Source organism: Glycine max, chromosome 13 (genome assembly GCF_000004515.6).
Source record: "Glycine max cultivar Williams 82 chromosome 13, Glycine_max_v4.0, whole genome shotgun sequence".
NCBI lineage: Eukaryota > Viridiplantae > Streptophyta > Magnoliopsida > Fabales > Fabaceae > Glycine > Glycine max.
Window position 1 is genome coordinate 41,870,728 of NC_038249.2, and position 72,089 is coordinate 41,942,816.

At 31.1% G+C, this 72,089-nt stretch overlaps 6 protein-coding genes and 1 pseudogene across 7 annotated transcripts in view; 5 read left to right on the forward strand and 2 right to left on the reverse strand.

Moving 5' to 3' along the window:
• LOC100817565 (phototropin-1) overlaps positions 1-7,236 on the forward strand; it is a 14,998-nt gene extending 7,762 nt beyond the window's left edge. The window contains exons 6-23 of the mRNA XM_003543439.5: positions 1-198; positions 303-373; positions 563-669; positions 1,008-1,057; positions 1,201-1,305; positions 1,596-1,655; positions 1,743-1,832; positions 2,258-2,334; positions 2,671-2,755; positions 2,991-3,071; positions 3,378-3,481; positions 3,877-3,926; positions 4,275-4,381; positions 4,492-4,623; positions 5,140-5,191; positions 5,885-5,997; positions 6,391-6,531; positions 6,823-7,236. The exon at positions 1-198 is cut by the window's left edge and continues 22 nt beyond it. Of these exons, the coding sequence (XP_003543487.1) occupies positions 1-198; positions 303-373; positions 563-669; positions 1,008-1,057; positions 1,201-1,305; positions 1,596-1,655; positions 1,743-1,832; positions 2,258-2,334; positions 2,671-2,755; positions 2,991-3,071; positions 3,378-3,481; positions 3,877-3,926; positions 4,275-4,381; positions 4,492-4,623; positions 5,140-5,191; positions 5,885-5,997; positions 6,391-6,531; positions 6,823-6,927 (1,728 nt within the window). The 3' untranslated portion in view covers positions 6,928-7,236. The remainder of the gene's footprint in view (positions 199-302; positions 374-562; positions 670-1,007; positions 1,058-1,200; positions 1,306-1,595; positions 1,656-1,742; positions 1,833-2,257; positions 2,335-2,670; positions 2,756-2,990; positions 3,072-3,377; positions 3,482-3,876; positions 3,927-4,274; positions 4,382-4,491; positions 4,624-5,139; positions 5,192-5,884; positions 5,998-6,390; positions 6,532-6,822) is intronic.
• Positions 7,237-11,411: 4,175 nt separating this feature from the next.
• Positions 11,412-16,889, forward strand: LOC100818089 (uncharacterized; annotated as a pseudogene). Its single transcript, XR_137169.4, has 3 exons — positions 11,412-11,813; positions 12,006-16,243; positions 16,529-16,889. The product of XR_137169.4 is annotated as an uncharacterized protein (transcript).
• Positions 16,890-19,590: 2,701 nt separating this feature from the next.
• LOC100818630 (kinesin-like protein KIN-5D) lies at positions 19,591-26,379 on the reverse strand. Its single transcript, XM_003543440.5, has 23 exons — positions 26,172-26,379; positions 25,831-26,096; positions 25,582-25,711; positions 25,098-25,253; positions 24,528-25,004; positions 24,162-24,259; positions 23,903-24,059; positions 23,734-23,803; positions 23,064-23,140; positions 22,922-22,975; positions 22,753-22,833; positions 22,540-22,651; positions 22,261-22,347; positions 21,997-22,172; positions 21,748-21,909; positions 21,551-21,658; positions 21,321-21,479; positions 21,131-21,214; positions 20,840-21,045; positions 20,649-20,750; positions 20,452-20,561; positions 20,202-20,353; positions 19,591-20,069 (listed from the first exon to the last, which is right to left on the reverse strand). The coding sequence occupies exons 2-23, from the start codon at positions 26,004-26,006 to the stop codon at positions 19,848-19,850; spliced, it is 3,156 nt and encodes a 1,051-aa protein (XP_003543488.1). The 5' UTR covers positions 26,007-26,096; positions 26,172-26,379; the 3' UTR covers positions 19,591-19,847.
• Positions 26,380-35,924: 9,545 nt separating this feature from the next.
• On the forward strand, positions 35,925-37,434 carry LOC100819164 (chitinase 2). Its single transcript, XM_003543441.5, has one exon. The coding sequence runs from the start codon at positions 36,061-36,063 to the stop codon at positions 36,985-36,987; it is 927 nt and encodes a 308-aa protein (XP_003543489.1). The 5' UTR covers positions 35,925-36,060; the 3' UTR covers positions 36,988-37,434.
• Positions 37,435-38,809: 1,375 nt separating this feature from the next.
• On the reverse strand, positions 38,810-39,856 carry LOC100819702 (ruBisCO-associated protein). Its single transcript, XM_003543442.5, has one exon. It carries the CDS (start codon positions 39,790-39,792, stop codon positions 38,998-39,000), a length of 795 nt encoding a protein of 264 aa, XP_003543490.1. The 5' UTR covers positions 39,793-39,856; the 3' UTR covers positions 38,810-38,997.
• An 18,535-nt stretch (positions 39,857-58,391) lies between these two features.
• LOC100820236 (two-component response regulator-like APRR5) lies at positions 58,392-61,190 on the forward strand. The gene is made up of 3 exons (XM_003543443.4): positions 58,392-58,778; positions 59,545-59,718; positions 60,534-61,190. Exons 1-3 carry the CDS (start codon positions 58,446-58,448, stop codon positions 60,756-60,758), a joined length of 732 nt encoding a protein of 243 aa, XP_003543491.2. The 5' UTR covers positions 58,392-58,445; the 3' UTR covers positions 60,759-61,190.
• Positions 61,191-66,953: 5,763 nt separating this feature from the next.
• On the forward strand, positions 66,954-67,664 carry LOC100775327 (uncharacterized). Its single transcript, XM_003543444.5, has one exon. The coding sequence runs from the start codon at positions 67,112-67,114 to the stop codon at positions 67,511-67,513; it is 402 nt and encodes a 133-aa protein (XP_003543492.1). The 5' UTR covers positions 66,954-67,111; the 3' UTR covers positions 67,514-67,664.
• Positions 67,665-72,089: the final 4,425 nt, after the last annotated feature.

The window sequence follows — 72,089 nt, forward strand, 5'->3', positions numbered from 1 at the left end:
AATGATGAAAGCATGGATAGTGAAGTCATTGAGGACGAGAGCTCTGAGAGTGAGGATGATGAGAGGCCTAATAGTTTTGAATTAGATGACAAAGAAAAGCAGAGGGAAAAGCGAAAAGGTCTTGATCTTGCTACCACGCTTGAACGTATTGAGAAAAACTTCGTCATTACTGATCCAAGGCTTCCAGACAATCCTATAGTAAAGATTCTCTGAATCATTTGTACTACTGTACTTAAAAATTGTTTCCCTAGGAGGTGAACATGTAACACTGTAAACTTTGTACTTGGTTTTTACTTTTTCAGATCTTTGCATCGGATAGCTTCTTAGAGCTTACAGAATATAGTCGTGAAGAAATCTTGGGAAGGAATTGCAGGTATTCTTTAAATTGAATGTTATTACACGGCAAGTATACTTATGCTAGATGGAAGCCGCTGGTGATTCAAATTTAAATTCCTTTCTGAAAGTTTAATAATATTGATTTACCAGGAAATGATCAAAATTTCGTTTCTATAATTAATGTCAAATTCAGGTTATTTACCTTATATGCTATTTGGCTATTTAGGTTTCTGCAAGGACCTGAAACTGATCCAGCAACTGTGAACAAAATTAGAGAGGCAATTGACAACCAAACAGAAGTTACCGTGCAACTAATCAATTATACAAAGAGTGGTAAGGTTTGCTTCTTTTTTTTTCTGCTGGGAAAACCACTTTCATAAGCTAATTTCATATAGATTTGAATTAATAAGTATTATAGGATTATTTCGTATATCGCATATGTAGTTTATTATAAAGACAAAAAGAATACTGTTATCTCTAAGTTTTTCATGAATAACATTTACTTGCACTAGTACTAGTCGTTAAGAAAACAATTCACAATAATTTCCTGTTCTAGAATCCTGAATATATCTTTCTTAGCGTACAAAGGATATATAGCTATTTAACGTGAAGATCAATAATGTTGCGATTATTATTCCACTTGCTATTGAAGATTTCTCTGTTCAATCCAGGAAAGAAGTTCTGGAACCTGTTTCATTTGCAACCTATGCGTGATCAGAAGGTACAGCGTATGATAGTTTTCTGAAGATGTTAAATCCTTTAAGATCTTGGCGTGCAAATTTAATAATATTATTTCCCCCTATATTTTAACATTAACTGAGTACGAGTGTTAGCTTTTGTCTCTTTTCCTTCTTGGTTTAACAGGGAGAAGTGCAGTATTTTATTGGTGTTCAACTTGATGGTAGTCAACATGTAGAGCCTCTTCACAACTGCATCGCAGAAGATACTGCAAAGGAGGGAGAACAATTGGTTTGGTCCCTACTATAATGCTTCATTAATTCATTCATTATCTCAAATCATCGTCAACAACATCAATGTCCAAATTCAGGCATTAAATTTTGATGAGAAATTTTTTCATAAGAGGCTTTAAATTTGGAAGTCTATAAAGTCTATGGATTATGATATAGACTGAAACTTTTTACATTTATTATGAGCTCCTTTTTCTTCCCTCCATATAACAGTAGGAAGGTTTGTTCAAATTATTTATCATGCTTTGTATTTCCTGAGTTATAACAAGTACATTTGAAATCCATCCTCAGGTAAAACAAACTGCAGAAAATGTCGATGAGGCAGTGAGAGATCTTCCGGATGCTAATAAGGTAACATCTGCTGCTATTAGTTATCTTTGTCTATTATAGAGCATTTGGCTTCAATTGTGGCATGACCATCCTTTTGGCGCTCTCCAGAAACCAGATGATTTATGGACAAATCATTCAAAAACAGTTCACCCGAAACCTCATAGGAAGGATGACCCTGCATGGAAAGCTATCCAGAAGGTATTAAAACTTTCGTATTTGAGAATATGTCGTGTTTACCCGATTTATTGTTTTTTTTCTATTAATTGCTCGATGATTTTGGAATTTCTTTTTCACTGTATACGAGTATAAATTACAAACAATAGGAAGATGTGGTAAATACTTCAGGTCTCATTTGAAAGTTGTGCTAACTTGTGTATTTGTTCTTTTGTCTTTCTGTAATTTCTTTATATTTCTGGGATGTAGGAAGTGATCATAATTTTCTCTTAAATTATATGTTACATTGAAGATTATCTTATTGAGTAATGAGTTGTTAACCATGCCATGAAACCATTATAGTTCCTTCTGTATTCCATAGGGTACTTTGGCTTTTCCTAGTCACTTCTTGAATGTTTGATGCAATTTATGTTAATTTTGCAAATTGTTCTGTGACCTTGGTTTTGCAGGTCCTAGAAAGTGGAGAACAGATAGGCTTAAAGCATTTCAGGCCAATTAAACCATTGGGGTCAGGAGATACTGGCAGGTTTTTTTTTACCCCTATTTCTCTATTGCATTTCCCTGTTTCACAATTGCTTGTACTGGTAGCATAATTAATTGTCGAGTGTGAAACAAATTGTAATCACACGACTATGATGCTGTATACAGACACATATGACTGACATACTATTTTAAGGTTTCGTCATTTCTAAAAATAATCCTAGCTTTTATATGGAGCTTCTGCATATACAAGAACCTTATAGATGAATTAGTCTTTCTAGTTAACTGAAAATTCAGGTGAGCTCAATTAAAATTTCATCATTCATTTGGGAGATAGACAGTTTCTTTCTGTTCCATTATTTTCCAAAGCAATGGTTTGCAGTGTGCATCTGGTGGAGCTACGTGGAACTGGTCAATATTTTGCGATGAAAGCTATGGATAAGGGTGTTATGCTCAATCGTAATAAGGTGATTTAATTAACGTGAATTTTTTTCCCCAGGTTTTCATTACATATTGTATTCTCAATTTCTCAACATGGAAATATTAGTTCACTTGAAACAGTATATTTACATATCCAGGTTCGGAGTTTCTATAAGTAGCTTAAAGTAACAAAATTATTATTCTAATTTTAATTGTGTAAATCGAGTTATAGCAACATTTACCACTCGTTGTAATTGGATGGCCTTTATACACTTTCCAAAGGTGCATAGAGCTTGCGCAGAGAGAGAAATTCTTGACAAGTTGGACCACCCTTTTCTACCTGCATTATATGCTTCCTTCCAGGTTTGTAACTCGAATACTACTTTTAAATAAGTAACACAATGATTATTATTTATCAATTAGAATAACTGGTAGGAACATTAGGATCTCTTTAGCGATCACAGAGTTCCAATATGTCGCATCACAACCTTTTTATCATAGATATCCTTGTTTTATAGACAATGATTTCACAAATTATATTGTCTTGAGCTGGATTAATGCCTTTATTTCCTATTGCATTTAACTCTGAAGCTAAAGAGTAGCAAGGATTTTCACCTGGCTCCTTTACTATTTAATTTACTAAATTTGTTAAATATTTGGAACTTGTAGACCAAAACACACGTTTGTTTGATTACTGATTATTGTCCTGGGGGAGAACTATTCCTGCTTCTTGATCGGCAGCCGACTAAGGTTCTCAAGGAAGATGCCGTGAGGTATATTATCCCACCATTGACAGATCCAGAATTTCTCTTTGATGGTAGAAAAAAATAGTCTAATATTTTATCAGAAGAAAAATAATATAAACTTCATTAAAAGGATATGAGAGAAATTGAAAACAATAAAAATTAAAAGGATAAAAAGGATAATATTAGTACTAATTTATTTTTTCTTTTCTCTTTTATAATTTTTCACATTCATCTTTTAAAAAGATTATCTTATGGTGTAGACATCTATTTTTTTTTTATGGGGACAAAAAAATATTGTTTAGTATTTTCAAGTATATAATTTTTGCATGTTTAAATTCTTAAGGTTATCTGCCCAATAGTAATAAATTAAGTCCTGTAACACTATTTTTCTTTAACTGACATTAAGTTCTTAATATTTATAGATTTTATGCAGCAGAGGTAGTGATCGTATTGGAGTACCTTCATTGCCAAGGTAGACTCTTATTTGGCTCTTTTATATATATATATATATATATATATATATATATATTGGCATCACCACCATAACCATGGTTGTCCGCTTCTCTTTTAACTCATGAAACTTCTCGCAACTTGGGAGATGTTTATAGACAAAATATTTCGGAATCTCTGGGATGAGCTTATTTTATTTTCCTTTCAAGTCATCAAGTGTCATATGCTGACGTACTAGCAATTTGCATCACAAAATTCTGCCCTTGCAACTTTGCAAGAAATATTGCCAGGAAAAAATTCTGATCTATAACAAGCTAGACACTTGCTTAGAACCAAGTTTAATATGATATTGTTTGGTGAGAGTTTACAGGAATAATATATCGAGATTTGAAGCCAGAAAATGTGTTACTCCAGAGCAATGGGCATGTGTCCCTAACAGATTTTGATTTGTCATGTTTAACATCTAGCAAGCCACAGGTATCTTAGAGACAATAACTTTATAGTGTAGTTTTTAATTAGAAGCAATACTATTTTTAATTAAGTTTTAATACTAAAAACAGTTTTATTACGTTGTTGCCTCTTTGCAGCTTATAATTCCAGCTACCAATTCAAAGAAGAAGAAAAAGAAGAAACAGAAAAGTCAAGAGGTTCCAATGTTTATGGCAGAACCAATGAGAGCATCAAATTCTTTTGTTGGCACGGAAGAGTACATTGCTCCGGTTTGTTATTCCTGGACATATTATACATTATTATTGAGCAGCAAAAACTACGGTTCAAATACGTATTTTATTGTATTGAATGTACCAATTATTATACACATCATGCATTTGCGCGTATAATCAATACTTCACATTTTTTAAAGAAAATGTTTTATTGTGCAAATACTTAAAACTTGTTTTTGACTAACAAGTTTGAAATATGGATTTATTCGTTATATTTTAAGTGTAGTGCATGTCAAAAGAAAAGAAAGGCTAATGCTTAAGATCAAGTTGAATCCAATAGGAGAAACAAGTTCTGTAGTTTAGTGTTTATACTAGATAGGAGGCTTGAAGCGAGTGGAGAAGTCTTGTACTGTTTGTTCAATCACTGTTTCAAGAGATTGCCAATTAGACACGAACTATTCTATTCCTTTAGAGACCTTTATACAGAGAGTTTTATTGTAATTTGAACTTCTTTGGAATTTTTTATGCATTTCTTAGATTTTGTTGTAACTGATAGTTCAACAACTTGTGCAGGAAATTATAACTGGTTCAGGTCACACAAGTGCTGTGGATTGGTGGGCTCTAGGTAAATTTGTAATTCTTATTCTTATATCTATATACAAACAAAGGCAAATGTGAACAAAATAAATTTCTAAACATTACTTAAAAAATCAGCATAGAAAGTTAATTGTGTTTTAGTCCATAAAATTAGGAATTTTTAGTTCTTTCACCAGAATTTATGGACTAAAAAATATAAATTTTTATTTGATAAGACTAAAAAAATACATTTTTAAATTTGCGAAACTGAAAAATATATAAAAAAAAGGGAACTAAATAAAATACTTCTGAAAGACTAAAAATATAATGAAGTCAAGAAAGTTTGAATGTATTAACATTTAATTCGTGTAGTGGGTATTAATGTTTCCATAGATAACTAAATCAGTTTGCATATTCTATAATTCTCTTTATTTGTCGTTCTCTTAACCAAGACTATGCATATCTAATTTAATGATATGGACTTATGGAGTGTAGAATTTGAAACAGTTATCAAATAACAACTCAAATATGCTAAAAAGGAACACTTATCTCCCATCCTTGTTCCATCTATGATCTATCTCCTGTTTTTTTTTTAGCACACATCTATCTCCTGTTAAAGTGTTCATTGACCATATCATATAACTGTCGGACTTTTTCACATACACAAAAGGCTTCACTCGGATGAATATTTGGAACAAATTAAAATTATATCACATTGCTTGACTTCAATGACTTTTTTTAGGTATTCTAATATATGAAATGCTTTATGGGTATACGCCATTCCGGGGGAAAACAAGACAAAAAACATTTGCAAATATTCTTCACAAGGACCTTAAATTTCCCAAAAGTAAACCGGTGAGTGTTATCCTTCCTAACTTATCATACATTTGTTGCTTACAGGTTGCTTTGCTACAGCTTAATTTTCAATTTTGATCTGAGTTATGAAATTCACCTTTAGAAGAAAAACTTCAAACTAACCTTTAATGTCCGAAGTCTAGTACCATATATTAGCTTTTAAGCTTATGAATAATTTTTTATTTATAAATTGAAGCTTATCAAATACAAGTATTTATTTAATCTGTATATTCAAATGCAACTAATTGCAAAATAGTAAAGTCATAGGTTTGACGGAAGGAAAAGTAAAACAATAGAATGCTCACATCAAATTCTTACAAAAATCCCATTCAGACATTCTTGAGTTTGGAGTTATTATATGCATTATGTTTTAATGTGTAATAATTGATGCAGGTAAGTCTCCAGGGAAAGCAGCTAATTTACTGGTTGTTGCAGAGAGATCCTAAAGACAGATTGGGTTCACGTGAAGGAGCAAATGAAATTAAACGTCATCCTTTCTTCCGGGGTGTCAATTGGGCACTAGTTCGTTGCATGGTAACATATTTTGGATAAAACTTAAATTAATATAGTTCCTTAGGAATTTTTGGTTGTTCTGTAATTAAAATTAAAGTTCCATCTTAGTAATTTATGTTAATCTTTAATGTAAGCTTTTATTACACAAATTAGTGAGAATTTTTAATTTTAATTGGAGAACAACATCAAAACTCAAAAGTACCTAAGGACTTGCATATAAGTTTTGTGTAACAATAGCTTCCGTTATTTGCGACAATGTTTTCTTCAACATCTAGTTTAACTTTGTTGTGATTTGTCTGCTTGTCTTACCAGAAACCTCCTGAGCTTGATGCTCCTCTCTTACCGGAAACTGAAGAAGAAAAAGAAGCCAAAGATATACATCCTGGGCTAGAGGATCTGCAGACAAATATTTTCTAAAATATCGAGAAACACATGATGAATTCTTTGCGATTTTGAACAATTAATGGAATTTTAATCCCTTGCTTCAGCGGTGCAAAGTTTGATCATGTTCATTGTAATTTATGAATGGAAGACCTACTATATTTTTCTAGATTTGATGCTACTTAAGCTGCCTGGCCTTCCAATGGGGTATTAGGGATTGGGACCATCAAGGCAATTAGTCTAGTGTGGAAATTTGTGTATATTTTTAGAATAATGTTGAGTCATTTAAGACATGCCTTGTAACATCAAAATTAAATCTGTATTGTTAAACCATTTTTTGGAAAATAAAATACTTTTAGTGTGACTCATATAACACCAGACTAAAATAAATTTCACTTCTCTTTTTAAAAAAATTAAGCTGGACATAACTATGAAAAATTCTTAAAAATAAAAGTATACAAGTTCAATCATCATTTGAAGAACATACGAATAACATGTTCCTGCCTCTCAAAAACACCACACAAAATTCGCCTTCATCTATGTGGATCAACGAATGAAGATCCATTCAATTGTATTCAAACAAAAAGGGAAATCTCACTCATAGGCCCAACACCACATGAATTTAGTCCCATCTATGTGGATTGACGAATAAAGACCCGTCTAACTATATACAATAATCTTAATTAATAAAGTAGTCATCTCGACAATAACATAATTATCTCGTCAGAATATACTTTTTAGTTATGAACATTTGATGGGTCATTTAAAATATCAAAATGGAAAGGTGCGGCATGGGATATTTCTTTACCCAATAGATCCTAGATTCACTCAGCCAAATTAAGTCAACAACACTCTATCTTCCAAAAGTAAATTTACTTTGTGAAATTGAAGTTTGCCTAGCAAACTTGAAATATGTTTAGCGAATCCAAATTTTAAAACAACGAATTTGTGACAGGGAGCAACCTTGCCTTCTATTGTAAATCTGCCCATTAAGCACAAAAATCCACCCTGCAAATTTGTGATAGAAAAACCTTGGTCCCTATTGCAAATCCGCCAACGAATTTTGCAAAACCAGTGTGAGAACTTATTTATCCCCTTCCCCGAGTTTCCATTATTTAGATTTTCGAAAAGGTAGACATTTTGAGCCAAAGAAGTGAGCTTTGCTTTAAGCCACCAACAACTAAAACTACATAGCAAAAAGCATCCCAAAGCAAAATCCAAACTTAGATTTTGAGTTCAAAGTCTCTCCATAGCCAACTCATAGAAGATGAAGTAGAGAAAATAAGTAAACTTACCCACTATATTGGTCTCAAAAACCTATGGGGAAGGGAGGAGCAATTCACTTGTGGGGGTAGGGGGAGCAAGAACCTCACTTGGAGAGGATGAGAGACGAATAAGAGAAATGAGACAAGATTTAGAGAAGATGTTTCTAATTTTGGATGTTCTACGAAAATAAAAAATAAAGGGTTTTGGGTTTCTCTTCTAACCCTCTTACTAACACCTTATAGCCTACTAACAACTTACCCTAAAATTTCTAAGTTCCCCTCAAGGCCCAAAACATAAGCCTATAACATACAAACAACAGCAGAACATGAAATGATTACCTTAATTATATTTTTTTTAAACAATTAAATTTAATTTCCATTGCATTTTTATTTGAATCACTTAATCACATATTAAGAAAATCACATTTTTGCAGTGGTGTTGATGATTACGACAGACATAACTAGTTTTAAAGTTTTTTTTTAATCTCAGTCACATTTTTTGTGTAATTAGTATATTTTTATTATAATATATCCTTAATATGAAATATGATTTTTTTATTTAAAGGGAGAATTTAAATTCTAGTGCAAAGTAATTAAAATAATTCACAAATATTATTCAATCAATTAAACTAAACTCCTTTGGTATATATTTAGTATGATTTAACTCAAAATCATTTTGTCCTATTTTATGATTATAGATGCTTTGTTCTCTTACAATTTTCTATATTACTATGCTGTTCCTATATATAAGAAACCAATATCTAATATATCAATACCAATAAAAATAGTTAAGTTGGTTAACTTTAATTAGTAATATCACAAATTTAAATTTCATTACAAAAATACCTATTGAATTAAATGATTTAAGGGATAATTTTTTTTATCAATAAATATGACTTATCTCATTAATAGTCTTTACAATATATATATATATATATATATATATATATTAGAAAATTAGCAATTAATATATTTAAAAGTGGTCATATATTCTTTATATTTAAGAAAAAAATATTTTATTTATTATATATAAAAAGAAAAGTAGTTTTATCTAACTGCATACTGTGTCCTATATAAAAAAAAGGTGTTATTATTGGCACTGATATTTTAAAATTTTGTAATGATATTTTGCAGTTTTGATATTTAGAGAGTTATGATATTATTATATATTAATGAGATAATAAAATAAGTAGGGATGTTTATAAGATCATATCGATATGATGAACTTGATAATTTGAATTAAATTAATTATAATTAGTTTAATTCTTTTTTTACTGAGTGAGTTGGGGCATCGTAATCTCTTATCAATATAAAAAAATAGTTTAATTTTTTAATGTATCTTTTTCTCAACCTGAATTAGTCTACTGAATCGGTGAATTATTTTTAAACTTTTATATTAATTAATAAAAACATGTAATGTAGTAATCATAGAAAAAATAAATATTAAATAAAAGATATAATTAATCATAAAAAATAATGAATATTTTTATCTTACATTAATATAAAATTAAAAATGAATATTAAATAAAAAAACTCTTAAAAATATATAATAAGTTATCTTTTATCAGTCTAATAACTCAAACCAAACAAATACAATTAAATATGAGATTTAATCATTTTAACAAACCTAAATTACTCCGACTCATAAAATGAAATACCCATAAATAGAAGACATGTGTGTTGAGTGACTCTACACAATATTACTAGCAATAGAACTTTGTAGTTCCCAATAATTTAGTGTAGTTCTGGTTGGTCTTAGCTATGGATATTCAAAATCGAATCAAACCGAGTATTAAATCAAAAATTGATCCAAAAAATTGTAAACCACAAAAAAAAAAAAAACAAAGGACATCAGTCTGTTAGTTTTCGGTTTGACCTGTAGAAATTGAACCAAACAAAACCGAACTACATTCATTAGTTTAAGTTTAATTATTAATTTATTACATGACTCATTAATTCAAGACTTGTATACGACATGTAGTTGTAAGGGTTTAGGAAATAAGAATAAAACACCTAATTTCACACACTCAGTCTCTACTCTCTCACTCTTTGGAGTCTCGTCTAACACGTAAAATTGGAACTGGAACCTTAAACGTGGTGACAACCTCTACCTCGCATGTCTCTGTGTTTGTGGCGATAACCTCTTCGACAAACGTGTGGGCTCCTTTTCATCCCTGCGTGCAAATTCTCTTCAACGTGTCCCCCCTCTACGGATTAGCGTTGTTTATGTTGGCAATCATGACTCTCTGCATCTCTGCCTCTCTATCTATCTCTCAACTTCGGTGTTGCTTCACCGCTCCAATGTTTTCATGTTAGCCATTTTTGTTAATTTTAATTGGACGTGACTTTGCATTTTTGTTGATATTTGTCTCTGCTAATTGTAATTGTGTATGTCTTTTAACATTGGAGGTATAGTGCTTAATTGCTACAAGAGTTTTCTTTCATCAAAGACAGTTGAAACATTAATTGTACACAAAATTGGTGTCGATCCTCTCCATGGTCATAAGACTTTGAAGAGCTCATAGATGACATTGAAAAACTTGAGCAAGGTATTATTTTAATTCGTACAATTGTTTAATTATTGTTGTCTAATTTTTCATTGATGTTGATTTTTAGAAATTGGTCCTATCCCACCAATAACTAAAGAGAATTTTGATGTTGAGTTTGATTAGTAGCCACACTTAGAGTTAATTTGCTTGATATAGTATGATATATAATTTCTAAATTATGTTTATTCTTTTAAAATGCTTGTTGTATTTTATTGCAATTAAATTTGATGGTGCTTTGTTTTATATAGGGTTCAACTCTTTGACCATTGATGATTTTGTGTTATGTTATTGGTTGTTGTCATTGGAGATCTAGTATTTTGTTATAGGAGATCATCTTTTCAAGTTTCTATAGTTCTAGACAATTGTTATAATTATTGTTTTGTTGTTGGATGTCTAAGCTTCCATGGTTTTAGACAATTGATAAATGTTGTTTTACTGGTTTTTTTCTTAGTCACACCAAACTGCACCCGGAAGATCCCTAGTCTCAGCTATATATGGACTAAAAGGAATGATTTTTTTAGGGTTAGAAAAGAAAAAAAAAAGGAAAAGCAAAGAAGTAAGAGCGAAACGACGTCGGATGATAAGAAGGTTATAGCGGTTAATCTAGATCTGACGCGTGTGATCCAACGGTGAGAATTTGGAATGGCGTGGGCCCATGGTAGAGTGGCAACTTGCTCACAACACAACGGTCTGGCTCACTTGCCTCGCTCGTTCCTTGGCTCACTCACTCTCACTCAGTCATCGTCTCTCTCTCTCTAAAACCAAACCCTTTTTTTCTCACTTTTCTTCCTTGCGGCCTCTTTCTCTGCGTTGTGTTGCGTTCATCCCTGTTTGGTGCGGTGGGAGTTTTTGGTCTTTTCGCTGCCCCCCATTATCACACGGTCCCTCTCCATCCACGTCATCTACGTCTTCTTCGTATCGTACCCTCCCCACCTTCCTTTCTTCCTCTCCCTCTTCTCACTATATAACAATTTTTTCACCCCCTTAGGGTTTCCAAAAGCCATTGTCCGATTTCGCACTGCGCAACCCTTTTCTCCCACCATGTCTCCTTCCACTTCCTCCTCTTCTCCGCAATTCATTCTTCCACGCTTCTTCTCACGCGTTTGAGGTATTCCCATATTCCCCTTCTGAATCTCCTCGCTCTCGATTATTTCATATTATCTGTGATTTTTGTCTCTAAATTCGATTTTTTGAAATGTGTTTGTGGTTTAATTATTGCTATTACTATTGTTGTTGCTATTGTTTTGAGGAAGTTGGGATTTTTTTTGTTTAGTTTTTGAATTTTGGTGGCGTTTGTTAGGGTTTTGATTGAGATTTGTTCGCGGGGGGTTCAAGTTTTTCGAAATTGGGTCCGTGAACGCGTTTTTTTTGGCGGCAGTTTGTGGTGTTATGTTTCATGGCAATTGAGAAGAACAGCTTTAAGGTGTCCAGGCTTGATTCCGAGTGCTCTCCTCGAAGCAGGGAAATTATGTCCAGTGACGAAGAGGTGATTCGGCGGCGTAACTCTGCTGCGGAATCCGACGACGATGATGAGTTTGATGATGCTGATTCTGGGGCGGGGTCTGATGATTTTGATTTGCTGGAATTGGGGGAGACCAGGGCGGAGTTTTGCCAGATTGGGAACCAGACTTGCAGCATTCCGTTGGAACTGTACGATCTTTCTGGCCTTGAAGATGTGCTGTCCGTGGATGTGTGGAATGACTGCTTGAGTGAGGAGGAGAGGTTTGAACTTGCTAAGTATCTTCCTGACATGGATCAAGAGACTTTTGTTCAGACCTTGAAGGAGGTTTTCACTGGCTGTAACTTGCATTTTGGGAGTCCCATTAAGAAGTTGTTTGATATGCTGAAGGGTGGTTTGTGTGAGCCGAGGGTTGCACTTTACAGGGAGGGCTTAAGTTCTTTTCAGAAGCGACAGCACTATCATCTGTTGAGGAAGCATCAGAACAACATGGTTAGCAATCTTTGTCAGATAAGAGATGCTTGGCTTAACTGTAGGGGATACAGTATTGAAGAAAGGCTTCGTGTCCTGAACATTATGAGAAGTCAAAAGAGTTTGATGCACGAGAAGGAAGATTTGGAAGTTGATTCTTCAGATGAGGAGTCTGGTGAAGGTATATGGAGCAGGAAGAACAAGGATAGGAAAATCTCACAGAAAACGGGTCGCTATCCTTTCCATGGGGTGGGTCCTGGTTTAGATATCCATTCACAAGGACGATCAGTGGTTATGGAACAAGAGAAGTATGGGAAACAAAATCCTAAAGGCATACTCAAGTTGGCTGGTTCAAAGCCACCTTCAGCAAAGGACCCTATTGGTCGTGCGTCTTCTGTCTACCATGCTTTGGATGTGAATCCTGGGCCAAATGGTTCAACTTCTGCTCTTTCTCATCAGAATAAGTCAGTGGGATATGATTCAGGGTCAATGCTCAGGATGAGGGATCAGCTATGGAATGGTGACAACGAGGAAATGCCATATGGACTGACTGTCCATCAAGATCGGAATTTATCACGTAGCAACATGATGGACAAATCTAGTTTTCGGAAAATGGGAAAGAGGCAAGACCTTCTGAGAGGTGATGAGATGGATACCGACAATTTGATGGGTCTGTCTCTGTCTTCAAAGATTGATCTACATGGATACACTAGAAATGCAAACCAATCTTCTAAGAGAGGTTTGTATGAATATTCTAGAAATTCTAAGTATCCAGAAAATGTTCAACAATTTGTTGGTAGTGATCAGGCCAAGTCTAGATTGAGGAGTTCACAGTTACCACTTAAAGGCAGTATGGTGGACTCAGCAGATTATGATGAACTTTTCTGTAGCAATGAAACACCAGGACAGGAATTTGGTATGATGGATTCTTCATTTAAATATGATGATTGGTATCGAAAGGGCAAGAAATGGAAGGCAGGGAGAGAGTCTCCTGATCTCAGTTACACTCCTTATAGATCTTCCTCACCACAGGTGAGTGATAGACTTCTATCCTCTGACTTCAGGGCAAAATCATTGCAGGAGAAGACAAGAGGGACTTCTATGCAGAATGGAGGAAAAGATACTATGCCTTTGAGGGGAAACCATATGCTTTTAAGAGGTGAAGAAACCGAATCAGACTCCTCTGAACAGTTGGGTGATGATGATGATAACACTCCTTTGTTACAGAGCAAATATGCTTACTTGATGGGTACTGCTGCTGGTTCTCGCACAAAATTGTTGAAGTCTCACCTAGATCCCAAGAAGGCCAAATTTGTTACAGATTTGAAGCCACATGTAATAGCACAATCCAAAAAGAAGGGTGGATTTGCAGAGCGGGGGCAAATGCATGGTGTAGAAAATTACCTTTCAAAAGCAAAGCAGAAGGGTGAAATACGCAATGGTGGTCCTTTTCATAAACAGGCTGGTAAATTTATTGAAGAAAGCTATCCCTCTGGATCAGATATGCTCAATGATGGTGATGATGATTGGAGACATGCATACAAGACAGGCAAGAATGGCCGAATACGAGGGGATCCTATTGAAAGGTTAGACATGCCCTCATCAAATGCATACACGGCTGAGCAAAAGAAGAAAGGGAGAACTGACCTTGATCACTCCATTCTGAGGTCTAAATATTTGCATGATTATGTTGGTGATCAGGACGACTCACTTGAAAGACGGTTAGTTGTGGATAATAATGAAGTTGGACAAAGTAGGTATGGGAGGAAAGGACAGAAATATGCTGCCACATACAAGGGTGATCAAAATGAGAGATCTGAGGCACCTTTGCTTGGTTGCAACTCAGCAACGAAGAAGCGAAAAACGAAAGATGAGGTAGTAGATATTGGTGGAAGAGATGAAGATGGCAATCTTTTGTCAAACACCTTGACAAATGATTTGACTTATTCAAAAAGAAAGTCGAAGAAAAAAATAGAGGCTGGGATGGTTAGTTCAGAAATGGATAATTCTGAATTGCATCTTACTGATATGGGTACAGCAGATATAGAACTGGAAATCAAGCCACAGAAAAAGACATTCACTTTGATCACACCAACAGTGCATACTGGATTTTCATTTTCTATTATACATCTTCTTTCAGCAGTCCGCACGGCAATGATTAGTCCACATGCGGAGGACAGTTTAGAAATGGGGAAACCCATAGAAGAGCTGAACAAAGCACCGGAAGGCACTGCAAATGGTGATCTTTCTAACAGTAAGACAGATGCCAATTGTGAGTCTGCTGACCATCCGAACATGCCTTCTCTTACTGTTCCAGAGATTGTTAATCGTGTGAGATCAAACCCTGGTGATCCTTGCATTCTTGAGACACAAGAGCCACTGCAGGATTTGGTCAGAGGTGTTCTGAAGATATTTTCTTCCAAAACAGCACCCTTAGGAGCAAAGGGTTGGAAGGTACTCGCAGTTTATGAAAAATCTACCAGAAGTTGGTCATGGACTGGCCCAGTTATTCATAATTCACCTGACTATGATACCACTGAGGAGGTGACATCTCCTGAAGCTTGGGGTCTTCCACATAAGATGCTTGTCAAGTTGGTTGATTCCTTTGCCAATTGGTTGAAATGTGGTCAGGAAACTCTTCAACAAATAGGAAGTCTTCCTGCTCCGCCTTTGGCATTGATGCAAGTCAACCTTGATGAGAAAGAAAGGTTTAGGGATCTGAGGGCTCAGAAGAGTCTTAACACCATAAGCCCTAGCTCAGAGGAAGTGAGGACTTATTTTCGGAAGGAGGAGGTTCTCAGGTACTCAATTCCTGACAGAGCCTTTTCATATACTGCAGCTGACGGTAAAAAATCTATTGTGGCACCTTTGAGAAGATGTGGTGGTAAGCCAACATCAAAAGCCCGAGACCATTTTATGTTGAAACGTGATCGCCCACCACATGTTACGATTCTTTGTCTAGTAAGAGATGCTGCAGCTAGATTACCTGGAAGTATTGGCACTAGAGCAGATGTTTGTACTTTAATTCGTGATTCTCAATATATTGTTGAAGATGTTTCTGATGCACAAATTAACCAAGTAGTTAGTGGAGCCTTGGATAGATTGCATTATGAACGTGATCCTTGTGTACAATTTGATGGGGAAAGGAAACTGTGGGTTTACTTGCATAGAGAAAGAGAAGAAGAAGATTTTGAGGATGATGGCACTTCATCCACAAAGAAATGGAAGAGGCAGAAAAAGGATGCTGCAGATCAATCTGATCAAGGAACAGTAACTGTTGCTTGTCCTGGAACTGGGGAGCAAGCGGATATGATTTGTGCTCAGATCTCAATGTGGATCCACCACCATGCATTGATGATGATAAGGGAATGGAACCTTTGTCTACTGATACAAGGCCAAATGCAGAGGCACATGTTGATGTCAATCGAGCTTCTGAAGAAGGCAATGTTTGTGATGGTAATTCAATGGCTTGGGAGGCTCTTGATTTAAATCCTACTCGAGAGTTATGCCAAGAAAATTCAACAAACGAAGATTTTGATGAAGAATCCTTTGGGAGAGAAAGGCCCGTTGGACTATTAAGTGCAAGCTTGTTGTGAAGAATTCTTCAGGTAGTTATTTACCTCATTTTGGCATTATTTTGATTGTATATTGCTCTTTTTGCCGTTTGGCTACTTGTTATCTAAAATATCATAGCACCTTTGTTTATTGCACATTGTCACTAATTATTTTAAAGAAAAGAGACCTTAGAGAAGTTTGCTTGGGTGGTTTTTAGTTATCTGGTTCTATTTGTTCCTCCAATATTCATTAATTTCTTCTGCTGTGTTTTACTTGAAAGGAAATTATAACAACGGGGCATCTATTAATACTTGTGCAATCTATACATCTTTCTGTAGGCTTTTGGTCCATGGGCACTCGAGTTCGGTCATGCTTGTTGTAGCTGTGCCACCTTTGTATATTGATTTGATCTCGAAGAATAGAATAGAATGTGATCTTGTTGAAGATCATAAAATTTGGTTAGTTTAGGTGGATGTTTTAACGACTTTACATCCCATAAATAATACCTTTTGAGTTGAAATTTCTAATGATCTGTAGCTTCTTGTGCGATGTGGCGTTGTTGTATTGCATCGCAAAATTCTGTAGATATGGCTTAATTAAGACAATGATGTCAGTAAATCCAATAAATCTGTTCACCCAAATGAACAGGACAAAATATTAATTACACTCACAAGGAAAAACAGAAGACGTTATTGGTCATTGCTTGATTCATATTCTTTTTGCTTGGATGATATAATCTTGAGAAACAGTGTTTGACAAATGGAACCAGAGATGTACATGTAATTTGGAATGAGCTATCCATTTACTTGTAATAATATTCGATACCGTACAAATTACCAAGAAGAGATGACGGGATAATTTGATTCTGCTTTAGGTCGCCAACAAATATGGTCGAGAAAAGGAAAAAAAAACTTGCAATGAATTAATTTAACTGTTTATTTTTTAAGATTCTTTCAACATTTAAAATTTGATTTATCTCATGTATATATTCTTAATATTTTATTTAATTTATTATAATTTGTTTGTTGTAATTTAAAATCAATATACTTTTGTTATTTATTTAAAGAATTATTAAAAAACTATAAAAATTACGAAAAATTAAAATTTTGAAGGTTGAAAAAATACACGTTAAGAAAATAAAACTATGATTGTTTATATAAGATATTTTTTTTAAAAAATGTGATGTGACAATTTTCGTGTTTTTTAACAAGTTTAATTAGTTTTTTTCTTTAAATTATTTTTAGATTTAATTTAGTTCTTTAATATTTTTGGAGTTTAATTTGGATTTTTTATTTTTAAAAACGATTCAATTTGATTTTATCGTCTAAATTGGATTAATGATATTAATAAATTACACTTTGTGCTGGTTTAAAATTGTCACTAAATAATTTTAAATCGTCACAAAATATGAATTTTATCATTAAATAATTTTAAATTGTCACAAAATATATTTTTTTAATTAATTTTAAAAATTAAAGGATTAAACTAAATCTGAAATAAAATAATTGAAACTTTTTGAATATCATATATGGACATAGATATTAGATTTTTAATTTAATTTCCAATATGGTTGATCAATTACCATGAACATTATTTTTCAAAATACGCTAATTTAGAGAGCCACAAGTTAGCTCCTCTCATACCAACTTCTCAGTAATCTTTTTTTATATATGTTGGACTTGCGAAGTCAATAAGTCCCCTTTTAACATTTTTTTATTCCTCCAATTTTTATTATAAGTTCTAATTAACTAATTTCAGAATTAAAAATTTAATTAATTTGGTTAAAAGTATTAAATTTATCTTAAATTAATATTTTTTTTCTAAAACTACTCTTGTGGATAAAAGTTACAAACATTCATGAACTGACTTTAATTAAAAGTATTTTTGTGAAAAAAATAATTAATACATAAGATATTTTAGATAGATTGGACCTTATAAAAAGAATTAACTTATACTTTTAATTTAAACTTTATAATAATGACCAAAAGAAGTACCTGTTAGAAAATTATTTTAGTTGAAACTGACTTCTTAATGATGTGATTTCATTTGAGTTTTTTTTTTTTTTTGCATGTGTACTTGTTTTGTTAATTTTTAAAATTTAAAATGTTTAAATTTTTTAATAAATTCTGAAAATATTTTTTTTAATTGATTTGTTTGTAATTTTTTTTTACTTTTTTGATGTTTATGATTTTTGGTTACAGTTTTTAAACTTAAAATATTTAAATTAGTTTATTATCTGTATTTAGACAAATATATAAAATAATGGATAAAGTAGTCTTTTACAAAACTGGTATTATAACTATGTATATAAACTCAGATACTAAATTGATAAATATTCAATATTTTAGGAATTAATTACATAATTTCATTAGCTTAGGTTAGAGAATGATAATTCAGAAAATAAATTGATGGTTTATTTAAAGTAAAGCTACAAAAGCACTTTAAAAATGTGAGCATCGCAAAAGCTATCTTTTGAGTAGAATTTACCCTCTTCTGAGTAAGTACCTTCAGTTTATGTGTACGACGTCCAATCTCAAAAGCTATCGAGTCCAATTGCAAATTATAATAAAATAAATAGTTAAATAATGATATTTTCACATTCAGTGTTTGCAGTCCTTTAAGAAAAGGAAGGAAAGAAAAGAAAGGGAGGTATTGTGTAAAAAAAAAACGATGATCATCGTGGTGGTAAAAAGTTGGTTTAAATATATATTTTATTCCTTTAATTTAATTTTTTTTCCAGTAATTTTATTTTAGTCTTACAATATGTGTTTATTTTATTTTTTATACTTAAAGATCTTTAAATAAAAAAAATCATCTTTATTATTTAAAGTATTATCTTAAATTCTTTAAAAATAAAAAATAAAACAAATACATACGAGAATTAAAATGAAAAAAAAAAGGCAACACGAGAAAAAAACGAAAGAAAAAAAAAACTAAATTACATGAATGAAAAGGTTTTCCAAATGTAACATGATGTAGTGTTATAGAAAAATGTTTTTCTAATCAGAAACTGCAGCTTTTTCACTCAGAGGGCCCTGGAACCTAAGAGCCAAGAGAATTATTTCTTGACATGTTACCAGGCTGTACAAACTCTAGCTTTGGCTTTTGTCTCTTATTCTTGACAAAAAAAAGCATTATCCAACACCCGTTTTTAGGCCAACCACCAAAGCAAATTCCTTCATCTGATTTGGCACGAACAGATGAAATGTTTCTGGTGGTTCTCATCTTTCTTCGTTTGGCTTGTTCCTTTACTTTCAAACATTATGCGTACTGTGTACTGCTTGTCCATGTGCGAGAAACTATCTCATTATCACATTACAAAATTCCATCGACAATTTTTTTTCTTCGTCATCTTCAATGCGAGAGATATCAATCCCTTGCGAAATGGCAACGTCAAAAATTAGTTTAGAATACCCTAATTTTATTAATAAAAAAACACTCCCAAAATCATATAATATGTAGTACGTACCAATCTCAGATGACATCAATAATATAGGTTACTGTAGAAAAGGGTAACCTTTTACATATTCCTCCTTCCCATAAAGATTAGCCCTTTTTTCCCTCTATTTCCAAAAAAAATAAAAATAAATGAATATATCATTTTTTGGAATTACATCTGAAAAAATACGCTATTTACAGAATTTTGACTGTCTCTAGTTAATTAATAGCAGTGAGAGGGACTCTGGAATCTCTCACTGATTGAGCGGCTTCATATGCCCCGATGTGTTTAACATCTCCATTTGCTTGTTTCGGAGATCTTGCATCCCAGAATGACTTCAACAATTCCTCAAATGATGGGGTTCTTAGTTCTTCTATGGATGAAACACAAGGTAAATTGAAGAGTCTCTTTCTTGGTGTTGAACAAGATGGTTCGTCGACCTGTTGTATCTCACGGTAATTTAAACAACATAAAAAATTAGAACCCAGTAACCAGTGAAATATTGTCGAGGCTGAACATACTATATATTTTCTAAAGAGTTGGTGCCTTAAGTCCTCAAGTCTGTTTCTTACCATGTATTCGTTGAGAAGACATTTCCCTGAATTTTCAGTTATCTCCACAATACTGTGGAAATGACCACCCTTCAGTTCTCTCAAATCACCACAGCACGGAATGATCATAGAGTTCAGATTCCCACAAGCTTCATGATCAAGTTGCAACGAATCTGCAAGTGTTTTTTAACTTGTCAGCTGACATTCATGGTATTACCTACCTAGGCAACAATAGTCATGCATAGATGCAAGAGGTTCACAAAATACTGACGATCAATGGATGAGTTAATATCCTTGTTTGCTATTCCTGCATCTTCAAGTGTAGTTGATACAGCACTTGAGAATCGGGCACGTAGAGCTTGATTAGCTTCCATTCCTCCCCTGGCCATATATAGCAATGTTAAAAAGGGTTGACAAAATGTTTTACTACTGTTTTCATCTTATTAAATTAAGGAATACAAAACCTACCTAACAATAGTATCCACAGAAGCAGCATTTCTCTTCTCCAAACTAAGCAAAGATTCTTGAGCTTTTCTCCATTGTTGTGAACCTACTTTTGCCTTGTTGAGGCTGCAGTTGTTTGTTCAGTACAGGATTCGGTAAGTAGAAGTGAATAATATATTGGAGACAAAACATGCATTGTCCTAGCTCATACATACCAGATTTGAAGAGCCTCTACAAGGTCTTTCTTCCCAGATTCTACAGCGGAAGTATCCTCATGATAGTTGAATTCTGTTTTTTCCATGTGAACTCTCCATTCAGCCTTGACAGAAGAAGTAGATTCCTGCATGGTTAATGCTTCTTGCCGCAGTTTACTGGTTCTACAATTTGCACTTTCTCGAAGATCATTGACTGCTATTTGAACCTGATAAATATCAAAAGGAATGTTATATTCAAGTACTCATGGACAACATTATAGGTAAACTTAGCACGTTAAAAGCAAAGGTTACCAATTGTTTCTTTCTAGCATTTGAACTTGCTAGCATTTCTGCCACTTTCTCCAGTAGTTGTTTTTCTTCATAGGCAGTACACTCCTACACCCAGTAAAGAATGAGAGCATCAAAGGTTAGAAAAAAAAAATGTGTGCTAAAAATTTCTGATCATGATTTATGTAATTCTCAGAAAAGGCACTGCAATCACCTCAAACTTCTTCTCAAGTTCACACAATTTCTGATCATTGACCAATTGTGCTTCTTCCACAATTTCGGTCAGACTCGATGCATGCCTGTCGATTGTCTCAAAAAAGTTCACTGTTATTTTAGATACTGCCCGTGTAGTCTCCACTGCTCTGGCATGCGACTGAATGAAAAAAAGCAGAAATTTCAGGATCTCTAACACAGAAGTTGAGTCAATAAACTAAAATAACGGACCTCTCTTTGTTGATGAGCATAAGCTGTTAAATTGGCTTCTTGCTTGTGGAGACTACTTTGAAGATCATTTAGTAATGAATCAGCTTCTAAGGCGATTCCTTTAAAAAGCTGAAGCACATAAATTAAGTTAAATGGGGCCAGAAATCTTAAGTAGAATCAACCGAGTAGAATTGACTTCAGGGTAATACACCACTTACATCCTCCAAGGCAGATGAATGCTTGGCTACTTCAGATTTCAAGTCATCATAAGTTAACTGGTTATTTACTTTAAGCTCCTCAGCTAAATCATCCAGAGCTTTGATACCAGAACCATACATGTTTTTCAACTTTCCTACCCGTTGTCTAAGATCTTCAGTAGCCTTCAGAATCATACCAAAATGAATATTCCATAAATCTGAAAATTGGAGTTTAACAAATAAATACAATTGCATCCTTTGTTAACCCACCTCTGCTTTCGTTGATACAAAAGACTGCATATCGTCCTCCATGTCCTTCAGTTGCTGCTCTTGATGCATTACTGAAGCTGAAACTGTCTTGTGCAACACTTCAAGTTGTTGAGCTAACTGAGACTGGAATTTCTGGATAAGTATTCTGTTTCCTTCTTCAATTTTATCCTTCCGCTCTAAAAGGTTGGAAACGGCAATTTCAACCGTGATGTTAGAGGGATGTGCTTCTCCAGTTTTAGAATACCACAAGAGAATCAAACTTACCAATTTTAGAAAAGAGGTTTGACACATCTGATGCAGCATTCTCGAGTTCTGCTCGCAGTTCAATTGCACGCTCCACAAGTGCTTTCTCTGGAAAAGGTATGAAAACATTGTTGAAAATAAAAGATCGGAAGTATAATGTTTTGCACATGTAACAATATTCAACCAACCCAGAACCCTTATTATACTATCACCAAAGGAATGAGACAAGTAGCATTTGAAGCAACCCAGGAAACGTATTTAATAGGGAATACACAAACGGAACAATTACAGACAACTAACCAGATTTTAGGAGATTTGATATCAAAAATTCCTTTTCCTTGATTGTTGCATTTGCTTGTTTGTGCCTTTCCTCAAGATCAAACAATGACTGCTCAGTTTCTTCTAGACTTTTCTGAAAAAACAGATGTCAGGTGTAAGTTTATGTTAGGATATAAACAGTTTAATTCTGGAACGGATCAAAAGTCCAGAATGAAAGAGCGTGGCCACTTTTACCTCAGTTTTTTCAAGTTTAACACTCAATTCATCAGTCAAAAGTTGCTGGGAGTTGTAGAGTTCTTGAAGCTCCACTAGTTGCTACACACATATGGCCAGTCATTGTTTCAATAGCTAAGCAATCAATAATCATAATAAATACACGAGTATAATTAATAACAAAATACACCTTATCCTTAGACTCTGCTTCTAGTTCCATGCGTTCTATCTTTTCAGTCATGGCCTAGAGAAAATAGTGAAAATCTAAGATTAGGAAAGTTTCCAAAATTAAAACAGTATTCTAAAATTTATTTAAACACTTATGAGGAAACCTTCTTCTCTGCTTCTTCGTGAAGGTAGCGATCACGTGGTACATAGATTCCGTTCTTCTCTCTTGCTGCATACACCTCTGTGTAACATGAGTAGAAAAGTACTACATTTCAGCATTGAACCATCAAAGAGGGTGAGAAAGAGAGGAAGAAGTAACCAACATACTATTTTCTCTCTATTTAGAGAAAAAAGAGCACAAAGGAGAAAAGTATGAAGCCTAGATACCGGATACGACATGGATACAACACGACACGGATATGGCAATATGGGAAATTTTTTAAAATTAAGGATACAATACGTCTTCCATATGTTAATAAAAAATTATTAGAAAAATTATATATGTATGCAAATTTGCAGATTTCTGAGGGAAGTAGCGTTTTCCCCTACTCCCTACCCTCTTTTTAGCATTTTTTAATTTTAAATTTTCAATTTAAAAATATTAAAATAAAAAAAAAACTTTAAAGAATTCAGAAAATGGCTCAAGCCGTATTGGAGCCGTATCCCAAATACAGCCTGAGCCGTGTCCTAACCGTATCTGTTATTTTTTTTAAAAAGAAAAATCTGATACTTCCCGGATACATATCAGGACATACGTTGGCCATTTTGGAGTATCGGGGCTTCATGGGAGAAAACAAAGGGACAAAACTACATTAATATGGAACAGTCGCCAACCTTGCTTTAGTCTGTCAATTTCAGAATACAAATCCTTAATCATTGCAGATTTCATCATTTTCTGATTAATCTGAAAAAATAACCAACTTTAAACTGTTAGATATGCTCTGCTGCCTGATAAAAGGAGCAAAAGGTTGATCAAAATGAAAAGGGCAACTAAAAAAGTCACCTCTGGTTTGTTCTTGATATTTTTGGCACGGTGTGCATAATCCAAGGTACTAAGAGTTTCTTCCAGACAGTGAATGGAAGGGGATATTGTGGCAATAATGCACGTTTTGGTTTTACCACCCAAAGAATCCCTCAACAATCTGGTTAATTTGCTATCCCTGATATAATAATAAGATATATCTTAATAATAAAATCACTCCAGGAAATAATTAAGAAAAATGAAATTGAGAATTGACTAGAAAAGTTGCAGTTACTCTTACCTATATGGAACATGACCTGAGTGCTCAACTAGCGCATTAATCACTCGTCCAAGTGTAAGCAAGCTTTTGTTTATCTCCCCAGCCTCCCTTGCTCTACCCTGCAAGTATTTTCTTCTTCTTAGTGAAGCTATAAAGCTATGTTTTTTTTTCCCCAGACAAATGCCACAGAACTAGGCAGAGATAATGCCAGCAGTGAAATGTGAAGGGATTAACACAAATTTATGACATTATCAATATTCTTACAGCCTGACTACAATAACTTATCGGCCATGACTGAAGTATTTCCATAACCAGCAGGTTTTCACATTATTCCAATTTTACCATTTAAATGCATTATTCCAATAACTTAAATCTAATCATCTGTACCTCTCTTGCACCAGAACGTGAAATATTCTCAGACCCTGCGAGGTCCACAAGATTTAGCTTCCCACATTTAATCATTTCCTCACCCTCTGGAGTGCATTCCTTAATATGAATTGTGATAGAAAATATGGAGTGAGAACGGCTGCTTTGTTTGTTAAGAAGAGTCTCAGCTGTACGCCTCTTTGCAGAACCTTTTTCTAATATCTTGTAAATTTCATTTGCAGTGCAAACAATCTCTTCTTCCAAGCCCCTGACAAAAACACCCCCCTTCCCGTCCTCCATTAGAGCAATAGGTTTCCTAGACTTATCATCTATAAATTTCGAAGTTTCCTCAGGGGCCAAAAGATCTGTTATTTCCTCATTGTAAAGCTCTAGAAATGTTACTTTCATGTTATACTCAGCATTCTGAGCTTCCAATATATCAAAAATCTGTTTCACAGCTCTTGGGATGACACCAGCATCACTCGGAAATTCGCCATTCTGCAGAATCAAGTAGCAAAGTAAGAAATAGATTTCAAAATTTCAATACAAAGCAATGAGACATGAAGACTTTAGTTAGGTAACATGAATAACCTTCTTTCTTGCTCCTCCTTCCATTGTGTATGTCTTCCCTGTCCCGGTCTGTCCATACGCAAAAATAGTGCAGTTATAGCCCTCAAGCACTTCATACACAATTGGAGACACTGCCTGATCATACAGTTCTTTCTGTTGAGAGTTAGGACCAAACACCTACGCCAAAACAAGGACAATTTTATTCCAATAACAAGTAAAAAAACGTGTGAGGCCTTCCTTATCAATATCATGATTAGGATTGATAAGAGAGTAGGTAGTACATAATAATGTCATAATGATTAAAGAACTATATTCAAACTTTAATTCTCGAACGTTGTTATCTCTGGAAATCTGATCGCACATTTAATGAATTTTCTCTCTCCTACTAACTCGAGTCTTCAATTCATCAGAATAATTCAATTTTACCATACGGCAACAATTCAAGCATTCAAAACTCCAAACAATTTCTTTTTTTTTTAAAGAAAAAAAGCAAGACGCAGAAAACCTTGTCAAATGCGAAGGTTCTATCGATCTGTTTGTTGGCGATATTCTGAACAGCTAAAACCTCTCTTCTACCTTCGTTACACGAAATCACAACCGGCGTGTGCAGCCTCGTTTCATCTTCACTCAACGGCCTGCAAATACGACACCAATTTTTTATTTTTTATTTTTCATTTTCAGTTTCGGAGCAGTGAAACATTAAAACAAACCTCAATGACCGAGTCAGCGACGAGTTAGAGCGAGTCAAACTCACCTGCACCTCACGAGGACCTGCACATTGACACCTTTGTCCTTATCATACTTGCTGTGACTGTTGGAATTGGAATCCGCAGATCGCAGATCTCGCACGGGCTTATCGCTGGAGCGCGGAGTCTGTGACGGCGACAACGGCACCATTCCTCCTCCCAATCTTCTCTGAGCTGCCTCCATTGCGGTTCCACTTTGTAAATCAGTTGGGCGAATCGCGATCAATCTGGGTGTCGTTTATTGCGGTGCGATCCGCGTGATGGAAGAGTGGAACTGTGTGAAGAACAATGAAATGTGCGGATCAAGAAGGAAGGAAGAATCGGGTGCGGAATTGAAATCGAAACTTACAGTGTGCCGGCCTTGGCCTTCTCTTCTGGTGTGTTCTGTTTCAAACGGAACTTCACGTGAGAATTCGTCAAGTCAAAGACTGTACTCACTGCAGTACACACAAACCAATTGCTTTAAGATATTTCTTTTCTTACTATTTTTAATTTTTAAAGCTTAATGTATATATCAGCTATCAGCAGAGGGAGTGCTCTCTTGGGAGCTGAAAGAAAAAAAGGTGGTGTAATTAGACAAAAGTAAATTATATATAGAAAAAGGAATATGGAAATTGAATTTAGGACCGTTACGGAGCGTTTGAAAGTACGTGGCCAGGAAAAGGGTGAGGATGACGGCGTCTGTGTGGGACGTTAATAGAAAATCATATCATCCGACCGTTATAAAGAGGACAGGCTACGTCAATAGAAAAATCATTAGGAATTTTTTTTGTTTTGTTTTGAAATTGTTTGTTTTAAATTCACAACCGAAGAACCAAACCAAGCCAACAATGCCCTCTCTATCTTTCTCTTATTTCAACTCTATTTTTTAAGTGCGCTTAGATTGGGTAATAGAAATACTTTAAGAAGAAGTGGGTCCCTTAATCACTGTTTTAGAAGAAGTAGGTGTTTCCTGCGCTTATTGCGTGGTATTATTATGATGATGATGATTCAAGGAATTGGATCATTCTTCATTCTACAAAAAAGGGGGGGCGATCAAGGGTTCCTATAACTGAGGAGGAAAGCATGCCCCAAGGACCCACTGCAAAATTTAATTTGTTGCTTACAAGAAAATTACATGGGGGATCTTTGTTCTTTTTTAATTTGGCTTGTGGAGTTGTCTATAACAATTAACAAAACGATTTTGTTTTCCTTTTCACGGATAGTTTGATTTTAAAATTGGTTTTAACGGAATAAAACTTTAAAATATGATGCACTATTTAAGCAAGCTAGGGTCCTTACTAGTCCTTTCATACATTAGTAAATGTGATGCACTTATATGGATATCTCCTAATAGCCCTCTCATGCATGAGTAAATAGTGTCCACAACAATATATATTTATCGTAGTTCAATTATAAATTATCCTATATTTTTAAAAATAAATTATATATGATAAATTTATTAATTTTTATATTATTTAAAAGTCACACAATTAACCATTTCTGATTATTAGTTGATAATGCAAATAAATTATCTTAAAAATTATCCTTAAGATCATTTCTAACTAATTGATATGTAAATTTATTTACGCCCACTATACATAAAAATTAAAGCCCTCATACATTTAATCCATTTCACAAATTGTAGCAATATAATGTGTGTGTTTTTATTCGTTTAAACTTTCAATCTCACTTTTCAAAACACTTTCAACGTGTATTTATATGTCTAGCTCATTCACGTTAAACGAAAATTAACGCCTATTCAAACACATCTATAATTTTTATTTTTTTTATAAAGCACCTGTAGAAGTTAAAAACATGAAATCTCTGAAGTCTCTCTCTCGATCGATAGAGATTCAGTGGACTTGAAATGGAACATAATTAAGTGACTGATAATGTCCAAATCTTCCTTGTTCTTGTCTTTCTCAATAGAGAACATAATGAAAGTATGCAAAGTTGGTGCCTAATTGGGGTGGAAAATTGTATATAAAATGATTTTTTTTAATTAATATGTTAGAGAAAGGACTAGGATGAAAGGGAGTAGGAAGTTTGGTGGCTCAGAAAAAGAAAGAAAAGAAAACAGAGTGGGGTTTAGCATGGTGGTATACTGATAGAAGTTACCCCACTTGATAAAGAGTGAGGCACATGCCAGTTGTTTGTATGATTCCATCTTGCGTTCCTTTTTCTTCTTTTTCGTTTCTTATGTAGCTTCTAAATTTGATGCTTGACAGCATCCTATGGCCGAATATGTTTTAAATTCATATCATTTGGTAAGAATTTTGTGCTTTTCACAGTATTTAAATTTAGAAAAAAATTAAAAGGTATATATAATATCTTAAAATTATTTTAAAAAACTATAAAAATATGTGAATAATCTATTAAAAAATTAGAAAAGATAAATTAAGAATGGCATTTGCCATTCTTCAAGTAAAAATAGACTAAAAGATGGAGTTATTTTCAAAATAGTGTTGTTATTTAACGTATTTACTAATTATTTGCTTATTCATAAAAATCAAAAACAGTATCAATAAAATTATATTTTAAAAATAGTGTTGTTAGTTAATATATTTATAATAACTCACGTACATAAATTAAACAATTAAATTACACCCCTTTAACTTATATTAATTATATATTAAAAACAAAATTAACAAAATTTGTTCTATTTGCAAGAAACTTATATATCGTTAATAGAATCTTTAGACTCTTTAGCATGAGATTTTAAATCTCATGTGTCTATTATTTCACCACAAGATATCTTGAAAGTAAATTGTATTCCATGAATATGATTTTATCATTATCTTGAAAATAAAAAATGTAATATTCAATAAAAATTTAATACTTAATATAATAAAAATTTAAAATATTATTTATAAATTATTAATGTTTACCTATTTTAAAACAAGAAAACTAGGTTTTTAACCTGAAAAGAATATTGTCATGATCGAAAACCTTGGTTCATGTCCCAAAGCCTCCCATATAAAAATTTAGTTTTGATTTATGGTTGAGTAAACGCGATTTGGAGTGGAGAGAAAGGAAAAGATTTTTCGTTTTATCCATTATGTTCAGAATGTGTGTCAAAATCACCATCTAAATATTATTGAGCAAATAAATGGAATATATATATATTATTTTTGAACAATCAGGATGTAGTTCAGTTGATAGAAAAAAATTCATAAACTATTATAAATTTTTTGGTATTTATCTTTTTTTATACAGCTAAAAAAAATAATCTGTGGGACAATTGCCACCAATTGCAACGGTCTAACTTGATATTACTTTTGCTTGGCCTGCAACGAAGTTTAACCCCGAAAACGACTCGAAACGATCATCTTCAAATTGAGACTATAATCACAGACTTCAATAAATTCGGAAAATCAAGCGAGCGGGTCATCTTTACTTTCATAAATACTCTAGGCCCGGTCAAGCTAGGTTGAATTCAATTCACCTGATAACTAGCTAGGTGTTTGGAAAATTTGTAAATTAGCACTAGTATGTACGTCCATGAGAAATTACTCATTTTAATGAACAGCCAACGGGGTAGGGGTACCTGATAAGTGATAACAATATATAAAAGCTTCACCTGAATTCAGTTTATGGTTGATGTCTTGTGCTGTGTTTGTAAAACACTTATGTTTAACGTAACTTTTGTTCATTTCAGTGAGACAAAAAGAGTCACTTTTACATTTTCTACATTAGAAAGTGTGAATATCTGTTTAACAAGCTGTAAATAGCAAGAACGCAGAAATATACTTAACATCTTTCATAAAATTATACTACCATTAGCACATTGGATATGAGGTTTTACACAAAAGACGTGTCCGGGAGACATGATGACGAATTTAAAGTACATGTTTGGATAGTGAGAAATGTTTCAAAATTTTATTACTTTAAGATTAAAAATACTTTTAAATCTTTCAAATTGAAATACAAACATGCAGAGTGAAGAAATAAAGATATATGTAAGCATGTTCAAAAGCAATATATTATGTTTTCAGTAGTTTAAAATAATATCAGGTCATGTGAAAAAAAAAAAAGTTATGATATGCTAAAAGTGTATATATTCATGCAGTATCCACCGCCCCACTTGTTACAACTTGAGTCCATCCAAATCCAATCCAAACCTAAAAGTACGAAAGTGATACGAATTATCCTTCAGTTCAGTATTTTTACTTGGGACAGACTCTAGGTCTATGCTCCGTACCCTCCACGTTACTACTTTTCTGACAAGTACACATGATGAGGTTCTCATTGTTTCTGACTCAAAAGTTATTTGCTCTCCGACTGTTATTTTTGCTCTCGGAAAGTTCCCAAACTAAAAAGAAGAACCATACTGTCCAGTGTCCAGCTTTTCTTCAAATTACGCAAGGTTGTTATGGGTGAAATTAAACTAAACGTTTAAGCCATTCATCTTTACGTACGTAGAGCTTGATTCAATTGCATGCATATGCACTGTGATTCTATATTTTAATTATATGGAAATGGAATTTAATTCCAAAGGTTCTACTACATTTCTGACAGAAAATTCCTCTTTCTCTCTTTTTTTTTATAATCAACTTTTTTATTGAATAAAATTAAAAAATATATACACCCCAAAATCAATATTACACCAATCTGAAATGGAGATGATCGATAACTCCAAAATTGGGTTACAGTTTACAAACTAGTTCCAAGACATGATCCTAACCAACTCTCATTCTTGTAGAGTCACATGGCTTATGGCTAAAAACATTTCTTTTTAATTTGATTTTGATTGTATGATAAGATGAGAATGTGCGAATAATGTAGAAATATTAATAAATTATGATATAACAGTAATATAACTCTTCTTTCTTTCTTAAGAATAAATTTTAATTGACTAATTGTCATATAGTATCAGTATAAGAGTTTTTTAATTTTCAATCAATTAAAAATTATCTTTAAAATAGTTAGTATAAAAATTAACTTTCTATATACAAAAACATGTAATTTTCAATACATTTCAATCAAATTCCATAATAATATATAGTTTTACCTATACCCCAAAAAAAAGCATGCTAATTACAAACCTGAAATGGAAAACAACATATTAGCGTTAAGTATTTCATCAGTAAGAAGACGAATAATGAAATTTCTCGAATGATGTCAAACTTGTTAATGCTCTTTATTATTTTATTATTTGCTTATGAAAAATACCAACTCGCGTGTATTGTAAGAATTAACAGCAATTTTTTTTAATAATAACAGCAATAATGTTAGTGTCATCAAATTTGACATCATGGACCAAATTATATTCTTTATTTATAAAATATATTGATAAATCAAGATTTTAGTCATTGGTATATTTAGAAATTAATGTAAAATTTACATTTTTAATAGAAGAGAACATTAAACTTTTGATTTGCTTATTTACATATTCGCTTGATTACAAAGTGGTGACAAATATTAATACTTTAAGAGTATAATTGATTCAAATCACTTTTTATAAAAAAAATTGTGTAAATGTAAATAAATCTTATATTATTGAGTCCATAAATAATAATAATAATAATAATAATAATAATAATAATGTCATGGACAGGTTTGGAATATAAATATTATTTATGTTATTACACAAGCATTTAGTAGTATTTACATTTGAAGGGGCATGTGAACTGAGATGCCACCGAATATTGCACAAAGCACAAGTAATTGCAATTGAAGGGGCATAGACACTACAAGCAAGGTAAAAAAAAGGAAAGAAAAAGATATATTGGTCTGGTTTTGCTTTCGAGGAAGTTGATGCAGTTCGAAGCATGCTTTCCGTGGGACGAATATATAAATTGAGTAATGGTCCCTAATGTAAATCATAGCTGCACTCCCATAGTCCCATGTGCTAACATCATTTTATATAACGACTCAGAATGTACATTTGAAAGAAAAAAACAAAAAAGAAAAACAGAAGCCCCGTTTTTTGCTTCTTTTATTTCTCAGCTCAGGCCTACAGATGAAATAATTAAGTTTTATAAGGAAATGTTTGGTATTGATTGAAGTATAACTGCATAAAGAATGAAGGTAATTAATGTCAGAAAGGATACTAACGAGGGCCGGCAGCATTATGTAAACAAATATATAAGAACACAAAATATTTAATATCACTTAGTATTACTTTTTTTTCGTTAATCAATATCGTAAGAAGTTGAAAACAGTAATGATTTTTTTATAGTTTAATAACTTAAAAAATAAGTATTAATAATTAATTTATATTCTGGATATATATAAAATATTTTATTTTTCATTAAGTATTATCAAGTTTTTTGTTTGTTTAACAAATCATGTGAATATTTGTTAACACTATTTTTATTTTATTACTTACCTTTTTCCTTACAAGGTCAATGTTAAGCCTTTTTCTTTTTTTGAGAGAAATATTATATTAGAAAAACAAAAACAAAAATTAAAATAAGTAGAGATATTTATAATGTATTAAATACTCCTTAACAAATTACTAAAATTTCTTGGTCTAACCTTAAATATGTGGACATTGTTAAGGTTCTTGTATTTGAGGTATTGACAACTTAAGTGTTTGATGATGGTTATGATCTTGACTCTCAAGTAATATGAGACTTTGTAACCATTAGGACAAGCTTTTTAGTCGGACTAAGGAATAAGAGTGCAATAAATCCTCCTTTTAACGCTAATGTTGAACAAGAGTGATATAGGTCCTCCTTTTAGCGCTAATGTTTCAACCTTAAATATGTAGGTATCATTGGAGTCCCCATAACCAAAATATTGTTGACTTAAGTATTCGATAATCATAAATTTTATTTATATAAAAGACACCTTGCTAAGTTGAAAAGAAAAAATATTTATAAATAACTCATAACCTGAACTCTATATAACACTTTGTGACTCTTGGAGCACTCCTCTTGACAATTACATCTTTAAATTCTTTGTAATTTTGATAGTATCTATCTGACAATTTATTCACGTGACCTAATCTAAAAAGGGAACTAAGTATTATTTAGTGCATGTATAATTTCTATGATAAATGCTTCAATCAAATTTTCTGTTGATTTGAGGCAGAATAATAATAAAATAAAATAACTTTAATTTTTTCTGAAAAAAAGACTTCATATACGTATTTCTATATTAATATATGTAATAACGGTTGACATATTGCTGTCAAACTGGATAATACTTATAGGTCGTGGTCCTAAAATAGTTTAAATCCTATTGTATATAATATAACTATAGATTAATATTCATGCGCGCAGCAATTTTTTATTATAAAGATCTGGTTGACAAAACTGTTGCTTGCACAATAAGCAGCGTCTTAAATGATCACATTTCAAAAGCTTACTTATTTAAAAGATAACATTTTTATTTTATAATAGTGTTGAAGCGTTTTTGTAAATTAAAAATGTTAAAGTATGTGAACGGATAACAATTTTTTTATTCCATGACTCTTACACTTGTTTATGGGATCATGACGACGTATTAATTGGCTCTTACACAGACACAGTTGATTTCATAGTTAATTAGCTCCCTTCGTTTTATATACCTAGCTTTTCATGGCCTTGGCAGGGCAATAATAATCTTATCTTATATAAGTAAAACCCCGAAACCATGACAAGGAAACTCATTTTAGGATTATAAAAAAAAAAAAAACTCATTTTAGGGTCCCATTTGATAGAGGAGATGAAAATAGCATGGATAAAAATAAGATGGACATTTTTAAATTAAAATAAAGTACAGAAGGTGTGAGTCTCATACAATTTTTCTTCTATTTCTCTCCTCACCTATCTTATTTTTCTCCTACCAAACACATCATTAGAGTGAATCAACAATACTCTTTTAAAAATTAAGGCATTATTACTTTAATTCTTTAAATATTTTTATTCTTCAATCATTCTTTAAAAAATATAAAATTTTCATAATAATTTTTCAAAAATTAATTTATAATTAATTTCGTTCAATGATGCACTAATTGTCAAATTAACCGATGACAAAGCATTTTAGAAGGATAAATTTAATGAAAATTATATATTTCTAAGATTAATTAAAAAATATAAAAAATTGTTTGATGACACATTAATATACTAATGTGAAAATTTTCGACTAAAACACTTATTGTCATTTTTTTTGTTGTTGACATAATATCAAATTTATTTAGTAGTATTATTCAAAAATTATGACGCACCTAACCCCCCAAAAAATCCATCACTGACAAATTTCACACAATTCGGCTTTGGGTTGAAAAGTCCGTGAGCCCATGCATTCCGCCTTCGTAAAAAAAATTATCCTTTTTTTTATATTTTGGACCTTTATCACAGCTATTTGAGCAGAGACTGTGAACCTGGAAAGATAATTAGGCTTTGGGCCTTTAGGTTATAAAATGGTCTCAACGCAATTGTCAGATAGTAGAAATAAAATAATTCGGGTTTTACATCCGTTTTGGTCACTCTTCTGGTTTATCATAGTTGATACTTAGGTGAGTAACCATTAAGATTTTAAAAGATATTAAGATTTTAAAAGATTATTTTGTTATAATTTTTTTATGAATTTTAATTTTTTTTATAAGAATGTAATAATTTTAAAGATTTTTTTTAAAAGATTTTTATGATTAGTATTTTGTAATTTGAATTTCAATAAATTTATAAGATTTGAAATAGCATTATAAATTTTTAAAATTTTATAAGACTTTGTGAAATTTTTAAAAACATTCAAAATTATTGATAAAGATTCATAATTTTTTTTAGCTAACACTTCAAATAAAAATCATCATATACAAAGAATTCTAAGTTTGTTACGTAACAAATCAATTTCTCTTTCGATCATCAATTATGTTAATGGTATAAAAAGAATATAGCACTGCCAATAACATGAATATTTATAGTCATTCCCATAATAATGATAATGATCCCGCCAAACAAAAAAATATCCAACTATTGTTTCAAGATGTATCAATTCATGTACAAAAAACTATTTATATATTTATCCACTTATACATGAGTTAACTTTTCACATTTATTAAAATAAATATGTAATCAAGACATCCCAAATTCAAATAATTGTCATGATCTCTCATATCAGATGTTTTAGGATATGTTGTTTATGGATTGAAAGAGTAAAAAAATTAAATGTATATTACTTTCAAAGAGACAAAAGATTATGTACGATGAGAAAAAATAAATCAATTGACAAAAAAAGATAAAAAAAGAAGAAGAAAATCTCATAAAATCTCAAGGGTTTTGATAAGATGATTTGATGTGTATTTTATATTAAAAAGTCTCATGAAATTCATTAGAATTTATTTTAATTGAATATCAATGAATTTTATTAGATTTCTTAAAAAAAATTTAAAAATCTTAATTAAATATTATAACAATTATTTTTATTATTTAAAAATCTTAATTAAACACGGGAGTACTTTTTTTTTAAGTTTTTTAAAATATTTTGAAATCCTAATTTAATACCCTCAGATGTATCTGTTGTAAACTGCTATAAAGTTCTTTTTAGCATCCTATGTACTTAGGTAAGTATCCTTGATAATTGATATCTATTGACAAACATAGCCAAACAAAACAAAACAAAAGATTGTAATATCACAAGTGGCTTCATCTCCCATAAAAGAATTCTCATTAAAACGATTGAGAGCAGGTTAATTAAGATTCGGGATGCTTTACCTTCGAAGACAAATTAGCTTAGCTACAAACTACAAAGATTGTCGTCCACTCCCTCCCAGACAGAACCCAAAACTCCTACCAACTAAATTTCACAAGGAGTGTGACCCTATATATCGGATTTGAAGAAATAATGCGTGTAATTAAATTGATTTTTATGAAAATAGTTTGAGCTAATTTGGAATTTGGATAGAGTTCATTTTTCAAACATCCCTAACAAATTTGGTTGATTGGCGGTATTTATTCTCGAAAATTCCAAGCTCTAAGTAGACACGAAAAGCAGGAAGAAAAATCAACTTTGGTAGGCAACTTGTGGTTGTGGTGAGATACATGGCATTGGGAAGGCAACAAAATAATACTAGTACTATTCAACACAAACCATATTAACATGATTTGGTTTCCTAAGGAAAATGAAAGGTCTATTGACTAAAAAATCTTATGGTCAATGATTGTAAGTAGAATAAATAAAGCACCACCACAGAGAAATGACACAACCAAATATTTGCCTGCTCCACCATTCCTACTTCTCATATCTCTATCGTTAGTCCCTTGTTTAATTACTCTCATATCATAGCAGTTGCTGAATCTAGCTTTTCTAAGTTTTTTTCAAAAATCAAAATGGCACTTCCCAATCTTTGCTTTGTCGTTTTAATCCTAAAAGTTTCCTTTTTTCTCCTTGCATCAACCCAAGTTAGAGCCGCCACCTCTGACTCAAGCTTGTTCCGAGAATACATTGGAGCATTGTTCAATGGTGTCAAATTCTCAGATGTACCCATAAACCCAAATGTAAATTTTCACTTCATTTTGTCCTTCGCTATTGACTACGACACATCATCTGGTTCACCTTCTCCCACCAACGGAAAATTTAACATCTTTTGGGACAACCAAAACCTCACCCCTACCCAAGTTTCTTCCATTAAGGCCAAAAATCCAAACGTTAAGGTAGCCCTTAGTCTCGGAGGAGACACTGTTTCAAGTGCTTTTGCTTACTTTGATCCAACTTCAGTTGATTCATGGGTTTCCAACGCGGTTTCTTCACTCACCAACATAATCAAAGAGTACAACTTGGACGGAATCGACATTGACTATGAGCATTTCAAGGCAGATTCTGAAACTTTTGCTCAGAGCATTGGAAAATTGATACAAACTCTGAAAAGCAGAGGGGTCATTACTTTTGCTTCAATTGCTCCTTTTGATAATGATGAAGTTCAGAGTCATTATTTGGCCTTGTGGAAGAGTTATGGGCACATCATAGATTACGTTAATTTTCAGTTTTATGCATATGACAGAAGCACCACCGTATCTCAGTTTATTGATTACTTTAACAAACAAAGCTCGAATTATAATGGTGGGAAGGTCTTGGTGAGTTTCAATAGTGATGGGAGTCGAGGGTTGATCCCTGATAATGGATTCTTCACTGCGTGTAGTATGCTCAAGACTCAGCAAAAACTTCATGGTATCTTTGTGTGGTGTGCTGATGACTCCAAGGCAAATGGTTTCAGCTATGAGAAGCAATCACAGGACCTTTTGGTGACTGCCAATTAGGTTTTGAAGTAGACCAATTTTAATATGTTAGTGCGCTTGATGGCTATTACATTTAAATTAATAACGTTTGTGTGTGTAATGATGTATACATACATGTAACCTGATGTAGGCATGTAGCTTAAGCCTCCTGTCTTGAATGTGTGTAAACAGACGTGTGCTGGTCATAATTTTACTTTACTCTTTTAATAGTTGATTTAGGAACCACATTTTACTTCACTCGCGAATAAACACAGCCATAAACCATTTGTTTTCTCATGTTGATTCAGATCATGGGACAAAAAAGAAAACACGTGTTATTCTGGGTAATGGGTAATTTTTGTTTGGGACGCAACTCCATTTTCTCCTCCAAAGTGGGCCTATGCATGGAGAAAGCAGTGGTTCCCAGTTGGGACTTAGAAGTACTCTTTGACTCTTTCTATGTTACTAGTGTTTTTTTATTATTATTAATACCTCTTTCTATTTTATCGGTTAAAGAAGTGAGCATCCAATGAAATAATTATGAATATTGAATTAGATTAATGGTCTAAACTCTAAAGAATGATTAATTTCTTAAAACTTACAAACCAAAACATTAAAAAAAAAATTCTTCAAATTCTAATTTTACATTCTATAAAATCATTTAAATTTGATCAATTTTTCAATAATTTTCTAATTTTTAAACCTTTGAAAGTTTTTATTAACCCAAATCAACATGAACGTCAAAAAAGCAATTACATATTTCATAATAGTTGCAATTGAAGTGGTGAAAGAAATAGTAAATAGTTATACGCAAAAGACGTTTATGTCATTCGGCATTTTCTGGCAAAATTATACCATTTCATTGATCTATCGAAGAGAGGGACATGTATAGGACGCCTAGAGATTTACTAATAGCATGTTTGGATATCCTTTAAAATTATGGTGGCTCTCTCAAAAATTATGGTGTCACCATGATTTTTCCAAAGCAACTATATGTTATTTTACATTCACCATAATTTGATAATTGATTTTGGTTCATCTCACAGGCACCCCAAACATGCTATAATTATATAAACGAGTTTGCGTACTGGTAGGAGATGGTGTTTCTAATGTGCAATGGCTATTTCCATTCTCTCAAGATTTTGCCACCTCCGGTAATATATAGCTTCAGAGACCTTCATTTCTACATTTGCAGGCTTCCTGCTCTTAAAACCCTCATATTCTTCAGGCATAGCCGCATTGTCTCTTGTTTAGTACATTCTTCATTTGGGCTCTATGACCCATTTCTTGCCTCCCACTGCTTGCTGGATTTGGGCTCCAATCCAACGTAGGATAAAAAAAGATTAATTCGTTTTATATCTTAAATTAGAAAGACAAAAAGAGAAAATTATTGGATAGAATGAAATAAAAAGTGCTTTATATTATTTAAAATGCATCCAAACAACAGAATCTGATATTATTTTATTTTATTCCATTTTATCAATCCAAACATAGTATGATGGAGTCGCTATTATTAATTATTGTGTTCTTTAAACTAAACATTTAATTAATTATTGTCACAATATAGTGGATGCAGAGACAATTAATGAAGCCCCTCCCTTCCGCCATCTTCATCGTCATCTCTATATTTCTTATTCTCTTCCTCTCTGTCTTTCAAACTTTAACCTCAACTTGTCTCTATTCTTTCTCTTTATTTTTGCTGCATGGCTACAAAGTTGTGTCATCATGTGTTTATGGATGGCGGTAGATGTGGATTGGTATGTTTATTAAGAACATATGCGGGCCTAAGTTTGAGAAAAGCTGATCCGATCCATATAGGCAAATTAGCAAGCATATATATTTTATCAACATAAAGTACGTGAGATAACAACTAAGAACTTATTCATTATATTTTATGAGATATAGGTATATATATATATATATGTATATATATATATGGAACTGATTTGATAACCCTAGATGGGTCTTACACTAGTAATTAAGGTAGCATGACTGTAAATAATAAGGTAATATGATAGTAGCAGAGAGGCATGGGTGGATGGCGTGGCATATTCAGTCCTTATTATTGGGAGCTTCTGATGCATAGTAATTATGGTAATGAATGGAAACACCAGGAGCACTTCTCTTCTTGAGAAGGTCCATGGCACCCAAAAAGAACACGAACGGGGAAACTGTGGCCCAGTCCTCATTCTCAGCACTGTAGCCAGCAAAGAGTTTTGTTTTGGGATAAACCTTGGTTAATTCATTGTAGCGCTTCACCAAGGTGGTGGGTTCCAAGACAGGTTGATCCTCGCTTTGGAACTGGTAATCGACCCAGTCAACGAAGAAGGGCACAGAGCTGTAGAGTAACGGATAGTATTCTTGGTTGGGATAAGACGAGGGAGAAATGGAAGCCTGGGAGACGACGCCGTTTTCCTTGAGGTTCCTAATGAGCTGGCCAACGCACTCGGTAAAGTCAGCGGGGGAGGCATCGATGTGGTCGTAGAGGACGTCGATGCCGTGGACGACGTGGAGGTTGTTGATGAGGCTGGTGAGGGACATGGTGGCGTTCTGGATCCAGGTTTGGTTGTTGAGGGGTTTGAAGGGGTGCTGGGTGCCGCGGTTGCCGATGCTGATGAAGACTTTGATGTCCACGTCGGGGTTCTTATCCTTGAATCGCGTGATTGATTCCGGGGTCACCTTGGTTAGGTCCCAGGTTGGCCGGAAAACCCCGTTGGTGGGGACGCCGTCGTCGTCGTAGTCGCTTGCGAAGGTCAGGGCTATTTGGTACTCCTTCAGGAATTTCGGGGACACCAACACTTGCGAGAATGAGTCGTCCAAGGTGTATTGCCGGAATATGGACATCATTATTCAAATGCAATTTCCAATTTCACTCTTTCCCCATCCACCCCAACCTCCCCTTTATATAATATATTCTCTTTGCTAACCAACTCTTTTTATTCCAAATTAATATTCATGTACGTAACTCACGATAATAAAAATAAATAGACTTGATTTGCGAAATTACCTAGAGTGACTAAAAGTTACGTACTGTCAAATGATATTCAAGGGAAACTTGTTGGAAACAACATGATGCTAAGATAGGATATCACCAACTCCCTACTATATAGTGGCTAAGTAAAACTAAAAATAGTTCTTACTCATTTGCTACTTTTGGATGTGCTCCGGGATTTCCGAAAGCTACTTTCACTTGCTCTTATGAGTAACTGACAATGAAACTCTTGGCAACATATCTGTCAAAATCTTCTCTTTATTTCTAATGGAAATTTCATTTTATATTGCGAATTAATTAACCCTTCAATGAATAAGTGAGTCATAAAGTAAAAATGCATTAGACAAAATTAAAAATTTCTATATATAGATATAAAATTAACACAATCAAATACATGTATTATGTATATAGATGGTATGGTTTCCATTAAAAAAATCATCAAAAAAAGATGGTATGGTTACCAATATCATATATAATCTTATTTTTTTAAGCTTATGAGATAAGAGGATCAGTATCATGCATATTTGTGTATGGAAAATATTTTTTAGAAAATTTTAATCCATTAAATAAATTTAAATATCTCAATAAATTACTACTTAATTAACTTCTAATTGAGAGGGTCCTACGTTAAAAAAAATATCAATGTCAAACTCAATGTCATCCACCCTACACAAGGGATTTGGGTCGTTTCCTTTCACTCAAACCAACACACTTTTCTTCTTATTAATTGCAAAATCAAATTAAGAAGATCAAAACAGTAACAACTTTTATTTTATAGGGACTGGATAATTGTTTAAGCTAAATTTATAAAAATTAGACCTTCAAACACTGTAAATGCATTGATGGAGAACAGAAAAATTAAACCTACAGCAGATGCTTTTTGATAGGTGGCGCATGAGCATGGAATAATGAAAATAACAGAAGAAGAATCCAAATAATAATAAAAAAAGAGTCACAAATTTTAATACTTAACAAAAACTAAATTTAGTTGGCCATTCTTTCTGTAAACTCTCTTACGGTGGGTCACATACTACTTGATGATTGCTGAAGATAAAGATAAAATGGGCCAAGGCTACCCAAATTAAATTCATTTGTCCATGCCTATAAATATCAATTGTTATAATTATAATAATTAATAAAAAGAAAAGAAAGATAACGTGTTAACAATGAGAACAAGCTACTGATGATAACGTGTTGGAGAAAGCTTAAACGGAAACAAACTACTGATTATGCGTTTAAGAAAGCTTGCATTTTTGTTAATTTTTTCCCCTTCCAAAATTAATTTCTGATTTAAAAAAATTTGGAAACTATTTTTTAGAATTTGTTAAATTACTTTTAATGCTTCTGGAATGTAATACATTTTGGAAAGAAAAAAATCCGAAACATCTACAAATTAATCATCTAAAAAATACAGTCCAGAAAATAATTTTGAGAAGGAGTAATGGAATCAGCCAAGTGACCCAACAAAATAATCGAGCATTCTTTATCTTCCCTTGTACCAGTAACAGTAAATATTAAATAACGCTCTATTTTATATTTTTTTCTTTTCTTTTTTGGTGAATTTTGTTGTCTTTTCTACACATCCATTTGGCCATTTAACGTTTTCCAAATCTTAACGAGTTACGCATGACATGATTAATATTTCTAAAATTGATTTTAAATAAAACTAACTTTTAAAACTTATTTTGGTTAAAATTAATATATTTGAATATTTTCAGCACTATGGAGATGAAACAATTAATGAAACCAAATTACTAGTGATTCAAAATTATTAAATTTAATAAACTTTTACTAAAGCCTGTTTGAAAGCACTAACTCTGCAATGAATCCTGAAGTCATTTTTATTTTATTAAAATATGAATACTGGTTAATTTTGAAGGGTTTAACTGAGTTCATCATATTTGTTTTTACCAATTACGTAGTGCTACACTAGACAAAATTAGCAAGAGTTTTGAGGGAAGTCGGTTAACTTCAAGGGTTAATCGTATACGATTGTTCATTCGTTGATGAGTCAATTTGTTTAAAATGTTTCACTACAATAGAAATTTACAAATAATTATGAATATTTAGTTTAAAATGTTAGAATATTTAAAAGTTAAAATAGAAAAAAGTAATGCTGGTTCGATTACATGACAGTGAACTTCCGAATGATCCCATATTAAAATTAAGCTCAGGTATTTGTGGAGGCACTCCGATCTGAAACCAAAGCCTAGATAATTGATTGACAGCATAACAATAAAAAAATCATTAGGCTCCACATTCCATATGTACAAGTAATAATTGAATGATTTTCCATATAATCACTCTCTAATAACAAGGAACAAAGCATAATGCATGATTGACATCAGCGTGTATAAGTACGTGTGTATAGGCTATGCAGTAAAAAGATTTTGAAATGTGACTTGGTTTTAAGCATTGGATAATGTATAAGTAGATCAAGTGACATAATCCATTCAGAAACTGTACAAGATTTTGATAGTGCTTATAAGAAGTGTCACCAGGTACATAAAAAAAAATGTAATATATATATTGACTGAGGAATTCATGTTTATTATTTATATTACTATGAAAATCTTAAGAGGTGCTAGTCAAGGTGCATGCACTTGCACAAATACACTTACTTAGGAAACTCTATTCAGGGAAGCATTGTTATGGATTTAGCCACAACTGGATGGCTTAACTTGTCCTACTTCAAGGATTACAGGCCTAGCTGATAGCTCCACGTAGTTTTGGTGGAGGGAGATCTGGCATGCCATTTGGTGTGGATTTTCTCCATTAATGGGACTGCTATAAAAACATATATAAAATAGGCTTAATTACTTTGGTGGTGTTTTGTTGTCATAAATTGATTTTCTTCTTTAGTCGTTAAAATTTATATTTTAAAATTATTAAAAACCATCACAAAGTATTAATTTATTATTCATGTGTAAAATTTATTAATTTATCAAAATTTAAAGACTAAAAAAATATTTTTAAATTTGAGAGATTAAAAAATATACTTATCTCAAATTCTAGAACTAAAACAATAATTAAACATATAAAATATAAGGACTTAATCTTAAAAATAGAAATCCTCATACATAAATTATGATCCTTTAAGACTAAACTTACAAATTGTTTTTTTCTTAGCCAGATAGGCAGATACCTGTTTAACAAGTTGCAAAGCTAATCTGCTTTTTTATTTTTAATTTGAGAAACTATGCGCTTAAAATAGAAGGTCCGTGCATCATTTAGCAGAAGGGGCATTTTAGAAAGGCCCGTGAAGGTATCAAAAGCCCAATCCATGTGTCTGCCCGTGAAGGTTATACTACATAGCAGCATCGAATGACAGCACCAAGAGAAGCCATGAATTTTGCTTCTTCTGAGTTTCTGACAATAATTCTTTCTACCGTTGAGATCAAGAAAAGATAACTTAAGCAATTTTCTTACAAATATTTATGTTTAAGATTCAATTCAAGGGTTATCAAATTAGTATATATATCTTATTCATTGAATAAATGATGGATGTGTATGTGATGATTTTTATTGAATAAATTAAAAATACTATATCTTATTTATCAAGATATAACTCTATCAAATTACATATGTAAATCATGCACGTGATGATATAATTATTGAAATGAAATAATATTTGTAATGGTTAATATTATGGTTTAATTGTCTATAAGAAATTCTTCTGGAAGAATGTAATAATTCGATCTTTTGGCTTGAAAGTATTATTGGAATTAATTAACAACTTATTTATTATACTTTGATTTTAGACACTTAATGTGTTAAGGTTCTAACCGAATGAATGTTGGATATAATTAATAATTAATTAAACAAAATTTATCAAGTGAGCTTGAATTATATAATATGATTAAGTTCTTAATCAAGACAATTGAATGAATAAGGAAATAATTTTTTAAGTCATTTATTATTTTTTGTTAATCAATAACTGAATCAATAAATTTAATTAAATAAATATATTTAATTTTCTAAGTGGAATATTATTGTATTTTAGTTAATACTAAAATATATAAGTAATGTATAAAAAGAAGACATGCTATTTAGAATACAAAACGACTAGGAATTCATTATTAGGTTGCAATATAATTTTGGTTTGGTATGAGCCTCATGAGGTGTGACTTGGTCAAATAAACTCAAATGACATGAAAGAGAAAGGCATTTTGGGCAAAAGGATAATCAAGATTAAGTGAGATTATTTCAAACTTGATAAAGAGTTTTGAAAGTAAATGTGGATAAGAATCAATCAGAATTGATTTTCTGATTAGTGTGCTTAGCCATTACTATTTCTATTTAATATGAATGTTATATAGAGTATTTTTTTAATAATAAAAGGCACTTTGCAACTCAAAGAAGCATGCAATACTGTCCCAGTGTCCCTACTCTAGCTTTTTCTTCTAGCTAGTGCCAAATATTTTTTGAAAAATTAAATTTAGTTAACATGGTACTTTTATTTTTCTTACTTCACTTTTCAAATAGCCAAGATTTGTCTTTAATATAAAAATGTTTTGCGTCTTCACAAGAATTTTTTTAATTATTCTACGGATTTATTACTGTAATATGTTCTATTTTGAACACTTCAATGAATGTGCTATGAACATTCTTTTTTCTATCATATACCTATATGACATATACGGCTTCCCTAGCTAGAATATTGAAATAAGGAAAATATTACTGCTAGATAAATTTTGCATCCTAACAGTAATGAAAATATGTGAAATCAAATGTTGAAATTAAGATACATCAATGATTATTAATAGAATTTTAAAATCACTGAACATAGTGTAAGGCCGGTATTTGTCTCAATGACAGCACCAACAGCACATAGGTAGATTGCAGCCGGTATTTGTCTCAATGACAGCACCAACAGCACATAGGTAGATTGCAGCAGGCTGTTACTGCAACATGTGTTTGTGTTTGTGAATTATCATCCAAACATTACCTGCCAGCCAAGGTCCTTTTGACTCAACATTCCACAATGGTGTCTTATGATTGATTAATTGAAGTCTAATTAACTATCTTTTAGGGAACTGAGATTTGAGTTGACCTCTGCACATACCTAACTACATCCTGCTTTTAATCATCAATGAACCAAGTTAGGTCTTCCTTTTCTTGTTTAGATGAGTAGGCATTTACATTTCAACGTGAGGACACTTGACTTTTCTTGTTTCTACGTACACATTTTTACACAATATTTTTCAATGAATAGTTTTCTCTTTTCCTCAACCGAGGAAGTATAAAATTTAGGTGTAAAAAATAGTCTAATATTTAGGTATTAGCATTTTTATACTACTATTTAATTATAAATTATTATTTAAATTATTTTAAAAGTTAATTAATTTATCATATATAATAAATTGTAATTAAATAATTGTATGAAAAAAATTTACATTGTCATACCATAATCTTTTTTCTCAAAAAATTAACATAAAATTCAAGTATGAAATTTACAAATTAAAATTGAGTAACTCACTATCATATATTGCATTTGTACACATTGTTAACTCATTGGCAAGTGTACCACATTGTCTACCACATTGTCATAAGTAGTAAAGTAAAATGGAAGTGCAAGTGTGAGTTTATAGGAACTTTATTTGTACTTAGATTGGTGTATTTTCAATTTTTAAACAATTAATAAATTAAATTAAAGATTTGAGAGATGGAAAATTAAAAGTAAATTGACATAAAATTAAACTAATGATCTAATACGGGCAAGAGTAAGAAAAACAAACACTTCCAGTATTGTGATGCGAATATGTTGGGGTCTAGCCTACCAAAACTAATCTGGATGTAATATTAATGATTTTTCTCTAGTTAATATTATTCTAATTTTTACCTACATCTACTCATATACTCTAATCATGATCTCTTAAGTGAAAGAGTCTAATTTATCTAATCTTTTTTGTAATCCCTTAGAAGAATAAACTAAATAAATTACATTAGGAATAAAGATGCATAAAACATGCTAAACAATATCATTCTATCCCTAAACATGAATCATTTAAATGCCCTTTCCTAGTTCTTAGAAAATAAACATTTCTCATTTCCTAAATCCTATGGGTGATCAGACCACAATCAGTAAAATTAAGCACAGAAAAGAGACAGTAAAAATTAAAATAACATTAAATAGATAATAAGAAACAAATTACATCACAAACATTTAGGTGCTAGGCTCCCAACAATGAGAGTTTAGCCTCTCATTGTCATGAGAGACTTTACACTTGCAAGGGATTGATGGGGAGAGAATAAGAATAATAATGATTGTAACATCCCATTTTTCGTAAACTAATTTAAAAAAGATTGTTATTTGAAAATAAATAGAGTTTTAGAAAAATAATGAGATTTTTATAGTTAAATAAATAAGAAGAAATAATTTTATTAATTAAAATAATGGTTTGAGAGAAAATAAAATAAAAAAGTATTTTATTTATTCATTTGATAGGGAATAAAATAGAGTTTGTTTTTATAAAATAATTAAAATAAATAAATAGAGTAAATAATGGATTGTGAGTACCCTAGTTATAAATAACGAAATGTTAGGTCAGTTTTCAGAACAACAGCTTCCCAACCTTTTCTTTTTCTCAATTTCGTTTTCCCCTCTTCTCCTCCCAAAACCCTCTCTTTTCCCCGCAGACCACCAAACCTGTCTCATAAAAACGTCGATTTCGAACTCATTCACCGTTGAATCATCATGAAATTTAAGGAATAGGTTCGAAACTCAATTTCAAGCATCCTCACAGTTGGGAATTTTGAAAAGATGGCAGAGCTGAAAGAAAAGTCCTTTTTATAGCAACTTTTTCTTTCCCGCAAAAACCTATAATTGTCTCGATAAAACTACAATCCGGGATTTGTTAACCATTGGATTGTCGTAAAATTTTAATATGTGGTTAGTGATTCAATTCCGTATACCTTCACTATTTGGACTTGCGAAATAATATCCATGGAGAGAGGAAATAGAATCGCACGAAGACAGTATAAAATAGAGACTTCAATCTCTTCTTCTCTCTGACGTTTGGGAACCCTATCAGAGTAATTAGAGGAAAAAATTGAGGAATCTTAGGAACTAGCTAGAGATGTCGCTATCACTGTTGGAAGACACGTGAGCCCGCTTAGAGGTAAAAGACGAGTTTATCGCAATTGGGGTTAGAATGAACATGTGTAAGGATTTTTAGAGGATTAAATTGGAGTTTATTTTAGGATGTTTATTGAATTATAATTTTCCCTTGACTATTATAAATATAATATTGTATGTTTTATGTACCAATTGATGTTCTGATGAGAATTGATTGATAAACTTGAGTACTCTTGATGTTTTTAGGTTTTGACCTATGCTTTTAATATAATTGTGTGAAATTATTTGAGGAGTTTTACTCCACATGTTGTGATAAATCTTTTGTATGAATTGTTATAATGATGATTCAAATTATGAGTATGTGATAAATTGAACATGCAATGAATGGTGAAATCTATGTATATTGAGATGTGTGTATTGAGTTGTGAGTTATGAATTGTGTAATCACATAATTGTAAGACTCTTTAAGGGCGACGAGTATTGCGATGGGATCCACTATGAGAATCTGACGAGTTAAAATGATTTTGAAAATAATTGAGTAGTTGTGTATATTGCATAGTTCATAGGTAAAGTGTATATGATTCATGAGGTGTGATAACGTGTTAATTAAGATTATACCATTGTGATTGAGATCGAGTGTATGTGATAAATTGAGTATGCACGTGATTGAGATATTGTGTGCATTGAGTTGTGAACTATAAATTGTACAATCACACGACTATAAGATCCTTTAAGGGCGATGAGTTAATGCTAAGTGCATTTAAGGACGAAAAGTTAATGCTAATTCCCTTTAAGGGCGACGAGTTAATGCTAAGACCCTTTAAGAGCGATGAGTTAATGTTAAGACCCTTAAAGGGCGACAAGTTAAAACTATTTTGAGAACCATTTAGGAGTTGTGTGTTTTGTACAATTCATAGATAGAGTTTGTGTGCTAAAATGTTTTCTAGGTTGGACCTAAATCAGGAGGAAGAGGTTTTGACGAACTCTTCGGAGTATAGGCCTTGGGGGTCACCCGATTTAAGTGCTCCTTTAAGTCTATGTTGATCCCATATGGTTGGAGTATTCTCGCAAAACACCGTGACTCTGACTGGTCTCCCTATGATTTTACCTAGTGAGAGTGACCTGACTTACTAGTATGTGATTTGTCTTGTCATGTACTCCTAGGTGCCCGACGTGGTTTTTCACTGACATGATACCACATTGCATGTAAGATTGAGTCTTAGCATAACTGTTGCATAACGCTTGTGTATTGATCGATATGGATTGATTGACTTGGTGATATTGTGTTTTGATCATTGAGTACGTGAATGTTGTGAAAATGAATGAGATGTGTTGTAATGTGATGTTGGGTGGAAAAATGGTGAAATGACGTGAGTTATGTTTAAGTAAGTTTTATTTTATTTATATGATATTTATACCTATATGTTATCTTGTTCTCTCTATTAGTTAGGAATGTGATAAATCACTCCTTGTGTGTTATTATTGTTTGGATCCTATGATGATCTCGAACTTTGTGTTTGGAGGAGCAGATGATTAGGTGAATTGCTTTAAGAAACCTTGTGTTGAAGGGCGTCGAAACACAATGCTCTGATAGAATGTGACATTAAGACATAAGTTTTTATATTAATTGCATGATGTTAGTCTATTTTATTTTACCTCACTGATTTAACAAAACATTTTGTAAATTTTGACGACCTTGTTTTGAGCCGAATATATTTTTAATAAGTTTTATTTGATAATAGTGAAGTGAATGTGAACTTTTTACCCATGTGTATTTGTTTACCTATATTTTTATATATTTTATTTTATTTATATATATATATATATGTCGGGGTAGAGGGTGTCACAGGGATGGAGATGGAGGGAAGGAATGACTCCTAAAGGTTGGTTTCCCCTAGTTGAGAAACTCTAATTTTGTGGAATTTCTCTCTATATTGGTGTGTCTTTTTCCTTCGCATCTTCCTCTTTTTATAGAGGTAAAGTTAGCTTAAAATTTATGCAGCCTCCTGCTAAGCGTGAGCAAAAATCTTCAGATCTTTAACTTCTTTTTCAAGTTTTATTTTGGGTCTCTGCAACAAATATAACACCAAAGTATTATAAATTTCTCAAATTAAACACCTGATGATCAAGAATGTGAGTGATGTTAAAATTCTCATTATTCACATAAAAATAAGTAATAAAGTAGATGAATTCTAATAATTTTTATATGATTTAATCATCAAATATATCTATGTACCACAATTATCACACATCTTTATGGATTGTAATCAACAATCAACCTTCCACCAATTTGATATAGCGACCTAGTCCTGTATGATGGTCCTACCGAAAATGACCATCAACATGGAGCATGCAGCTCAAAGGGGCCAAGAGTTGAAGTTCCAATTTGAAATGACATATCAGCTTGAGCATTGGCAAATTGTACATCCAAAGCCCAATGAGATAGTTTCTAACAGAAATTATGTTGCAATAGAAAATGTGACCCATTATTAAAGTTAACTAATGTGACAAGTGAGAAAGAGATAGCTAGAAGATGACTGGTTAAACTTAAATGAAATGATTTGATTTCTATCCATTTCCCATTTTCTTCTATCCATTGCATTCTATCTCTGTTAGCGCCCTTTTAAAAAAATTCTCGGTGCCTCAATCTCCGTAATTGGAAAAGACATTGAAGCAATCCTCTTGTTAGTGACAAATGCACCCATATGTATTACATGGACATTAAAACACAAAGGATGAAAATATCCTCTTGCAAGGACTAAGCAATTGGCAGGGAATTCAGTTTTAAATTTTGCACTGGCATTATTATTATAGAATTTCGTGAACATTGTGTTATTCTGTGGAGGGTGTCTCATCGATTGATGCTAAGGTATGGGTGTTATTCTTTCTGTCTTTCTTCATTAGATAAAAGTACTGTTGTTGTTCCACTATAAGATCCATTGTTTTATTTCTTCTCTCTTACAAAAAAAAATCTCATTTTATTTTTCCTTATTTCTTACTATGCAAATCTAAAACGCACGATACAGCAGTCAACTTTAATTTTTTTAATTATCATTTTTAATTTTAATATTCTCTATTCCTAATATAGTATTAAATCAGTTTTATTTTAAAAACTTATATAATTATTATAATATTTTTAAACATGCATTTTAATTAAAATTTAATGAAAAATACAGAAACAAACGGCCGTAAATCTTGATCCAAGATATAAAGTAGAGAGAATGAAAATCTTGAAAAGGTGAATAATTGTTATTATTATTTTAATATTAATATTATGTTTAATCTTACTTTTGTACAAAACTATTTAGAACAGTTTTAGTCTAATGAACATTTAAAAACTCGATAATGTTGTAAATGAAAGAAATATTACTAATGACAGTACCAAATAACTTTTTATGTAAAAAATCCTAACATCTTCGTTTTCCTGCTATTCGTTGTTTATTTAATTGTTTTATTATTTTGGTTTTGTTAGTAAGTTAATGATAAAAAATATATATATATATATATATTTCCCCACCTTTGGTTTTGTTTCTGTCTGGACAAGAAATTGGATTGGAATTGAAGTTATCAGCGAGGAGATGGAGACCTGTGATTAAGTTTTCTCGTTTCTTTCCATCTAAAGAGAAGTCTTCTTCGAAAATTAGTAACGGTATCAAGCGATTACTATATTTATTTATCATTAGCTTATAGATATGTATCATCGTCAATCTACAACAGAAGCTTCTAGAATTTAAATATAAAAAAAAAAACCTTATATATAGCACAGTGGCAGCAAAGTCAAAATGAATGAGTGAAGTGAGTGGAGAAACTGTTTGTGGTGTTGAAAACCTCTACAAAAGGGCCTTGTTGGGCCACACCTAGTTTCGTTGTCCACTATTCATTGGGAAGGTTCAGCTTTCCATCTAAGCAGAAGCCCCACTCCAATTGTCTCGTGTTCCATATGATATGCAACACCACATCATTAGATAGTAGTAGGATTTAGGCCGGTGCTCCTCCAAGATTCTTATCTTTTCTTCTCTTCTTCAACGCCTTGTTATTAATTTCACTCGTATTCAGAATCACTGATTTCGAAAATTCAATCATGGTCGAATACTATTATTAACTAAATGAATTAATGTAGGCCTGATTTCTTAATTAAAAATGAAATTGAGAAAATAAAAAATCACATGCAATTGATTTGCTAGTATGAATCATGAATATTATTTGACCTTCTGATGTAACATTGATGAAAAGTCAACCGACATAAAGGCCCTAACCACACTTTGTCTAATGCTTTTTCAAACAAATGTTTATATTGTTATTGAATGAGAATTATCAAATGTCATGTTATTGACGAAAAGATTGCACGAAGCAAATTATTAGTGTTTTAGACATGTGGTAAGAAGGTTCTGGTCGGGAGATAATAGTAGATTGTATGATTTTTAATCCTATATATAATAAAATTGTTGAGTATAGTTTATGAATTGATAATTAACTTTTGAGGTTGTATAATCAAAGGTTAAGATTTAAGAATTAAACGACAACAATTGCTAAGCACAAATGTTTATGGTAGTGAACATTTGCACTGATGACTTCCTTTTTTCTTATTGCAATTAATGAAGCACAGTTCATAGGTCAACTTACGTATATTTCAACTTATTTAACCATAAATCTAATAAAAAAAATTAAGTCATTCTTGTCAAAGTTTTTCGGCAAACAGTTGCTAAAGGAGATAGAGATATTGTGTGGGCAAGAAAGGTTTGGACTTAGATGAAGAATCAACAACGCGATACTGTACTTTGCTGTTCCTGGCGTGGAGACGAGACAAATACTGTTTCTAATTAATCATGCTACTCAAGCCGCAAATGCACAGATTGAAAAGTTATTATGTTGGTGGTGTGGGATGAGGCTTAACGCTGTTATTTTATGTGACTTAAAAGCACCAGGGTATGACTAAGTGTGGCTTTATGACTTTATGTATTCTGAAACTGGTTTGATATATTGTATGCATTCCTTGTGCTGCTATGATGTAACCTTTATTCTTATATTGTATGCATTCCTCGTGCTGCTATGATGTAACCTTTATTCTTATTAATAAAATTAAATTGGCTAAAGGATATCCTATCACACCATGCTACAATTGCTATTATTAGGGTTGACTTATATCAAAATGCAGGATTTGAAGCACAAAGATGGGCAGAAAAGATATGATCAGCAACAACAACTTTAATAATGACATAGTGTCTATTCATCAATTTCCTCTAGCAAAACAGAACCACAAATACGTTTAATTTAGATAAGCATATGAAATGAGGTAAATGTGCAAAACCAAGTTGTCAATTCAAGTTGCATGTGCTCTACGGAAGTGACTCAGAAAAAAAAAAAAAAAAAGAGGCTATATGCAGATGCAGAACGTGTTGTGGGGACCAAAAAATGGTGACAAAGATGTATCGAGGTTAGTGTAACATGGATGGAGCCCTCCAAATGCAATCAATTTCACTTAAGGTGCAATCTGATCATTGTTCCCGGACTACCCGTCCAAATTCTAGTTTGCCAATTGTCTCAAAGTTTGAAATCGATCTGGTTATTGACCAACTACTGATTCTATGCATTTCACACTCAGTTATTAGTTACTTTTGTTAACAATCAAGTTCATGCAACTGTATGTGTATTCAAGTCCAAGTGGCAATTGATTTTCTGATTTTGTTCAAAGAAAAATAGATGCTACTTTTTTAAGGGATGTAGATTATGGACGATTCTATTGGACCTACCCTGATAGAAATTTCATGCTTGTTGGCCTGGTCCATGACCATTTATGTTCTCACATGAGTTTATTAAAAAAAAAGGCTGAAATTGTTTCCTTATGCAAATCATAAGAAAGGTGTCCGTCTAGCATTTTAATGAGACATCAATTAATAACATCAGGAACCCCAAGTTGCTGAGACTTATTTCAGAGTAGACCTTCTGATATTTTTTACATCAAATTGAAAAGAGAAAATAAAGAGTACCATGTATTTCGTGAACGTTCCCCATTCATTAGTGGTGTGCAAGATGGAGGTTATTCAAGTCCAGCTATAAGTAACGGCGAATGGCTTCTTTTTTGTGTAGATTTTAGTCTTGAGAATCCTTTGGTCTGATGAGTGGATGCTGGTGAGTACCCACAAAAGGCAGTTAATTGTTTGACAAAGGTCATGTGCACCACCACCAGAGACAGAGTGTAGGTTACTGTAAGATCACACTACTCTGCACTACTATATCACCAGCATGTTAATTGTTAAAATTAAATTAAAAAAGAGTTTAATGATTATGTATTAAACGATCATTCAATTATAAATTATCATTTGAATTACTTTAATGTAATTATTTTAAAAGTTAACAAACTTATCATACATATGTTATGATTGGATGATTCTGTAAAATGTTTTATACTATTAATTTATAATTTTTTTTCTCATTGAAAAATAATTAAAATATGTTAAATTATACTATATATAAGCTAATAGAAAAGGTGTGCTTATAAAAAAAATATAATAAAACAAAAAATTAAATATATTATAATGAGAAATAACTTATCTATAAATAGATATAAAATATTAAAGTATATAAAGTGTAAAAGCATTAATAATTATATTATGAATACTAAAAAATTATAATTATTAATTACTTTAGAATGAAAGTAGAAGCCAAAGGATTACTTATGAAATTCTTTATTCAAATAGTGAAACATAAATATTCTCCTTCAACAACAAATAACGTCTATTAAATATTTGTTATAAGCATATGGTCGTGTTTTGGCTCACAAACTTAATATTATTTTTTTTAATAACAAATTATATGTAAGTTTTATTATAAATTCTTAAAAGATGTCAAAATAGATCAATCTAAAACTTGTTAAATTGGCAAGTGCATCAAATTGTTGTCTCAAGTAGTAAAGTATTCGAAAGTCCGAGTGTCGAATCCACATGAACTTTGTTTGTACTTATATTAATGTAAACTCAATTTACAAGCAATTGATAAACAAGTTTAAAATAGAAGGTATAAAAAGATAGAAGATAAAATAAAGATTTAAATTTAAAGACGATAAAGATAAAAAAGTAGAAGGCAAAATAGATAAGAAATTTTAATGTAAAAGATAAAAAAATTAAAATATAAAGATGATGAAAAAATAAAGAAAAATTCAAAATACAAATATGTTGAGCAAAACGAGTTAATGTTTTTCCCTATTTAATATTTTCCCAATTTTGAGCCTAATTTATTCATTATCTCCCAAATTCTTTTCCAAAGATAAAATAGTAAATTACATGAAACATGAAGATGTATGTAAAGGTAAAACAAAGTCACTCTATCCCTAATGATGAATTGATGAATTGTTTAGATGTTTTTTTCTAGTTCTTTAAAATTATCATTTCCTAATGTATAACCCTTAAAACTAATGCATGGATGATCAGGTCACACAATAACAATAAAGGAAGGAAAAGAACAATAAAAATTGACATTGCATTAAATAAATAATAAGGAAAGGTTATATTACAAGGGCATTTGGCTGCTAGGCTCCCAATAATGGGGGTTTAGCCTCTCATGGGAGGCTTTACAATTTAGGGACTGGTGTGGATAGAAGAAGAGTGTTGGGTAGAAGAGGAAAATGAAATAATGGACATAGAAAGAGAATTTTTTCCTATTGGAGATACTTAGACTTAGGATGTATTCGTTAGAGAGTTTTGAGTCTCCGAAGCGATGTCTTTTCCTTCTGCTTCCTACTTCTTATAGGCCTAAGGTAACTTAATTTTCACGCTGACTTCGCGCTGAGCGCAGGCTTTTGCGTTAAGTGTGCCTTTGAGCTTCCTTGTGGGCCTTCATCGCGCTAAGCCTAAACTTTCCCGTTCTTTCCCGTTTAGCGAGAAAGACTCAGAACTAATACATCCTAAGCCTGAATATCTCTAATAGGAAAAATCATCTTTCTATGTACATTATTTCATTTTCCTCTTCTACCCAACACTCTTCTTCTATCCACATCAATTCTTCTAATTTTTTCTTCAAGGCTTTTTCTTTCAATTTTTGTATCAATTTTTTTCCAAAACATTTGAAATCTTTTTCTTTTAACTTCTACTAATCAAAAACTGTAAAGATATTAACTTATTTATTATTTCATCAAAAAAAACAATAAAGTAAAGAAATTGTAATCATTTTTAGCCAAAATTGATTATCAAATTTCACAATTATCACTAATTCACTTGGCTTTAAAAGAACTGAAGACACATCATTAACTCATATTGAGTAAAAATTATTTTAAACAAAATTGAGCTAATGATGTACAGTTAAAGTCAAGCAAACTATGCTTGATCCAAAGGAACAAAGCCGAAAGCCGAGACAAAGATGTCCTAAGTTAATTATATAAATTTTATAATTAAAAATTAATTTTGATAATTACAATGTTAATTTTTAACATTTTATTTATTTTTAAATTAATAATTAATGATAGAAATTAACTAATAAATTATTATGTATATATATGAGTATACTATATTTTTATTTTTATTTTATTCAAATCTTAAATACTATTATAGATGTTATAATAATAATAATAATAATAATATATAAATTTTTATTAATTTTGTACGTGAATTTTATAAGAAAATTAATTTTGTACATAATTAGTACAATGAGTTTAATATATTATTAGGAATATATATTATAGATTTATGTATTCATTAATTGTTCAATAGTAAAATTATAAATGCATTTTATTATTCAAAATTTTATTTTTAATCATATAAAAAATATTTCATGTGTGTGAGACTGGGAGTCTAGCAAGCTTCACAGTCATAATTAATTTTGGACACTATTAGAAATTACTTTAAATTTGTTTTATTTTCAATTTCCAACCATTAGAATTTATTTTATTTTGTTCACCTTTGTTCTTTTGGTATATAATATTGTAAGGTGTTCAGCTTGGTTGGGCAGAGCTTGTGTTAAACTAAGTGTTATTAATAAATCTATTTTGCCATTAAAAAAACCCTATAAATCTTTTTTTTAAAAATCATATTAAGATCATCCTGCGATTTTTTGAGCCTTTGACTTCCTAAATGGTCTTTTCCAAGTTTTTTTCTCAGTTTGCTAACTTCATTTGTGGTTGAGGAATGAAATTTGTACTAGATCTCCATCCTTTTTTTAGCTCATTTCTAACAACAACAACAAAATGCAAATTGAAACTACGTTATAGATAATGAACTTATTAGTTATCACCCTTTAGTATCATATGCATGAGCAGATTTCTCATATGAAATACAAGTCTTGTATAAACTTGTAAAAATAGTTTTTTCTAATGATTTTTCATTACATAGTGTCATTATTGGTGTGGTCATAGTTGGGTTGACAACTTATTATTATGCAAAAGAAACATTTGAATGATAACTTGTATAAAGAGACATTTGTCTACTTGTTTCAATTTATTTATGGACATGATTTAGAATAAAAAATTGTTAACTCGTTGGCAAGTGTATCAATTCGTATTAAGTAGTAAAATACTTGAAAGTCTGAGTGTCGAATCCACGTGAACTTTAGTTGCACTTAAAGTGATGTAAACCCAATTTTTAAGCAATTAGAATAAGTATAATAGATTAAGAGTTGTAAGTGTGAAATTTGAAGGTAAAAGGAAAAGAAAAGAAAACAAGAAAAATAAACAATAATTTTAATTAATTCAAAATGGAATTATGTTGGGACCTAGCATGGATGGAAAAAGGGATTGAATGGCTAAAGAAATGGCTAGAGAAAAAAAGTTTCCCCTATGAGATATGCTCAGACTTGGATATATTCAATAAAGAGTTCTAAGACTTGGTGTCTGTTCCTTCTGTTTTCACTCCTTTTATAAGACTTTAAGTAACTTATTTTTCACACTGACTTCGCGCTAAGCGCACACTCTTGGACTTAGCTTGGGGTTTAATCAGACACTTAGCGTAGAGTTCGTGCTTTTGAGCTTTCTCGTGGGTCTTCTTCATGTTAAGCATGGGTTGACCGCTGAACGAGATTGTAACATATTCCCTGACGAATTGTAATGTTATTTTGTACTAAAACAAAAATGGACCGCATGTTATGTGTTAACAAGAAAGAAACAAAAATCAAATATGAAATGAAAAGTATAATCTAGTAAGTAATTGAACAAATGGGGTGAATTGCTTTTCATTTTATCCAACCAATGTATAATATATATTGGTACTATTTAGTATTATCCCATTGAGTATTGCTATTTTGTAATTGAAAGTGCACATTTTGAGTATATGACATATGTTGGATACAACTAATTGGAAATTTCAATGAGACGAAAGTTAAAAAAATTAGTTGATTGATCAAAATTTTTAAGTTAATTTATTAAATCATAAATATTTGGTAAAATTAGTTGGTTAAATATTTAAAAAATATAAAATGACATATTTAAAAAGATAATAAGGAAATTAAATATAAAAAATTATAAATTAAAAGTTAACGTTTTAAAAAATGTTACTTTAAGTCACATTTTTAAAAAATGTTAAAGAAATTATTTAAAAAAACTTGTTTATCAAACCATCAAATGACTAATGGAACATAGTCATAGTCATGAACCAATGCCTAAAATTTCATTTTTTGACATATATAAAGAAAAAAAACATTTTACTTTCTCTTTTTATTATTCTTGTTTTAGAGAATAACGCACAAATAAAAAAAATGTTATTAATATTTTCATCTATTCTTTTATTATAAATTAAAATACTTCACTTTTCTTACTGTCTTTATTATATATTTTTAATATTTTATTCCTTCTGTCACTCATATGTATATTTCACACACTATTTTCATAATTGATAAAAAAGTATCTTAACCATTTAAAAAATTTGTTCATTTATATTTCTTTGTATATTTAAATTCCAATTATTTATTTTTCAAACTATCATCTTTTACCTTTACCTTCAAATTGAATTTTAATCATTTTTAAAGAAATTATAAATATTAAAAATAACCTTATATCACCTTTAATTATTCATTAAAAATGTTATATATAATTTATTCATTAAATATTAAAATAATAAAAGAAATCTTCTTACCTGAACACCTACTAATTGGCAGGTCAAGTTAGGTGGATGAAATATCTTGACTGTAACTAATTGTAAAGCATCTTTACTAATAATTTTAAATTTATAGGTTTTTACCTCTGCCAACACCTAAGTTCCACCCTATGACTGGTCTGAGTTGAGAGACAAAGAGGTGATGGTCAACGCTTTCCCTACTTCCATGAAGTGATTACGTCACCATCCACGTCACTGCACAGCTTCCATCTCCCAGTAATAAGAATTTTTAATTTGTGGGACTTTTTAGGATGTTACAGTGTGCATAATTCACAAGTGTTTTAAATGCTAGACATTTATCTTCATTCATTCACTCATTCCTCTTCCTACCAACTCCTTCCATTTTTCATTCACCATGTATGCAAATTCCAGCACTGCATCACCTTCCTCATTCTTCCCCAAACTCACTGAACTCAACAATTCTGAGACCAATTACTATTATTACCACAACAATAACAATAACAATAACAATAGTAATTGTAGCAGTGGCTATAGCAGTTACGGTGGATCACCCTCACCCACACCTCCTTCTGTGCCCATTCCCAACTTGATGCAGAGGAGTGTTAGCTCCCATTCCTTCCACTGCAACAACAATGCCACCCATCATCCCTTTTCTGCTCTCTTTGCTCAGCTGCTCGACTCCGACGACTCTCCCGTCAGAAGAGTTTGCAGTACTGGTGATCTCCAGGTACACCTTCATTCATTTTTATAAAACAAAACAACTCTTTTTTTTATCCGCAATTGTTAATTTTTATAAATAGAAGGATTCAATCCCATTATCATTCTCTTACCACCAAATAAACCTTATATTTCCACCCAAAGAAAACTTGTATCTTCTATCAGTGTTAATTCTGATCGAGTCGAATCACATGACAAAAATCCTCCCATAATATTTAACGTAATTGCCTATTAAAGTTTTAACTCAATATCATATCTGCTTAAATTAGAATAACTCATGCTAAGTGATTTATACACTGTGATATTGTTTTGTAGCATGGTCACATGCTTCTCACCGTCATTTCAAAATTGTTGTCCTATGGTTTTGTTTATTAATAATAGTCAAATTTTGCAAGGCATTTATCTAACAATCTAATTATGTAATAAGAAGGAGGGGATTCTGTTTTTGTAGACTAAGATAAGAAGTATAACAGAATGAAACCGATTCATTTAAACTATGGGAGAAAAAAAAAAATAGTAGTGTAACGCTTGCATCACATCCCAGGTTCAATTAATTTGATATCTGATGCTAGGTTATGGCGTATGACGTTTTACTATCGCCTTATTAAATACTTTCGGTATTAGAATTTTATGTCAACAAGAATGTGAGATTCTAAATTTCTTTTTGCTTGTGCAGTTATGCTTACGGGTTTTTTTATTTGTTGTAATATGCACTAATTATGCAGTATACTGTTTTTTGTTTTTAAATATTTTAATAACGTGCAACTTTTGTACAGAGGATCAATGGAATGCAACATAATCATCACTCGGATAGTCCGTTATCAAGCGAAAGTAGTATGATCATAGAAGGAATGAGCAGAGCCTGTCGATATAGCCCGGAGGAGAAGAAGGTCAGAATTGAGAGATACAGAAGCAAGAGGAGCCAGAGGAACTTCAACAAGAAAATTAAGGTTCACTATTTACTTATATATTTATACTTACACATACAAACTCGTTATTTTTATTATATTTACTTTTAGTACCTTTCTATGTTTTATTGTAGTGAATGAAGTCCTACCTAGGCTGCATCAGTTAAACTTTATAACCCAAATGTAAATTCCAAAAGAACCACAAACTTTAAGTATCTTTCTATGTTTTACTGTTGTGAATAAAGTCCTGGGCAGCATCAATTAAACTTCTGTACACTAAAATATATATTCCAAAAGGACCACAAATCTAAGAATATATTAGTGGGCGACACTGTGAAGAGTAAAACCACTGTCATGATCTATCATTAAAAATGAAATCATGTCCAAGGTTGAATTAAAAGTTAAGACCTAAGAGACACAGTAAAAAGATAATCTATTTGACAAAATCCTGATTTAAAAAAGAAATGAGACATTTCAATATAACAGGACAAGAATTTGACAATTTGTTCCCCATACGTTCTGCTTGAAAGTCCCCTGCTGGCCATACAAAAGATTAAATATTACACGTAATTGTGATTTTAAGTGTATTTTAGTGTATTGCAATTTAGTCCAGAATTTTGTCTAGTATGAAAATCTTCCCATGGATTATGTCTTATTCTTCAAGGTTATAAGTAATCTTAATCTCGGAGAACAGGATCAATCAAACGTGTTACTATTAGAATTATGTATTAACCATATATATCGTTTACAGTACTCACCAATTCATAGTGCAATGTTTATTGTCTCTAATGGTCAACCCTTATATACTAATTAAAACAGTGAAAATATTAACTTATTTTGTTCTGGCACGAAATCAGTATGCTTGCAGGAAGACATTGGCAGACAGCAGGCCACGCATTAGAGGACGGTTTGCGAGGAATGACGAAATTGACAAGAACACTACAATTCAATGGAGCCAAATTGGTGCTGGAGAGGATGAGGATGAAGAAGATGAGAATTGGATCACTATGTTAGATTCCATAGTTGCTGCAAATTTTGCTCAAGAGTCTCAAGGAAGTTCCTCCTTTGGTTTATTCTATTAGAATAATTTCATGTTCTATAAGCCTAGTTCTTGTTCAGTTTGTTTTCCATGTTCAAAGTATTGTGGTGCACGTTTTTATTTAGTTTAGATCAAACTAGTAATGTAAATATAGTTATTTGAGTCGTCTATGCATAATGCAGTTATTAGACCTTTTAATCTAGGGTGATGTTTTTGAGTGCCCTGTAACTTTTTTATAGGATTCAGGAGCAATGAATTATTGGATGAAAACTTTGGCAATAGTTGTACTTGTGGTTAAAGTCTACAGGATGTATTCTTAGTTTTTATAACATATCCCTTTTGTTGAAGCACTTGCTTGAAAAGAGAATAGATAGTGACCCTCACTTGCACGCTGGGGGGATGTACCTATCACTTTTTTACTGTGGATTTGGGACAGGGCAACAATGAAATGCTCCGAATTTGTTTTCAAGTTCAATCAATGTTGTGGCAACAGGAAGGAGATGTTTTAGGTTTAGAATTATCCAAGGCCTCAGAATTTTTTCACAATTTTTATAAATTTATTTATCATTAATTTGAATAATTAGGTAATACATTTCATTATAATATAATATGTTATTTGTTACTACTTTGTTAGTAAGATTACGATAGTCTTAACTTTTATTAATCAATTTAGAAATTTAATTCAATTGATTAAGATACACGAGTTGTTGTATAAATTTTCTTGTAGTTATTTTTGTTTCATGAAATAATAATTATATCGTTTATTTTCTTTTAAAAGTTCACAATTTATATATCATTTACCTTTTAATATTTAATAGTTTTAATTTATGTATACGTTTATTTTTAACTTGTGAAAAAATTAATTTATTTTATCTTTTTTATATTTTTTTCTATAAATACGTATAGATAAATTTACCAAACAAGACGTGTGTGTGTGTATATATTGAATTTTTAAAAAAGTGGGACTGTGCACTTAGGTTTTCCCAATGCTTGCAAATATAAAGTTGAGTTTAATTAGTTTATATATCTTCTAAACTGGATCCCAAATCTGCATCATCCTTAGCAAAACAGGAACAAGAAGCGTGGGGATGCTAATGCTCTGAAAAGGACTAGAGAGTCAAAAGGCACGGAAGGTTGGAAGCATATAGTATAACACAACATAAGCTATGTCCTTTGAACTTTGAAGGTTTGAGCTTTTGAACAATGCACTTTCGCTTAAGCAGTAAAGCTAAGGGTCAAAATCAATTCCACGTTATATGCTTCGTGCGATTGATATGAAACGCAAGAACCTTAGCGGGATTCAAGGATTATGATTAACCACTAATCCCCCCATTGATTAAATAAGCTGAGAGTAAATCAACAATACATCGTTATTTTAAACAACCTTGTTCATAATTAACTCAAATCCAGCAAGAGTTGCAACAATCACAATTAAGGCTTTCATTTATGTCAGCGTATATACATATATGGGATTCTAAACAGTAAGTTTTAAAAAATCAAATTTTCGTCACTAAATTCAGATTTAGTAATTAAAATATCAACCGCAACTAACTAAATATAAAATAATTATGGTAAATGAAATTTCAATATCTAGAGAATAAAATAATTTAGCAACCATTTTTTTCTCACTAAATATAGATTTAGTATTAAAAATCTTGGTCAATGTAACATCATATCCCAAATGCAAAGTTGATACCAAATTATAGTCTTTTATTTCTAATATAAGTGTTGGAAACAATTCAAATCGCTAACAAAATAATCATATTAGACTTTATAAATAAGGAGCAACCCTCATTCCTTAAACTAGTTTTTAGAATTGAATTAAGCTTCTCACATTATTCATTCATTTTAAGATGGTATGATCACATTTTTACTAATCCTCACTTTGTGGTGACATGCCTGCAATTAGCAACCTCTCATTTTTCTATTGCTTGCTTTTTATAGTCTGCTTTCATTTAGAATAATCAATTCAAACTCAAAATTGGCTATGTTTTCAACTTTTTACTCATCATTAATTAGGAGCTAGGGGGTCGTAGATACTACCTGAACAATTTGTGAAATTCAGGAGCTTGATACATGATATATATTGTCTTGATAATAAGTGTCTTTTGAGTACTACTGTTTAAAAAATAGTAACAGAACTTTTTTAATTAAAATTTTAATTAGAATGTATTAAAAATAATAAACAATACATGTATCGAAAGTGCAAAAGTTTTTTTTATTCAATGGAATCGAACTTAGCTGCTAAATAATAAAAAGGTTTATATTTTAATTTATTTTTTTTCAAAGCAAAAGGAATATTATATTAATATAAAAGGATAGTTATCACAAGGAGTTACAACCATCAGAACATACAAAAGGAGTCCAAATGATAACAAAATCAAAAATTGACCATATTCGTAAAGACATAATAACGATTATAGGAGCAGACTATGCCAAATGCTTAAACGTCCCCTCCTTTGGAACCAGATTGAAACCAAAACAGATGCTTAATTAATCAAGCAGCTTAATGAATAATCAAAAGCTACCATGTTTGCTTTGCACCAAGTTCACGCCTTATACCGAGAATCATTAACAACCCATTTTTAATCCTTTTATTAATATCCTTAAAATATAAGTTAACATTTATCGTATATAATACGAGGTTATGAAATTGGTGTTCGTCTGAAAGCTAAAGGCTAGCTACGCCTTCTAAGGTGGGAGGACGGCCCTATTCATCTTTGTCGGCCGGCGGTGTGTTAGCCACTAGGTTAATGGGCACAATTTAATATCCAAAAATCAACCATAAAGTGAAACCCAATTATATTGTTACTCTTTATTTTTGTTGCACGATTACTTTGATTTTGATTTTTCAGTGTGTGTCATGTGTCCTCAAAGCAATTATAAAATAATAAAACAAACCTTCGATCATGTACATTTCTAATTATGATATCAATCTTCTAGGAGTTTTGAGCTTCAAGTTATTAATTATCCGCAGAGAGTTAAGTTAACCTATCCCAATAGCAAAATTGAAACTCTAACTCTATCAAGTAACAATATACACAGCACAGTGGTAATGGTTGTCATTTACAAACTTTTAATTTACCGGGAGCAGAAATAAGAGTTATGAAATTGATTTAATAGTTGAATAAAAAAATTATAAATTTGAATATATTTTCTTAATAAAAAATTAAATAATTAATAATTATTTTTTATCGATAAAAAAAAAAAAAAACTAATAGGAATAGCTAGGATACATATACAGCACATTCCATTAGCAAAAGGAGTTTGGTTTTACCCTTTATGCTGAGTCGTTGGACGCAGAAAACTACAGAGTGGATTTTTTATTTTATTTTTTGTGAGCAACCACAGGGTGGATGGGAGAAGAAAGAATAAACAAGTGCGGATAATGGATGGCATTATAATGAGCTAAGAGCTACAACTACAACAAGGTTGGAAAAGGGTTTCGTAATTAATCATTATGACTTTAGTTGATTGAGTGAAGGGGGGCCAGTCCAAAATGAAAACTACTACAACACCGTTAAGTACAAGTGTTGCCTAAGAAATAATAAAGCATGAAAAAGTTATATAGTAATAGCAAAATATATTAACAGCACATGCCTAGCAATATGAATTTGGCGGTGCACTTGGCCCGACCACTAGTTATTGCAAACTTCTCTCCTTACTCTTCTTTTCTTTCTCGTAGTTTTCACAAAAGGGGGCTCACTATGGCCAACAATATTACCAATTTGATAACAATATATACTCCTACTTTCTTCATCAATAATTAAGTCAACCGTTTGATTTTTTCTTTTGCAAATTTAATAAAATTATAATTTTAAAGAATAATAAATGTGCATATTTGTTGGAAGGAACTAGGTTAAATACATTAAAAAATTAGGACAGGAACTAATCAGAGAACATTTGGACCAATGGTGGAAAGGGAAAAAATGAGAGGAAAAATTGAAAGCAATTATTGTGAGGGAATTGTATAATAATAGTGTTCGTAATGTAATTTGTATGAATTTTTTCAATATGCTCTTTATTGTTTATTATTGACCAAAATTTATTTATAAAATCATGCAATTTGAAATTCATTAAATGTAAAGTAGGATCCGTAAAATTTCAATGTTTCATGACTTGCAACAAATTTTAATAATACTATCAAAATTTGTGTCCTAAAAAAGTGTTAAAAATATGGTACTACAATTTTTTCATTTTATAAAATCCAGTGTCTTAAAAGGTTTTATTATGTTATAGGAATGCATATGATTTTGGGTTAAAAGTTTAGATACATATATTTTTTGGGGTTAAAAGTATAGATACATATATACATACATATATTCAATGACATTAAATATCAAATTTATAAAATGGTATCTTTAATACTACTGTTTAAAAAACACTTCAACAGTTAGATTTAAGGTTTTTATAACAAAGATTAAGTCTATAAAATTTCATTCAATTTAACAACTAATTCACATTTCATTACATTATTCAAATTTAAAATACAATATATTTTTTAAAATATATAAGTGTATATATATATATATATATATATATATATATATATATATATATATATATATATATATATATATATATATATATATATATATATATATATATACATTTTGATGAATATCTAAATCATCTCAAATTTATTTACATATGATCACTTTTTTCTGAATTTTTATATATGATCACTAAAACACTATTATATAATAATTAAGTCAATAATATGTTGTGTGTATAATCAACTAATCATCTTTAATAGAGATTTTCCTCATAACTAGAGTTGTCAAAATTGGTCTAGCCTAATTAGACTATCAAATTAAAGACAAAAAAATAATCAAGTCAATTTAACCTAACCCAATAGACTACATTAGACCTATAAAATGTTGACTAAAAATGATCAGGTAATTCTTTAACACACCCAAAATTTGGCTTAGTGTATCCCATTTTTGTATTATGGATTCAGCAATTCAATCTGTAATAAAAAAAATGGGGTGCATTAAAGAATTGTCCAATTATCAGGCCTATTTGGCCCAATATTGTTTTTATTATTTTTTTCTTTTGAAATTCATACAAATTTAGACCAAAATATGAGCCAATTTGGTCTAGGCTGAATCAAGATGCTTTCCACACTCGACTCATTGGGTCGAAGCCACCCATTTGACAATCCACAGTCCAACATCGTTGCTCATCGTCCTACCTAGGACTCATGACCCCTACGACATGCGATCTCAACCTCCGAGGCTCTGTGCGCGTGTGGCTCTCCTTCATATCTACATCAATGGCGGCGTCGATCTTGTTGCAAATTTGTTTTTGATTTGGGGGTTTCTGGGTTTGGGGAGGGGGGAGGAAGAGAGACAATGGATGTATTTTTATTGTCATTACAGTGTTGCACCCATCGCTTTGCCATCAATTTTTTTTTTTTTTTGGGTTTGATATTATGTAACAGAATTTTGCTTCCGACGAAGAGACGGAGAAAAATAACATGAAAAAAAAATATTTTTGTTGTTATTTTCCATCTCATTCTTGTATTTTACAACAAAATAGTATTTCTATTTTTTTATTTTATTTTTCACCTCATTTATACAAGGGAAATATGATTTTGTTGACTAAATAAGGGGTGGAAAAAATTACAATAAAAACATGATTATGTTCGTGTTTGCATTGTGTTTATTTATTTTTACCCCATTTAAGCATTCCGATGTATTTTCATCTTGGAATATCACCGAAAGACACTCACGTGGGTAGTGTGAATAGCAACTCTCCCTGTTTATTTGTATTATGAGCAGTACACAATCCAGCCTAGTACAAGTGAAATACATTTAATTTTGGCCCAGTTGGATTCGGCCGTGTGCTTGCAACTTTTAAATCCCAGAGTAAACATCTTCCTTACAAATCCAAAGTGGGGCACGAATATCGAAGCATGACGTATGTTCTAAGATAAATAAATTATAGTAATCTAATCTCTCTTTTGTGGTTATTTTACATTCATATATTATTTTTTTCAGATTAAATTTTGTCTTAATTTATTTGTCCCAAGATCACAAAACTTGATGTGCAAAGAATCAAATTGATAATGAAAACTGAGAACATTAAAACTCTACACGGAATCAGAAAAACGATAATGAACGCCTTGAACAAGCAAAATCATATCTTAATGCGTTGGTATATAAACTATGTATAGAATAAGACCATTCATAATATTAAAAGATCATTTCAAGTGACAGATTCACAAGGAATATCATATCCCGTTGGATAATTAAAAAACTGATTCTGTCACATCCCCACGCACTTATCTTACACAACTATTGCACTATATTGTTTCTTCGGTGACTAAAAATTTTATAATAAGCTTCAAGATAGTATTATGCTATGCTGTGGAATTAATCTTTTCCAAAAGCCATGGCCTCTGTTTGCAAATCAGATTGTGTGAAGGACTCACATCGTCCCCTTAGGCCAACCTTCGTAAACCGCCACAAGTGGCCAGAATCCGAGGTAGAGTTTGTGAAGACGGTGAATTCTAACATTCATGCGAAGCCAAAAGGAGCAGTTGATAGCTTCTCGTGTAGGCAAATGTACTTGAGGAGTTACAAATTCTCAAGGGAGAAAGTGGGTGTGAGAGAGAAGACCCTCAAGTGTTTCAATAAACTGAAGGAGAGGGTCGTTTGTGTCAGAAATAAATTGAATTTGAAGAGTAAGTATAAGGTTCTGGTGAGGGCCAAGGATGTCACTTTTGCTGCGTTTTCAATCTTTCAGAGTTTTCTACCCTGCTCTGCCAAGGTCGATGTGCTTCATGATTTCTAATCCAATCTCACTTGCTTTTTAATTTTTATCTTCTGCTGCTTTATACTGTACCATGTAGTATGTGCCCTTTTTCTTTTCTGAAAAAATAAAATGAAACAGGAGGCAATGTTAAAGATATGGTTTATGAAAATTTCGAGAAAAATTACAGCAATATTTTGTCAATTTCTTTCAGCGGCAGATTAATATTACATCTCTTATCACATGTAATTATGCGTGTGAACTTCAATAAAAATGAAGATTAAATTATAATTTTAATTCTTCTAATTATCTGAAAAAAATTAAATAAGTGAAAAATAAAAATTACACTCATAATCATTTATTTATAAATAAGATAATAAACCTTTAACACATTTACTTTATTTATATAATTATATTAATATTATTTTTTATATATTATTAGTTAAAAATTATTAATTTTTTCAAATTATCAAAATTTATAAATTAAAAAATAATTAATATAAAAATATTTTTTTTTAATTTTATTTTATATCACGTGATGTTGCAAGTTATTATAGATTATTTTTACTCTGATTATTTACGTAAAACTAAAATTATTTATTTATTTATTTAATATTTTTAATATATATTTTTTGATAATTTTAAAAAATTAATAATTTTTTTACTAATGATATATAGAAAATAATGTTATTATAATTAATTAAACAAAACAAGTGCTTATTATTGTATTTATGAATAATTTTGCATAAATAATTAGAGTAAAAATAATTTGTACATTAAAATTAATTTTAAAAAATTATGAAAATAATTTACATATTAATTTATGATATTTAATTATAAATTAGTAAAATAAAAATATATAAGCTTCTCAAAATAAACATATAGATCATATAAATAAAATTAAAACGATTTATATGTTAAATATTTTAAAATTTATAAATTTTGATAATTTGAAAAAATCAATAACTTTTCATTAATGATAACATAAAATAATAATATTAACATAATTAACTAAACAAAGCAAGTCTCTTAATTATTTATTGCTTTGTATATAAAAAAAGATTTAGAGTTCAATTTCTATTAAAATACTTTTTATTTTTAATTTTATTTAATTTTTTTTACTATGTCAGCAACTTATATAAATTTTACTTCAATACCAATATAAGTTAATAGATTTAAAAAGTCAAAATTAAAATTATTTATTCTAAAAAAATATAAAAACTGAATGTCTTAATTTAAAATAATTTTAAAATAGAAGACTATCATGAATTTAAAATTATAAAAAAAAAATACAATTTAACTTAAAAATTACTACTCTACTGGCCTCTATAAGTTTTGTGTGTGTATGAATTATATTTTTATTGGCGGAACCGTGGAAGAGTCTGTAAATGTATCTGTGAGCTATAAGCTATAACTTATAGTCTTATACAATCAAATCAAGGATAGGCTTCTAAGTTCTAACTATTCATTGATTTCAGTGATAAAAAAAATATTCATTGATTTTTTTATTATTTTATTCAAATAGAGTTGAAATGTCTAAAATGTCATTTATACTATTTTGGACATTTTTTCTCCTTTTTTTTTTTTATAAAACTTTCTTGTAAAAGGCCAATTTCATTTCTTTATAACCGGTTGAATATTTGTACAATATCTAAAAATAATTACTATTTTATTTGTATGAGATTTTTAAAAAAATATTATCATTTTTAAACAATATTCATACACTATAATTTGTGAATCATTTTTTCAATGAACTCAAAAGAAAGGATATAATTTTTATCCACGTCGAATGCACAACATTATTTAGTTTTAATAGACTATTTAAATTATTTATTAATTCCTGAAGTTGAAGAGTGTCTTACTAATGGCATAAATTTTAACCATAAAAAATATTTATGTCTCGGAGATAAAAATTATATAAGAAATTATCAATAATTAGAAGAAGTGAATGTCTCTTGCACAAAGATAAAAAAAATATTAAGATTTAGAGCTAAATTATTTAAATCACATGGTAATAATAAAAAATTTACTGAAAAGGACGTTAATAGTTATAACTTATAATAGCATAACTTACATAAGTGTGAAAATATATCAAATCGACATGAACATTTATCAAGAAAATATATTAATATCTAAAAATAGCAATTAGCATCTATATCTATGACATTACAACAAAGAAAGAGCTAGCAAGAACAACTTTTCTATTCAACAAAATAGTAAGAAATTTTCTTCATTTTAGTAGTTCATACAGATGATATTAACGGGTTGTTATAAAATAGTATTGTACATAATATTTATATGTATATATATATATATATATATATATATATATATATATATATATTTAAAATTAAAATTTTATATTTAAACATTTAAATATAAAGATTAAATAACCATTTTACGTTAAAATAAATATAATTTAAAATTTTAAGATTAACAATTTTGTTAAAATATATTAAAGCATGCCAATATTTTATTAATATAAATTGATTATTTGTATGTGTAGTACTTCCATGCCTCTGGGATTGGATGGGAAGGGAAGGATGATTTCCCTTAATGCACGTGTAGTGGTTATCTTTAGCTAATAATAAAATAACTCTTTATTTTTTAAACAATAATTGAAGTATTTTCTCATTACATGTATTCAAAATAATCCTCTTATTGAATGATCTATAAAAAAAAAAAAAATCTTCCGTTCAATAAAAAATAGGTATCAATCGTTACTTTTTATTTATTTAATATTGGATTATTTTTTAAAATGTTTAATGTCTTACTTTTTATTATAATTTTATGAATTTTTATTTCCAAATATAAATGTAAAATTTTCAATTAATTTAGAAAAACAATTTAATCTTAAAAAGCGAAATTATTTAATAAGTTTTTAAAAATGGTTGTATTTCGATTAGGGGTGGGAATAGGCTAGGCCGGCCTACAGGGGCCTACGACCTGGCCTACATAAAGCCTCACCTGACCTGATCTATTTAATTAAAAGGCTAGGCTCAGGCTTTTTAAAAAGCCTATTAAATTAAATAGGCCAGGCTTATGCTTATTAAAAAGCCTTATAAGCCTGATAGTCGGCCTATATATATATATATATATATTATTTTTTGGGTACAATTAATATTATTTTTTAAAAAAACTAGCAAAATTCATTCCTATAATTAAGTAAAATTTTAATTACAAGGTGTGAGTTTCTTTATATTTCTCATTATTTTTATTAGTTTTCTTATTTCTGTTAACAGTTCTTTTTTCTATTCCTATTAGGTTTCCTTTATTCTAGAGCAAATAAAAATCATATCCTATCATATCGTACATTCTTATACAAAAATCATATCCTATTACGTTACTATACAAAAATCATATCCTATCATATCCTATTACGTTTATATACAAAAACCATATCCTATCTTATAGTGGATATGGAGGAGCTAATGATGAAATGACGTTACTATTAAGTTTAATGGTAGATATTTTATGCACCGTTTAAATAGAATGGAGATGTAGGCTTTATTTTTTTATTGTAATAATTAATACGTTGGTTTGATAGACTTGGATGATACTACCTCAAGTATGAGGTTTTCTTTTGTTTTAGATTATTTTATATCATTTGGTGATTTCTGTTTATATTATTAATATATTTTTAGGACCACCAACTAAATTAACGTTAGATTAAAAATTAAGGCAAATTATATATTAAGGCCTTGTTTAGCCTATTATAGAAGGTGTGTTATTTAAATAGGCTACCAGGCCAAGCTAGGCTTTTAAAAAGGTCAGGCCGAGCCAAAATAAAAGCCTTTGATAGGTTATAGGTCAGGCTCAGGCCTCTTAAAGCCTGGCCTGGTCTATTCCCACCCCTAATTCCGATTATGATTTTGTGTATATTGCATGAACCTTTCGTCACTAGATCAATCCTAATCCGTTAGGCACGGAAGTTTTCATCAAAATTAACAAAATAATAATAATTTATTTTTATTCGTAAAAGAAAATTCTTTGTAAAATATGATAATAAATAAATGGTTTTGTATGTATCGTTAAACATGTCATTTTTAAATAGATATATTAATGTGATAATTTCTTATTCATTATGACCACAATTAATATATTTTTTTTACGATGATCCAATTAATTAAGAATCTCAAAAACAGACAAATAAAAGAATACAAAACTGAAATTTGGCTCATTTCATGTTACCAAAATTTTAGTTTAGACGGAAGAGATATAATACACCTATATTTTTTTGTGTTTATCTCTCTCAATTACTATGTAATAAATGACAGGCAAGGAAGAAATAAACGTGCAAAATATTGTTGTATAACTTGTTTTATGAATTACATTTCTCTAAATAAAAATAAACCAAATGATAAATTCAAACAATAATCGCAACACCAATAGGTTATCGATCATATATTAATAGAGAGAGGAAAACAATTATTCAATTGGATTCTAAGAAATTACATTGCAACTTGAACATCTTCTCTCTAATATACCAAAAGCCAATTCTGATTATTTTTTTGGATAAATTAGCACATCATTGTCTGATAAGGAATTTGTGCAAATTATATACTTACAAAAAAGCATATTGCATCATGCTAAAACTCTCTCACAATAGTGGTCGTAT

Excerpts from the sequence above, each read along its gene's own strand:
- LOC100818630 (XM_003543440.5), bottom strand. The coding sequence starts at position 26,006 with ATGGAGGCAGCTCAGAGAAGATTGGGAGGAGGAATGGTGCCGTTGTCG. Across the intron at positions 22,348-22,539 it reads ATCAAATCTCCTAAAATCTG|AGAAAGCACTTGTGGAGCGT; the intron begins GTTAGTTGTCTG and ends TACCTTTTCCAG. Across the intron at positions 20,562-20,648 it reads TCTGTGGATACTATTGTTAG|GGGAGGAATGGAAGCTAATC; the intron begins GTAGGTTTTGTA and ends ATATATGGCCAG.
- LOC100819164 (XM_003543441.5), top strand. The coding sequence starts at position 36,061 with ATGGCACTTCCCAATCTTTGCTTTGTCGTTTTAATCCTAAAAGTTTCC.
- LOC100819702 (XM_003543442.5), bottom strand. The coding sequence starts at position 39,792 with ATGATGTCCATATTCCGGCAATACACCTTGGACGACTCATTCTCGCAA.
- LOC100820236 (XM_003543443.4), top strand. The coding sequence starts at position 58,446 with ATGTATGCAAATTCCAGCACTGCATCACCTTCCTCATTCTTCCCCAAA. Across the intron at positions 58,779-59,544 it reads GCAGTACTGGTGATCTCCAG|AGGATCAATGGAATGCAACA; the intron begins GTACACCTTCAT and ends ACTTTTGTACAG. Across the intron at positions 59,719-60,533 it reads ACTTCAACAAGAAAATTAAG|TATGCTTGCAGGAAGACATT; the intron begins GTTCACTATTTA and ends GCACGAAATCAG.
- LOC100775327 (XM_003543444.5), top strand. The coding sequence starts at position 67,112 with ATGGCCTCTGTTTGCAAATCAGATTGTGTGAAGGACTCACATCGTCCC.